The sequence below is a fragment of the Dermacentor silvarum genome, chromosome 9 (genome assembly GCF_013339745.2).
Source record: "Dermacentor silvarum isolate Dsil-2018 chromosome 9, BIME_Dsil_1.4, whole genome shotgun sequence".
Taxonomy (NCBI): Eukaryota; Metazoa; Arthropoda; class Arachnida; order Ixodida; family Ixodidae; genus Dermacentor; species Dermacentor silvarum.
In genome coordinates, this window is record NC_051162.1 from 151504749 (window position 1) to 151576837 (window position 72089).

Here is a 72089-nt window from a genome sequence, read left to right on the forward strand (position 1 = left end):
CCCTTTCTTTTTTTTCGATACTCGCGGCAGTTATAACGTTCGGTGTCAAAAGTATAGCGTGACGTAGGGTGACGTGTTTCCTGTTGCCAGTTTTTGCCGAGTGTCCCCTCTTGTTGAATTTCTTTCTCTATGGTCGCGCCGTCATTGAGCCGCAGCGATCGGTGCGATGTGGGCGGCGTAACGGGTGACGTGCCGTCCAAATAGGTGCTTTCCTGTTGTACAGCGTGTTGGAAGCTCAGCGGAGCAATGTCGCGCGCCAGTTTCAATGTCTTGATTTGATTTTGATTTGGGTTTCATTTGCTTTACCATAGTTAGTGCGACTTCGTGCTACCTCCCACTGGTCCGGATTACGTGTGTTATATGCAACTGCGTTGATCTTAAGATTAGCTACGTTTTGCAAAGCGTTGTCCTGTTTTCTTGTACATAATTTGTAGTGGCGGAAAAGCCTGTATTCGTGAAGTGATGGAGCCTTTACTATGCGTAATTTCGCAAACAATTCAGCTGTATGGGACAAGTGAGGCATCTTACAGGTTAATCTAATAATTCGCTTTTGCAGTAAGAACAATTTCATAATATTAGCATTTGTGATTGTGCCCCACAGGACGTGGAGGGTACGCCCCATTTAACAAGGCGTACCCGCCAGCGCTATAGGGTGGCGTTGCATGTATAGGCTCCCTAGCCAGCGCCTGTGGCTAAGGAGCTTCATGAACAATTTTGTTTTCTCCTGCCCACACAATTCGTTTAAAAGGAGACGCTGCACGCTATCCAGGCCGGGAGCAGACGCCGCCTTCAACATACGGCACGTACCCACTTGATCGTCACCGTCGTGAGCCTCTTCATCGTTACAAATTGTGCCAGGTACTTGCACATTCAATGGGTGGTTCTTCTTCTGCAGAAGCAAATACTCTTCCAGGAGAAGAGTTGTGTCCTTGATATATACTACCGCAACAGCGAAACAAGAGTGTACTAAACGGAACCACCCCACCGACGCCGCACTAGCCGCCAGTTCATACTTGCGGTGTTGTGCAGCGTTTCTCTCGCCGCGGCTGCAGACTAAGCGATCGTAAAGCCTCAGGGCTTTTAAACGTTAAGAAATGGTGTGCTCATTCTATTTTCAAATAATAATGCTAAAGCTTTAGTATTTGGCTAGTTTCCACGTTGTTTTGGTTTAGCGATGCAAGCTTGGGTGCTTCGTGAGCAGGGGCCGACCTTCGGCGTCCCTGCGACGGCAATCGCGCTGTCGCAGACGCATATGTGAAAGCACTCAGCGAAAATCGCTCTACGACGTGCACGGCAGAACGATTTCTTTTTTTCGCCCCAATCGCGCCATGTGAAACAGACTTTTGCCGGCTCACCTCGTACGCTTTCACTCGCACACAAAGCGTACGGCGCGCGGCGACGATTTTATCGCCGTTAGACTTTATACTGAACCTCACGGCGACGGCGGCAATGCGTTTGCAGTGTCCATATAATTGCTATCGCAATAAAAACACAAGGAGCCTTAGAATATGTGGTGCCTCTCAATTAAAAGTCTGTGGGAGTTGCTTAAAATGCGATATTCTATTTATAGGTCTCGAGTCGTTATTTATTGTTTGATTGCGCTGAAGGGAAGTGCGCCCACTGGCACTAAATTGTCGGTGAACGTTCAGGCTGTATGAGCTGCATAATCGGCGCGGAGCGCAACCTACTTACACCGTACACCAGGTGGTTAAGCAAAAAAAAAAAGGTTTGCATTAATAATCAAGTGGTATATATGAGAATCACACATGGCGTTGTTATTGACCCTTTTCGGGGAGCAGTTTGCTCTCGAGAAATGAGATGGCGCTTTCAGCGGCGCGCCGCACCTTGCCTCAGCGAAAGCGCACGAATACGAAATCATTCCCGCTTCTACCCTGTTTCTGTGCGATCAGCTGTCAGAAATGCAAATGACTTTTCGTTTACGCGCTGCGCTCCATTCGTGCTGCAAAATCTGGAGCGGTGGATTAAAGACGTGCAGTATTTGGCTGCAAAATAGTGACTGGCACATTAAGGAATGGAATGAATATGTATGACCAAGTTCACGGACCGTTGCTACCTACGTACAGCCTGTATTGCCGAGCCTTCACGATGCACGACTTTCCTCGTGGATAAAAAAAATGTCACTCATCCGCCAGCACTGTATCGCTAATCTCCAAAGAAGGCTTCAACCCCGGAACGTCGGCAAGAGTGCGTACAGCAAGTTAAAGAATGACAAAGGGAGTAGCGCCACTCCCTGGCACAGTAAGTTTTGCGCACGTTATCTACACACATCTACTCCAACTGGCGCGCTAGCTAATTACGCACACTCTATCGTCAACTTATTTTGAATATATGAATGGGCGCACACTTGAATGAATGCGCCAACGCATGGGTTACAGCGACTATACCGACAGCACACGAATGGTCGAAGCTGAATATTTCGTGACGGTCCACAGGAGTAAGCTAGTTAGTAGCGATAATGCATGTTCGCTGAAAGCTATTACAAAGTACAGCACAGCTGTGTTCCAATTCTTGTGTGCATTAAGAACAAATCTATTGCAACTGAGCACACCCGCGAGCGATTACGCACAAAAAAAGTCGCAGTTTCGCCCGAAAGGCGAAGCATCGATTGCGATATCAAATTGGTAGACATCTTACGGAGTAAGAATTGTTGGGACTCCTTGATCCTTCAGCCAAATGAATAAGTACGTCCGGGAGTAAAGCGAGAGAAAAAAGGGTTTATTCTACATATAGCTATGGAACAGTATTCCTACGTAATAATACTTACAGTGGCTCCAAATATGGAAGCCCACTCCACGGGGGAGAACTTTTGAATGTCTCAGCTCACTACATGTCTGACTGAGCACATGTCAGAACACGTCAGGACACAGCACTGCACTCAAGGTGTCTCCTTATAAAACATTCGTCTTCCCTAGTTGACCCGACTAGGGAATCAGATGACCTTGATGCGGCCAATCAGAGGGGTTGTATTGTTCACTGAACTCCGCCTCTAATGTTGTACCTTCGAAGCAAGGACGAGGCAATTCGGAAACAGGGGGTTCACACTCCTTCCACGAAAGTCAGTGGCTTAGTTTTTTGCCCTCCGACGGTCATCTTGCCAGGTTCGGGAGAATGGCCTTCGCGCTAATCCCGCTTCTAACGAAGGGTGGCGGTTGTGGTCGGTCGCTTCTAAGTGAGCTTCTTTGTCATCGCGTCACTGCCGGTGTCGGGCCGCGTCGCCAGCTAGGCGGCCGCTGATGAAGGGGGTGGCATCGGGGGAAGCACCCAAAGAATGCGCACTGCCGAGTTGGGGCGCTTGTTTGCCCGTCTCGTCGGTGTCGGGCACTGTAGCCGTCTGGGCGACCCCGATGAAAGGGCCTGCCTCGATGGGAAACAATCAAAGAATGTGCCCGGCCGATTCGGGACGCAACAGACTCCTCCCTCGCCGGAAGATCCGACCTGAGGGTGACCAGCTGTCAGATTGCCCGAAGCGTCGGTGGTCAGTCGCGAACTCGGGGTTTCTTCTTGAAATTAAGCCCAATGACACACTCGAGCATGAGGTCCCAGTATTAATCTCCTTGTGGCCTTCTCCCTGGGAATACACAAGCACACACACGAACCACAGGCACAGGAAAGCGCCTTGCTCGCACCGAGAGCCATCGGGTCTAGCGAACAAATCAACGCACCTACCGTTATCTAATAATAGCACCAAAGCAGTCATGAAATCACTAAGCCCACAATTTTGAGATTAGACCAGGATTAACAAATTTCTCGAAACCTCCGACACAGAAGAGCAGTCCTGGTGACAAAGCACCACATAGCGCTCAAGCGCCCGAAATCCGTTCAATCCACCAGGCTTCGCTTGACCCAATAATTTGGACCCAAAATTTTGTGCCGCCAAAGCGAGCTCTCATGAACCTCTGAGTTCACCAAAACCAGATCGTCGTGCTGCAGGTAGAATACTCGAAAATGCTCTAAATAAATGATAAATGAAATATCATACGCAGCGCAAACGCGATGCACAGTTTTACATCCGCTATTATCGCACATACTATAGTGCCATTGAGAGCCACATTTGCATGATGGATGTACTGTCAGAGTCAGTTTAACTTTGCGGACAAACTCACATGTAATACGTGCGAATCACGCACTAACAATTTCTTCCTCTTGTCCATATAGGACACACACTAAAGAAACAACAACAAGAATCTTGCGTAAGTTGCACGCTAACACTACAAGACTCGCGGACATTTCTAAAAAGTGAAGTGATAATCAAGCGTGCCAATACTGGCTTCAACAAATAGCCTGGACCTGACACTGCAAGCGTATCTCCTAAAAAAGAAGAAGCCTGTCTGCTTAAAAAGGAACGACACGTTGAAAAAAAGTTTCAAAAACTTAAACGCGCGCAAACCATCTCTGTCGGAATATTGCTGGGTTTCTAAAATAAACAAACTAGACAAAGCTCAAAACTTGCCCATAGAAACGATTTATATTCCGGAGATCTTACAACGTATAACCAAACACTAAAATAAAGAAACAAACAAACGATATTACGTTTCCACAAAACCTGAATCGCCGATTTTCGTTCCGATTAGCCTACGGTTGCGACCTAATTTTCAGCCGTACTCTCTAGGTGGGCGCGGTCTGAAAACTTGTCAACGAGGGAATACAAAGGTCACGCAGGTTATTCTCCTTGCTGCCCACCGCCGACACCTGATAAACAGAAAACATGCCTTTTTAGCACCGCACTACGACTTCACTGAAGCGCATGACTAACTCGCGGCGCCTTACCGGCTCGCTCTCCTGTGTCAAGCCTTGCACACCTCGAAAAGAACCGAACGAGGGGGAGCATAATTGACCCCTTCGCGCCGACTTCGCTTTTGTCCACCTTCGGCACTTTCTTTCTCGTCCGGCGGTTCGGACGCGCCCTGTCTGGGAACATTCCAAGGAACAAACGCGCCGTTCGAACTCTTTGACTGCGCTCCCCACTGAGTTTAGCGCCTTTATTCGGTCGCGTTGCCCTGTCTGCGGCATTCCTGAATTTGCGACGCCGCTTCATCCTATCATCCTTCCGCTTGAATCTCGTTCTGACCCGCACTTATTTCATCGGTCACTATTTCCATCTCAACCGCACAGTCTGAATGATTTGCGGGTAAATCAATCCTCTCAATGTTATCTCGACTGGCGGAGAGCTTCAAACACTCAGGGACAATGCAGCTATTTTCTTTTGCGCAACGTAGCTCGTATACCTGGGAGCTGTCCACAACTACATTGCCCTGAATACATTGTGCTTTTGAGCACTTTTCTGACGGATTGGACTCTACACTGGTGTTCTTGTCTAATAAATCGGTGTCACTTCGGACTACTTCTGCAAGAGCTACCTTCGCGACGTACTCCCCGGTTAACTGTGCCAAATCGTCCACAGCTGGCCTAGCTGCTTCTCTAGTATTCCATTGGCACAATAACTCGTCGCGCTCAATCCGGTTCCCATTAACGGGCTGCGACTTTACAATTGCTAGTAGGTACAGCGGAGACTCCCGCTTAACACGTGTTGTCATGACAATCGCGGAGCTCCTAGGTGCCTAGGCACATAATCGCGTAGGGACTTTTAAGGCACTGGTCGCGTCCCGGATGAGAGAGAGCGTTCCGCAGGGGGTGAGCATGACCTTGACGTACAAACGTGCTCTTGGTTCTGTGGCGCTGAGCCGTGCTCCCTCAAGGGCTGCAGAAGTTAGCGCCAACATTTCCCTTTCCACACGAACCACTTACTACTACTTGGTTGTGTGGACAGTCGTGTTCCGCGCTGTTGGTCGAGCGCGTGGTCGCTGGTAATCGGGTGTGAGTGAGAAAAGAAGCGGCCGTTTCACGGAGGCTTCACGGAGGCGCCAGCGCTTCGTCGTTGTTTGGACACGGCCGGCCTTGTCGGTGAGTAGTAAACGTTGTTTCGCCCCCTCTGCCAAAGAGCGATATTCCTCAAAATCTTATTGTCTTTTAGCGCTCTCGTAGTTCACGAAGCGATGCGCCTGTTTTACATCGCTAGATTCATTTTGCGACACTTGACTGCGCTTGTAGATGATTTATTTGTTAATCTTATAAGAACTCTGCTGTGAAACGGTGCGATTGCGCTTTGTTGTCGGGCGCGATATCGGTCGTACGCGTAATTCATGCGAAATACTTTTTTTCTTCAAGGCGTTGACAGATACTGTAACACTGAAGGACGATTGTTCGAGTGGCGGGCCCGAATTAGCGCACAGTATTATGTTTGTGTAGAGCAGAAAGGAATGATGCTAGATGGCATTTTAGGAACCGCAGGAAATCAATGAAGGAATGTACTGTGCGCCAAAATAAACGCCACATGTCTTATGATTAACGTATTAAACGTAATGAAACTCTTAGGGTATCGCTATTAAGTAAAGTCGTTGTATTTGGCAAAGCTCGTAACAGTTAACTGACAAAGTGAATTCTCGATTGGCGAGAAGACTTGCAGCCTTTCAGTGCTGGTTTCTGGTACCGATAAATTATTAGTCGGGAATGATCGCGCAAACGTACCATAGCCAATATGTAATACTGGTATCAGTGCGTGAAGAGTCTGGGGTTTTGGGCTGCTCGCAGTAGTCGTGTCACGCCGTTCCTGTGCGTTGCGTTTCGGACAGATCCGTGTCCCTCTCCTCTCAGCCTGGACGCAATGGCAGCGTGTCACAAAATATAATCCCACCCACGGGAAGGTCGACGAGCTTCCCACGTTAGCCCCGATTACATGGATGCGATGCGCTAGAAAGTTGATACGCGATGCGACGTGTCGGTTCTGGAATTGATGTAGACGCGGCTAATGCGCTACATGTAAAACGTTGGCGCATCGCCTCGTGACGAGCTAGTAAATGTGACACGCTACTTTCGCATTCTGTCGCATTCGTGTCGACGCGGATATTGGCCGGCTTTCTGGTGTGATTCCGGCCTTCTTTTCGTGCGCTCTGTATTCGCGCGAGCGCAACACGGGAGCTACACAGATGCGTTGGAGGGTGCGTACGCGTTCCTCTATGCCGGCGGTGGCCCCTGTGTCCGTTGCCGCCGGCCGATGGTCACTTCGGCCAGTCGGGTTCCCGGCCTCGGCGGGCGCGCGCACTCTTCAGTAGTCTTAGTATCACGACGCTGCGCCTTCCGACCCCCCCCCCCCCCCCCCTTTGTTCTTCAGTTTCTTTCTCTTTCCATTTTCTCACGCGTTGGCGGAAGTATAGGCGGCCTACTGGGTTCTTTGGTTTTTATTGCGATGACACTCCAAGCGCAGTTTTGCCGTCGCCGTCGTAGTGATGTTAAAGGGACACTAAAGAGAAACCGGAAGTTGAGCTTAAGTGGTAGATTATCCTTTCACGATAACAGCCATACCATTCTTACTGCAAACGGATGTTTAATAAGCGAGAAAATAGCGAAAAACTGAAGGATAGGTGCTGACGCCCCTTCGAAATTCCCGCACTACGTGATGTGACGTCGGAGATTACAAACGCAGGCCGGTCGCGATTGGTCGAGAGCGATTTATCGCTGTTAATAAAATGCAAAATGAAATACACCTTAAACGTACATAAACAGCATTTGCCAACTTTTTAAACCGTTTCAAACAAGGAAGTACAAGTTTAGCACAAAATTAAATAAATAAGAAAAAATGGCATGGCGATACATGCGGCCGTGATAGTTTCGTAGTTTCGTTTTTGGTCAATGCATCGTCGCGCGCGCCTGTTCCGCTCTACGGTGTTTGGTTGCGTGTTGCGTGGCTCGAAAAACGTTGACTTCGCGGGAAACAGCCAGAAAATGCCTCGTGTGTGTAGTGTTGAGGGCTTTATAAATGGCCCAAGGCGCTTGATCAGGGGCAGCGGCAGTGTTGACTCGATTGTGTCCTTTCATGTGGCGTCGCTCGGAGAGCCCCGGCTCCCCGGCGTTCGCAATGGCTCAGTGCTCTGCCGATGATAAAACGGCAAAAGAGCCAGATAAACCGATGGTGTGCTCTCTGCATTTCTCGCCCTCGGATTATGTGTATAATCTTGCCCTCGGAAAGTATCTTGGCGTGCCCCAGAGGCCAGTCCTTTCTCGAGCAGCTGTTCCCTCAATGCGGCCTTCATCAAACCTCCTACCGGTGCCCCTGCAGCAGCAAACTGGCGGCTCGGTGAGTGCTGAATGCCATAAAATAAAGCCACGAAATAACCATACCGAGTACGTGCACAACTTTCTACGCTTGTTCTGTCGGGAACATCGTCGCCTGGTGGACCGGACGCTTCGCCTCCCGTCGACGAAAACGAAGCTCTGCATTCCGCCGGCGCGGCCGGCGGCTCACCGCCATCGCACGCGGAAACACCTACCGCTCGAGCACAGAGTATCATTTCGCGCTCCGTTTCACTGAATATCGCTGAAATGCAGTCCTGCTTTCCTGGCCAGCTCTTCGTTGCAAAGTTCAGCGGCAGGTACGGTATCCACCGCGGCGAACGCAAACGCAGCGACTATGCATGCAGCCATGATGCATCCAGCCCAGCGCCTCGGCCGTTTACGCAAGCGGTGACGTATCATGGCGTATTCTGATTCGCTGAGAGCAATGCAATCTGTGACGACACTGCTTCAGCGCCAAATCTAGGGTGAGAGAAATTGAGGAAGAGATATTTGGTCTTTGTTTACGAATTTCTCCGCTAATAACTAATATTTTTGCACACAACAAAAACGGCATGCATTCCTGAAGGTCCCTCTTTTATTCCAGCTGAACTTACTGTTTCTCTTTAGTGTCCCTTTAACGGTGATAAAATCGTCACCGTGCGACGTGCGTTGTGTATGCGAGTGAAAGCGTCCGAGGGTGAGCCGGCAACCGCAGCTTAATCTCGCGCACGCGAGAGAGGAAGGCGGCCGGAAGCGTATGGAGATTTTCGTGGAAAGCGGTGAAAAGTTGGGTTAAGTTACACTGTAGTTAAGTGCAACGCGATAACCGTCTTACGTTAGAAGCGTCTTAAGAAGCGTCTTAAGTTAGAAGAGAGGAGAGAGAGAGAGATCGCAAGCGCAGCAGCAGCAGTACCCGGCGTGTCGGAGGCGAGCAAAGGGGGCGGGTCAAGATTGAGACTCATATCCGTGCCACACGGGCAAAGTAAAGTGCGCTTTCAACGAGTGCACTTCAGCGCGCTGAGTGTCACTTTGGCGTTTGGCGGTGCGCTGCTACACGAGAAAGAAAAGTGTTCTTTCAAATTGATTGATGGCCATGGCGACCGGGAGTCAGACGGGAAAGCATATATTTATTAATATAAAAATGTGTGCATGAAAACAGTTTAATATTGTTAGACACAGCATTTACAATCCACCTTTATAAGCGCCGGCAACGACGGAAACTTGACCAGAAACACTCGAAACGACTCGATCCGCCAAACAACTGCGCAGTCATTATCCGGCGTGGTCGTGAACAGCCCCAGAGCGAGAGTAGTTTTTTTGCTGTTCTTGCTGTTTTTTTGCGGTCTGGCATATTTTATTATCTTGTAACGTTAGCAATTTAAAACAATGGTATTAAAAATTACTCCTGACTCTTCTTTCAATATCACTTTATGTATCTTCTAAGCATTGCTAACGAGGCTACACACGTCGCCGCCGCGAAGTGAGTTCGTCGAACGCACTCGCCACGGTGCGTTCTTCCTACGCGGCTGCTGCTCACGGAGCTATCTTGAAAGCAATCTGCGACGCGGCTGAAACGTGCGCCCGCGGCAGTGTTGTCAGGTCGTACAAGGCGGCGTAGCCCAAAGCTACAGAAATTGTAGCGCAAATGTAGCCAAACACAAAAAAGAGCCAAGAAATTTCGTAGCCAAATATAGCCATTTTTATTTGCAGTTTTATTTGTGGATTCATTTTCATATTCGACTACGGCAATCCTTTTTTGCACAACATTTTTTTTATTTGCAGTTTTATTTGTGTATTCATTTTCATATTCGACTACGGCAATCAAAGCACAACCTGTAGTAACAAAATGTCCGTGTCGCCGTGACGGTCGACCTTTGAGCACTTTGAACACAGAACACTTCCAACGAATCGCTTCAGAGGGCGAAATCACAGTGCTTTTATTTTATGACAAATAGTATCAAGTTGTATTTTTCAGTTATTTACAGTAATAATAACTACGAACTCTACTTTTTAGCTGTCGTGAACGCGAAATAATGTTCAGCATCATCGACCTCTCACGTGACCTCTGCCTACGACATAGACAAAGTTAAGCGGTCTGCGACGGCGACGCGCCCACGCTATGATATCTGGCGTGATTAGTCTGATCGTCCCATCTTGTTTTCTCGTTTTTTCTGTCTTCTTTTTTTTTTTTTTTTTGTTGGCCCGGGTTAGCTGGGACACACGCTCAGACGCGGATCCAGGGGGGATGTCTGACCCCCCCTCAGAATTCTGCATCGCCCCTCGGAGACAGGGTGATGGCCCTCTCGTAAAAAAAATATGGCCACCAGCATTCTTCAAAAGTATTTTTTCGCGAGTACCAGTGGTATGAGCCATGTAGAAGTAAAGCTAGCTCGCTCACAAGCTTAGTTGTGTTCCGTAGAAGTGTGGTGTCGCGAAGTTGCCGTAGTTATTTTTTCTCATGAACACCTGGGACCTCCTGATGCCGGCCATGCCTTAAGGCCCGACCACATTCAGCGTTTTTATCGGCGTTTTTTGGCGCTGCGTCTATCATCGTCGTCTCAAGAATTGCGCCAGAGACGGCGAGCAGCCACATGAGCGTCACGCGGACCAGCGCCAGCGCAGCGTCGCACAATGTGACCAGATTGGTTTAACCAGAAACCTCCAAAATTATTGTGCAATGTCAATCATAATAGCTATACTAAGTATTGTTGAATGCTATATTTATGCTTTATTTATTAGTTTTACGCGAAAGAAAATTTCAGGGCAGTGCAGAAAAAATACTCCTATAACACAAATCCATGCTTCAGGAACCTGGCAGCGATATCGACGAGAACATCGCGAGCGGTCCTCGTGAGCGTAGTGAGCGTAGTGAGCGTACGTTCAAGCGTTTTGTTCCTGGCGTGCGGAGCTGAGCTGGCTGAGCTTAGTGCTAAGTAGCTGGTTTGTCTTCCGAGACGCCATACGCCACATCATGGAAAGAAGGCAGCAACTTTTGTTGCTAAAAAAGAAGCTCCTTCTTCTCATTATCTTGAAACGGCAAGATCGACGACGCCGGCGCTGGTGGGTGCGACCCGTGTTCATGCACCGAAAGGAAGAAGGGCTCTATTACACGGCGGTGAGTCCCATTTGCTGTTTTTCTACCCGTAATAATTGTGCTAAAACGTGCTACTACCGTGTCTCGAGCATTGATAGATCTCAACGACTATATGGTTGTACCAACTCCTGCGAACCTATAAATGCTGTTGAGAACTATTCAGCAGACCAGCTTTCGGCCGAGCTTTCGACACAGAAGTGTTCGAGTGAAATAGCTATATGAAGTTGCTAATGTATGTTGGTGCCGCGCATTGTTCGCGGTACCAAGTCGAAAATTAGGCTTCTTGTTGTAGTTTAAAATCATCCTCTTTCTGGCTCTTTCCGTGATTGGTCCATTCATAATTTTTAAGTTACAGCAGCAGGGAATAAACAGAAGCTTCTGTCAAGGTGTCAGTTCGGACGTCTACGCAATTTTTAACGATGTCTCAAACATCAGTACATGCCGAGGAGTGCATTGTTTTGATGATTGTGTTCGACTAATATGAAGTGCTACTTTAAGAATACTCAGTCTAATTCAGACTGACCTTTGGCAGCTTTACTAGCCGTCTAATTTCTTTTGGAGAATTGGCTGTGTGAATTCCCGTATTCATTACTGTACAATACTGTGCAACGCTGTACATTGCTGTACAAAGAATGTGAAGGCTTTAGCACCAGTTCTTGGAACATGACTAGACCAGCTTGTGCACAAGAAAGCTGATCAAACACAATAATCAAATAGGAGGATTGTGCATGCTACCGAACATGACAACATTGCTTCGAGAGACTAGGCAACTGCTCCCTGCACCATAGGTGCTTAGCCCTTTTCATATTTGCAAAGAAAACTTTCCCATAAATCGTGAGCTTCATTCACTATCACTGATATTCATGCCACCTAATATCCATTTTCTTCCCATGGTTTAACTTGCAAAAGTGGGGAAGTAGGAGCAAGGCGCATATCTTGTATATTTCAGATTTGTTTGTTTACTTTGTACTCAAACATGAAAATAGCAAATTTTTACTTGCATTCATGTTTATTGGGGTGATTCGTTAAAGTTTCGCATAACAATAGGCCTCTTCGATTATGCAATCCCGGACTGTCCGCAAACCGTCCGCGGCTTCCGGTCTGACTAGCCCTGACAGAAGAGTGCGTCACAGTCACGTGATCCAGCTGTCAGGGACTGTCCGAAATTTCGGTCGAAGCACCGCGACCGGAAGTCACTCTCCTGGTTGCCGTCGTCTGCTCTTTGCTACTCGTAGATAGCCCCCTACCCAGCGTTTTTATTAGCGTGGCCTCCGCAATGGTGCAGTCTCAGAGGCGTACGTCGTCGACACAACCATGAAGCTAGTGTAATCGTAGCCTGAGCGCGCAGAACGTTTTCGCAAAGCGCAGTTTATTACGTCGCGCTAGCCAGCTCATTGCCTGAGAAATTTAAGTGGAATTCCCACACGGACGTAAGCAACATCGTGGTGGTGGTGAAATATATTTATTGGCCCTAAAATTGCTGTGGAGAGACTCCGAAATCATGGTCGTGCCACGTCGCTGTTCATGCAGAAAGCCCCCGCCGACATCCTCAAAGCTCGCGAGACCGTCTGCTAATTAAAGGCCCGACGCGTGAGAGAGCGCGCGTACACCGTCTACTAATCCTGCACGTCAAAAATCAAACGCTCGAACTTGGTAGCAGAAGGGATCAACATATATGTCAACAGCAATCCGCGAATCTCCTACTGTATACCACCCCAGCTACTGGCATGAAATAGCCACATGCAATATATGATTCCTTGCACGTACGCTAGTTTCACTTACCTGAAAAGCAAAATTTACCTGCAATGAGCATGACAGATTTCGTGAAGCACATTAAGAAAAGCAAGCATGTGCGCCTGATCGCTGTGCTTCTTTCTTTAAAAAAACAAACAAAAAACACGAAGACTGCTACAGCAATTAGACGGCTCGTAAAAAACTTGCATGATGGCACACAAAGCACCGATGTAACAGAAGCGATAACTCAATGCACAGTAGTTGCCGTCTGGAGCGCGCAAAGTACGCAGAAGCACACGGAATCTTTCACAACATGGCGTCAAACACCGCGCGCATCTTTTTAAAGACAGCCGTCATCTGCTAGCTACTTGCGCTTGTCTGAGCAAACATCTGCTGACAGCTCCAACAGTCCGCGGGCAGTCCGGAACTTCCGGTCCGTGAAAAAACGAACGCGCTTCTGACAACACTCGGACTAGTGGGCGGAGCTTCGGAAGCTGTCCGAGAAAAATCAAATGTGGTAGAGCAGTCCCAAGCAGTCCGGGACTGTCAGGGACTGATAATCGAAGAGGCCCAATGCTCAAAAAATGCCCGAGAAAATGTTTCTGCTATACTACCATTCAAAGCATGAATGATCAGGATTAAACTGAATATGTCACACTGTACGTTGTGATTATAATAAGTCTTGAAACAAAACTTTAAAACATGAAAGCTCCAGAAATGAGCACAATTCTAGCGAAACAGTTGCGCTTGGTTTACCTTGGCTTCTTTGCTTCTCTTATATTCAACCGACCCAATTTTTGGGCGACAGGGTATGTGTCACACTTATCTTTTCATAACCTCTCACAATTCTTCCCATGACAAACATCAAGTGTCATCTTTATCCTCATGACTTTAAGGTGTCGACGTCTCACACTGAGCATTTGCATGAACTACTTTTAGCAGTTTTCCATGGCTTCTAAACTGTGCAGTGCATAGACAATAAAGTTGGGACCTTTGCAGTGCATAAACATAAACATTGCATGAAATAGCATCTTCCATCGCATTAAAGTAGGCACTTGTGTGCATTGAATTTAATGAACTGTTTCACAAATACATTTTCTAACATGTGCGGTGGATCTGCATATCTTTTGAAATAACACCTGCATGTTTAAAAATGCATTAATCACCGTATATATTTCACTTACAGATGCGTCGGATGAGAGAGGGCGATCATGATTTTTTTTTCAAGTTCTACCGGATGACCCCACAAATGTTCGATGCATTACTTTCGTTTGTGGTTGACGACCTCAAGCGCGAGTATGTTGTAAGGGAGCCCCTGGAACCTGGCGAACGGCTTGCAATAACCTTAAGGTTGGTATAAGCTCAGTTTATTTGTATTTGATTTGGAACACTAGAATAATAAGTCGGAAGGAAGCTAGTGATAAGATGGGTACAGTTTGCTGTAGGTAAAGAGCCAGGCTACTTGTGTAAATGTTTACATTGCTCTGGTAATTTGAGTGGCTCTATCGCCACCTATAAATTACTGGTACAACTTGATTTCCTGTAACAAGCCTAGGTGCGAAAATCATTAGTCCTTTGGTAAGCTGTCATATTAGCATTCGTTTATAGGTGCATATCTAATGTGTGTGCACTATAACTTCATTGTTTATGCTACAATTAATGCAGTGAAACATGTGCTTAGTACCTTATTGAATATTTTGAATAATAAACAGGAACTCCAAGCTGTCAGCGCATCTGTGTAGTAACCAGTACTTCATCCCTGAATTTGTCATTACTGTCAAATAATGGCAATAAACTTGTGGATAATCGTGCATACATTTTCGGGCCCTCCATCTTTTGTTCCAGCTACCTTGCATCTGGCCAGGAAGTAAAAGACGTGGCCATGGCATATAGAGTGGGCATCGAGACAGCTCGCCTATGTATTCATTTTTGTTGTAGAGTCATTTGGGCACGACTAAAGGATCGCTTCATGAAGGTAGGAACCACATAATAGTATTAAAGCATTTTGAGTTCATTTTCCACTCGTTATTTGGCATTTAAACACGCAGGATGGCTTCTAGTTGACCTGATTTGTTTGCTTATGTTATTAGCATATTCACCTTGACGTATGTGCTGCGTTAGTCCTTGTGGTTCTTTTTCTAGAAAGTATCGTTCTGCTGATTGTGTTAGTGTGGATGCATTTAGTTTAATTCCATGTTATGCATATTTCACAACATGATAACATACCTTGTTGCAAGTTAAATGCAGGCATACATAATATAACTGCCTTTTACCACTGCTGGTACTTTTGTACTTGTTTCATTGGGCAGTGATGGCAATGCATAAAGGAGGCATGTGACAAGTATATTCTTATTGCTTATTTGAAACAGCTGTTTTTCAGCAAAAGTTGACATAGTAATGCACATCAAATGTTAATTGGCATACATGCACTCATGTGCACATTATTTTGCAACCATTAAGTGGTGCCCTGTTTAAACAGCCATTCTTTCATTCACACCAATCTGCAATTATAAGTACAAAATGATTGATGATATTGTCACCCTAACTTACAGATTCCTTAGCACAGCCTCACATACTAAACCTATTCTTCAACCATCTACACCAGTACACTTAGTGGATAATCATATACTTCACCGTATTGTTATTGGTTCTGTCTGTGTTGGCTATAGTAGATATTGCACCAATAAAAGCCATGTAGTAGTAGTAAACTCTGCATCATAATCATATGTATTAATGTCGTTTTGACTGAGCTACCTAATGCCTACTGCGAACCATTTAAAAAAATAAATTCAGGTACCCTCTGAGGCTGACTGGACTGAAATTGCCCAAGGGTTTGCCTCTCAGTGGCAATTTCCCAACTGTTTAGGAGCCGTGGATGGTAAACATGTCGCCATCACAGCACCTGCCAATTCCGGGAGCCTGTATTTCAACTACAAGGTAAGCTTGTTCACTAGGCGCATTTAAGCATTCAGCTTTTGCCATTTGTCACATATTAAAGTAAGCTGTACATCAGTAAACCGTACATCTGAACAGTTATACAAGATGCCAAATTATGTCAGCAAATCACTTCCTTGGTTGCGGCATTGTTTTGTTGTATATTCACTATATTTTATGTAGTGAATATAGTGCAAATACAGTTTGATGTGCACATTAGTGCTGTCCGTTTATCAGCTATTGTCTTTTTCGCTGCAGAGAATATCTGCTTACGTTGGCAATGTCTGCTTACCGTACCTGCTAAGTTCATGTTAAGCCAGCAGACATCAAGTAAACCTAGTGTTCTCTGCTCAGTGCAAAATGTCAAGATTGTGCACTACAATATAAAAATCGAATACAATCAATGTTCTGCTAATCGCAAGACCAAGTTCACCATGTGCACTTCTGATGTCATCTATCAAAGTTAAGCCTCGGTAATGTATACATTGGACAAAATGGGCAATGTTCTATGATAGAGTGAGATAGCACAATAACAATGTTAAAAATTGGTACAGTAGCCATCTATCTGCTGATAGTAACAAATGCGCATGTGCTGCACTCCTAGGATTAACCAGGTTCCTGAAATTTGTAAATACAAATGAAAGAAAAATTGTGGAAGTGTATTGCATGGCAATAGCAGAAGTGTGTATCATACCAAGATAAATTTTTTTGGCTAAATACTTGTATGCGTGATGCTGCCCTTCCCCGTGCATGCCTTTCAATCCGGATGGTTCTTGTTATTCGATAGCTGATAAAATGGCTGTTTCTGCTTTGAATAAAATTCCGTTGTCAGTCAGCGCTAGTCCTGTTGTAGTTGTTTTCTCGTTTTTTCTTTTTTTCTTGTCATTGCCCTATTGCACTGCTTCAATATACATTTAAAAACCAACTTGCCCAAATAAAATTGTTGCTTGCACATGAGGGTAGATGTGCATGTGGTTTCTGGCTAAATGTAGACGATTGCTGCAAATTGCAATTGCTTAATTGCTACAACACACTGCTGTTCACAAGTAATGAGGCATCTCATTACTCTGTAGAATCGCTGCATTTGTTTTAATGTTTAAGTTCAAGGTCACAATATTTCATTTGAGTGCATTTTTCGTATGCTTCTATTACATCTTCATAGATGGTGCAATAATATGGTCACTGATAACCTCTATTTCAGAGCACTTTTTCCATTGTGCTAATGGCTGCCGTCGACAGCAACTACCAGTACACCATCATTGACGTTGGGGCTCAAGGTCGGCAAAGTGATGGAGGGATACTGAAGAACTCCGAATTTGGGAAGGCACTGGCCAGTGGAACTCTCGGCACACCTTCTGCAAGCTGCCTGCCTGGAACAAGAACTGCCGCACCCTATGCCTTTGTTGGGGATGAGGCATTTCAATTACGCAAGGATTTTATGAGACCCTTCCCTGCAAAACAGCTGACTGATGAAAGGAGGGTCTTCAATTACAGGCTGAGCAGAGCTAGGTAAAGCATGGGACATACTTTCAGTATTGTGGGTCACGGTGATGATATTGAAGACTCAGCGCAAATTTTTTGGCATGCCAGTGATTGCTGTAGCTGCGCAGAGTGTAACCGTACATAGGTTTAGTAAAGCATTCGACCGATTAGTTCATTGTAAACTTATTCAAAAGCTCAGAAATATTAACATACCTTATATTCTACTTGCATGGATAGCAGGTTCTCTTTCTGATCGCGTGCAGTTTGTTTCAATTGATGGTAACAGCTCTAGCTGTCTCCCCGTTACATCCGCTGTACCCCAGGTCAGCGTCCTGAGGCCATCGCTGTTTGTACTGTACATTAATGATGTTATGACCATTGTCACACCTAGTACACAAATGAGGCTTTTTGCAGATGACTGCATCGTATTTCGTGAAATATCTTCGGTGCATGACCAAACTACTTGATTTCAGCTTACAGAACATACAAAAATGGTGTAATGAGTGGGGCATGGCTTTGAACAGTGATAAAGCGGTCTGTCTTTGCATAACACAAATGCTAAAATACGAGTATACACTGATCTCTGTCCTATTAAAGTAAGTTCAAAAGTACCAATACCTATGTATAACATTCACTAGTACCCTTTCTTGGAATTTCCATATTAGCAATATTTGCTCTTCTACTTATTATTATTATTATTTGATTTGTAAACATATAAACGGAAAAGTGAAAGCGAGAAGCAAGGCTGGCAACTGCCGCCAGAAGGGGCACAACGCCTGCCTACTCTTCGGAAAGGACGAGAGAAACATAGAAAGAAAGATAGGAAGGAGGAAAGAAAGAGCGAGATGACAAATCTCAAAGAATAAAGTAAAACATCCACTTTTCAAAAACTGTTTTTTAAAGCACAAGCTCAGAGATTTACCTGCCAGTGTTAAATTAGTTATGTTACTTTTATTATACCTAAACTCGAATATGCTTAACTTAACATTATAAAAATTTAGAAAATTCAGAGAAAGCCTATTTGTTTTATCTATTGTAAGTTCTAATGCACCAGTTCGTCTACACAGCTAATGGTCATCAATAACATTCCCCTCCTCGATACTTGGGGTCATATGGTTCACCTGAATTTTTTTACACTCACTCATTAATTGCGAGATATCCCTAGAGCCCACTTCATCTGTAACCCCTCTGTCCACAAGGCGCACACATCACGATCAATCAAATGCACTCGCCCCCTTTTTTGCCAAGACAAATACTTGCAAGTTTTCTTTCTTCCCTCGCACAGTATCAGAACAAAACTCCCCTTCTGCAACATACTAGATAACTTTGTAAACAAAGCACTTTTCCTATGTTGTGTGTGTGTATAATTGTGCATTTTAGTAACATTTGCTTGACACTGTCTTTTCTGTTGCTGTTGTTGCTTACTATATTGAGTGCCTGTCCTGCAAGGACCAAATTTTGGTCTGCAGTATGTCAAACATAAAATTAAATACATTTTTAGGAACCAGGCTGGCGCAAGGCTGGTTGCTGATAGCAATAACATGCTTTTTGCTGGATATCGACCCCTTTGATCTATTGTTGGAGCAAGTTCGAAGTGGGAAAGTTTCTCCAGTAAAAAGAATGTCTTAGCATCCTTGCACAGTTACATTCACATGGCAGTGCACATAATCAGCATTCTGCTGAGGACACTTCAGTCTCGTATATGGCAGCAAAATGCATTTATGCATACTACAAAGGTAGCTCAGTCATGAGCCAAGCTGTCAGGATGATTTATGCAGTTTATTGCTGTCACGGTCACACAGAGGTTTCTGGAATTTTTGTTCATGTCTGGTCACTAGTGCTTGAACAATTTTTTATTGCCTGACAGTGCCCTGCATGTTTGCATTGCAGGAGGTGTGTCGAGAATGCCTTTGGCATTACAGCAGCAAGGTGGAGAGTGCTCCTACGCACGATAAACCTCCATCCGACCAACGTCGATTATGTCATCAAGGCCGCTTGCATTCTGCACAACTTTATTATGAAGTTAAATGCACAGACGCATGGGTATGTAGATAGGGAGGACAGCTTTGGCAATGTGATACCAGGCCACTGGCGGCAAAGTGTGGAAGGAGAAGCTCGGGATGGCTCGCAGTCAAATTATTTTTCACTTGCTTCGACACATGCTAGAAATTTTCCTACAGAGGCAGCAGATGCGCGAAACATCTTCACTGCTTACTTTTGCAGCACCTTTGGTGAAGTTGCCTGGCAGTGGCAACAGCCAGGCGTGTCCAAAGATGTTGCTCTAAAGCATCTACAGGACGAGCAGCTTTTGCCACTCATAAGAAAGTGAATTTCATTTACTGTATTTATTTGAATATAGGTCAACCTTTTTTTCTTTATTCAGAAATCACCCTGCATTGCCAGAAGGCATAATAGTTCTTTTACAGACACCCTTGTGAACGGGAACATTCGCCATTTTCCTTTCGGAGGGTAATACACCTTCAGATACAGATTAATCAAATACCATGTAAAGCTAAAGCGACAGTGCTATTGCACAGTGTTTCAACACGTGAAGTGATATATCTCATCAGGACCAACTCCTTTATTTTCAGCTATTTCTTGTAATAGCATTTTACTCCTGCCACACTGATTTTTACTGGCTGCATTGTTGGGACGTCTTTAACAAACTGTATGGGTCGCACGCAGTGTTATGATTGGTTCAAGCGTTTTGAGGACAGGAGAATGTCGGTCGGTGACGATCCCAAGCCCAGACCTTCCGCATCCACAGATGATGACCGTGTCGAGAGAGTTCGAACTGTGATTCGTGGAAATCGTCTGACTGTTCGAGAAGTCGCTGATGAAGTGGGTATTAGCGTAGGATCATGTCATGAACTTTTGCTAGCAATGCCTTCAGCAATGCTAGTGATGTCTGACATTGGCCTGCTATGAGCGCTTCTGAGGAGTATTAAATATTCCTTGTACCAGTGATTCCAGAAGTCTTTTTGCGTTTCTTGATGCTGTATCAATGTTTTAAGCAGCTCAGTATGGGAGCTAGGCGCTACGGCTACAGTTTGTGAGTGAGGGAGTGCCATCAGTCGCTTGCCATACAAGAAAGGAGCATGTGTCAAGACTTTCGTTCCTCTGGGGCAGGATATGAATACATGCGTGGTCAACTGTTTATGATCGCTTCTATTTCTGTTAGGACCAGGCTCGTAATCATAATCTAGAAGTGACCTTCCTAGCGCTTTCTTCGAACTGTCTTTAACTTGTTCACCATACGCTCCCAAGATGCGCCCCACCAAGGAGCATGGTCAGCAGAGAATAGCGTAATTTGCTGAGCCGTATCCAGAAAAGCCACCTATAGTGTCCATTACTAGAAGGTCGAAGGGTTGCTCTGTGGGTGGTAGCAATTCCAGCAATCCGAATATCTTGGTTTAGGGTTTCTTGCACCTTTGGCATATGTCAGCGTCGGACGTAAGATGAAACGTCACTGATGATTTCTGGCCAATAATGAGGTGACAACAAACCCAGTTTGTTAATCCCCAGATATCCGAACTGGCGGTGTGCTTTCTGCAGAAGGTCGAGTCGAAGTTCATGATCATGCGTTCATGATCTCTTTTTACAACAGCACTGATGCCTACATTCGACGCGTCGCAGTATACACTGTTTCTTGCAAGAATATATTGTGAGGACTGGTTCTTCGGTCAGATGTTTCATTTTCTCAAAAGCTTGTTCGCACTGTACATCCCATTCCCATGGTGTGTTCTCCTTCAGTAATTTCGTAAGTGGGCACACTATGTCGCTGAACTGAGGAATATATTGTTGCTGCAGCTCTTTCAGACGTATTGGTTTTGGGAATCAGAATACCACTTCTGCATTGCTTTTTTCGGGCGATACAGTGCCATGAGACACTGTGACCCAGATAGCCAATAGAATCTTGGCCAAAGTGGCACTTTTTCAGCTATAGTTTGTTGTTTTCAGTTCTGAGGGCTTGCAGTAAAGCTTGGAGGTGCTTTAAATGCTGAGAAAATGTGTCAGAGAAAACTCTATCATCGAAGTAGTTAACAACATTCTTAAGTAGTGTTTTCTTATCACTGACTAGACAGCTCTTTCAAATGTAGCTGAGTCATTCCTCAAACCGAAAGGCATCACGGGCCACTCTTAATGGCAGTTCGGCATGACAAAAGCTGTTTTTGGAATGTTGTCTGGGTGCATTTTGACGTGCTAATAGCCTAATGTATTGTCTAATGTTGAAAAATATTTTAATGTCCCTAGGTAGTCCAGCCCATCGTCAGTGGGCCGAATAAGCTGGTAATTGGGCACACTGATAGCATTAAGCTTGTGGTAATCAATGCATGAGCGAGTATGCCCTTTGCCTTTCTTCTCTGCAAGAATGACAGATGCTGCTTACTGTGGAAAACAGGGTCACACTGCGCCTTGCTTGAGGAAGGATTGCACTTCCTGAAAATTTTCGCAATTGTCTGCCAGGGAAGCAGCGTTCCTGCGGTCTCTGTTGTCGAGGTTGTTGACGAGAATGATCTGATGTTGTTCATTCACGATACATCCGAAGTCTATTTGAGACTGAGAAAATGTCCTCATAACTGCGAATCGCATCCCTCGAAGCTACTTGCTGCAGAGTTGGAAGGTGCGCAACGTCAACGGAGTGTAGCGGGGAGTCGGGACTGAGAGCGCAATGTCGGTATGTGGAGGAAGTGTGAAACACTTTGTTGTTTTGGAACAACGGCATGGTGTTCAAGTTCAAAGAAAGGTTAAAAAAAGAGGCGTTGTTCAGGTCTAGCAAGAACTCGGAAATGCCTTCTTTTATATCCTTTTTCACTACATCCTGGTGCACGGCAGCAAAGTGATTGCCGATTTGGTTAACCTTCCTGCCTTTACTCTATGTAGCCCATAAAGCGAGACCTTAATTTTCTTATTTGTGTAGTCCTATAGCACAGATGTTTATCATGGAAGACAATATGAAGCTTGAAAAGTGCATTTATTCAGATTGCTCATCTTTAAAATCTTTTATAGCCTGCAACAACTTCATCTGCAGATCGAGTTTTCGTTCTGGCTTGATCGTTCTCATGTGCCCCAGCAGCGTCGGGGCAAAGTTCTCGTCAATGTTCTTGGGGACATAGCCATTCAACTGCTGTGTCACATTTTGTAGCTCTGCTACATAAACATCATTGTTTCTCTTCCGTTTTTGCTGCGGCCTGATGGGGGGACAGGCTGGCTCATCGGGTGCTATCTCGTCGGCGATCCCACTCTCGTCTGGTGTGCCAGTTGCCAATGTCGGTGGCACATCTTGTCCGCTGGATTTGGACGTTGTTGAACGGGTGTCCACTGACCTGACATCCATGTGACCATAGCTGCTTTGGCTGCTGCTGTTTAGGCTTTACAGAATGCAAGGTTTTGTGTGGTTGATACCCCACTTAATCATATTGATGCTCTAAAACTTGCATATGCCACACTGCTCCAATAATGAAATACATGTGCTACAGACTGCTCCAGAATCAAATTTTACGTCCTACAAAATGACTTTGGCCATTCCCACCCCAGTATGTGCATCAATTGTGTACTATTTCTGTGAAAATTGCATGACAATAAAAAAAAGCTACGGCGAGTGTTGCATATTTTAATTTTCTGGGGTCATCAGTACAGTTCAACTCGGTACTGCTGGGAATTGGCATTATACACACATGAAAACTAAATTCATGACAAGTTGACTAGATATATAGTGATAGTTTGTCATGATTTTGTTTAGCAGACCATTTTTACTAATCCAAAAAGCCACAGCATGGAACAGTCGGGACAGAACTTGTCATACTTTGTGCCAGCCGTAGTGGCACTGTGTGCACAGATGCTCTGTCTCTGCTGTGATCAACCAGCTGTACTGGCTTTAGCGAAAAAAATAAAATTCTGTGACATCCTCACTGATCTCATCAGAAAGCCATGCAAGCATTATTGTGTGTCTTGGTATTCATTAGCCCGTGTAAATGCCTTCTTTTATGTCCTTTTTCACTACTTCCTGGTGAAGGGCAGCAAAGTGATTGCCATTTTGGTTAACCTTCCTGCCTTTACTCTATGTAGCCCGTAAAGCGAGACCTTAATTTTCTTATTTGTGTAGTCCTATAACACAGATGTTTATCATGGAAGACAATATGAAGCTTGAAAAGTGCATTTATTCAGATTCCTCATTTTGAAAATCTTTTATAGCCTGCAGCAACTTCATCTGCAAATCAAGTTTTCGTTCTGGCTTGATCATTCTCATGTGCCCCAGCAGCGTCAGGGCAAAGTTCTCGTCAATGTCCTTGGGGACATAGCCATTCAACTGCTGTGTCACATTTTGTAGCTCTGCTACATAAACATCATTGTTTCTCTTCCGTTTTTGCTGCGGCCCGATGGGGGGACAGGCTGGCTCATCGGGTGCTATCTCGTCGGCGATCCCACTCTCGTCTGGTGTGCCAGTTGCCAATGTCGGTGGCACATCTTGTCCGCTGGATTTGGACGTTGTTGAACGGGTGTCCACTGACCTGACATCCATGTGACCATAGCTGCTTTGGCTGCTGTTTAGGCTTTACAGAATGCAAGGTTTTGTGGTTGATACCCCACTTAATCATATTGATGCTCTAAAACTTGCATATGCCACACTGCTCCAATAATGGAATACATGTGCTACAGACTGCTCCAGAATCGAATTTTACGTGCTACAAAATGACTTTGGCTATTCCCACCCCTGTATGTGCATCAATCGTGTACTATTTCTGTGAAAATTGTATGACAATAAAAAAGCTACGGCGAGTGTTGCATATTTTAGTTTTCTGGGGTCATCAGTACAGTTCAACTCGGTACTGCTGGGAATTGGCATTATACACACATGAAAACTAAATTCATGACAAGTTGACTAGATATATAGTGATAGTTTGTCATGATTTTGTTTAGCAGACCATTTTTACTAAGCCAAGAAGCCACAGCATGGAACAGTTCTGACTGAACCTGTCATACTGTGTGCACAGATGCTCTGCTGTGATCAACCAGGTGTACTGCTTTTAGCAAAAATATATAATTCTGTGACATCAATACGAAAGACTCGCACAAACTCCAACGGGGCGACACATTCTACAGAAACTCGAAATTCGATATGAAGCGCAACACGGCACCAAACTAAGCATTCCACTAGAGACGAGGAGGGAACTTAAAATTCCTCCACTGCCCAAAAACATGCACCCGGAGCACCACAAGGAGCGACGAGGCAAGGGCACGCCACATTAGCGCAAATGCCATGACATAGAGGGCGTGGCCTACGTAGACGCCATGGAATACAGAGAACGCAAAGGGATGTCCATAGTAGCGGTAAACGCGGACGGAGAACCCTTCGCGAGCGGCACCGTGAGAACGGACAACGCCATCTCATCAGAAAGCCATGCAAGCATTATTGTGCGTCTTGGTATTCATTAGCCCGTGTAAATGCCTTCTTTTATGTCCTTTTTCACTAATTCCTGGTGAAGGGCAACAATGTGATTGCCGATTTGGTTAACCTTCCTGCCTTTACTCTATGTAGCCCGTAAAGCGAGACCTTAATTTTCTTATTTGTGTAGTCCCATAACACAGATGTTTATCATGGAAGACAATATGAAGCTTGAAAAGTGCGTTTATTCCGATTCCTCATTTGTAAAATCTTTTATAGCCTGCAGCAACTTCATCTGCAAATCAAGTTTTCGTTCCGGCTTGATCATTCTCATGTGCCCCAGCAGCGTCAGGGCAAAGTTCTCGTCAATGTCCTTGGGGACATAGCCATTCAACTGCTGTGTCACATTTTGTAGCTCTGCTACATAAACATCATTGTTTCTCTTCCGTTTTTGCTGCGGCCTGATGGGGGGACAGGCTGGCTCATCGGGTGCTATGTCGGCGGTCCCACTCTCGCCTGTTGTACCAGTTGTCGGTGTGAGTGGCACATCTTGTCCGCTGGATTCGGACAGTGAACCGGTGTCCAGTGCCGTGGCATCCATGTCAGCATAGCTGCTTTGGCTGCTGCTGATGTCAAGCAGCAGTTGCCGTGCAGTCATGTTTCCAGATGTCCTGAAAATGCGTGAGGAAGATAACAGTGAGGAAGATAACATGCAACCACATTTCTGTGAGTAGCCAAATGATGTCTGCGGCATTTGATAAGTTGAGCTGCCTGCCTTCTTAAGGGAGATGAAATAAGATGTTGACTGACTTTAGAACATTTGCTCAACCATTTGGATCTGTTCACTATAAATAAAAACAAAAATGCTGAATGCACTATGACTTCTACCGTTAACAAGCTATCCTACCTGCCTGAATGTAACTCAACGAATCAAAGGAACTTTTATTTCTCCATGAGAAATATGGGTGTGATGGAAAAAAAATGCTGCAAATTGCAGCTTGACAAGGCTCCAGCCCTCTACAGAGTTCGACAGCAAGTGAGCCGCAGTACATATCTAAATAATACATGTGCAGGAACTAACAAAAACAGTGGAAATGCTGGACACACCTTATAAACATAGAAAAGGGTATCAACTGAGATGCTTCACCGCATAAAGCTGTAGGCGTGGACTGAAGACAAGTTTGAATGCTAGGCATCCCAAATCTGCAATGCATCCGGACTGACAATAATTGGCAACAAAATTGTGAATTTTAATCACAATAACCAGCCGCAGGTTCACTTCAGTTGCAAACAGCCGACCGTTATCATACACCTAGTATAAATGAACACCCCCAGTGATGGTGCAATGCTCAGAGACAAAGCTCGGAAAATACTTGTGAAGTGCAGTGAGCTGTAGTGCCACTATATGCAGCACGAAGGGAGTGAGAGTGATGCACTGGTAACTGGTGCTTTAAAAGTGAATTTTCAACTGATGTTTGCAGCAGTAATGTGTCACGATTCTTTTCGTTTAGCTGAGCTGTCATGCTGCAGTTCATTTTAAGCCTGCATTAACTCTGTAATTGCACTTTTTGTTTGTGCTTAGAAACGGTGTACTAGTGGTACTGCTTTGCACAATGCAGGTTTCATAAACTGGGCACCACTGCCTAAACTGAGGTTCACTGATGAAAACTTGATTGTAAAAGGTCACAAAATTTATGCCAACTTACGGCCGTCCTTCGATGCTGTCCTTCAAGAACATGAGCTGCTCAAAGTACGGCCAAGTCACATTGGCTGCCTCATCCGTCTCCTCGGCGCCGGCTCCACTCTTTTGCTCCTTTTTGTTTGCCACGAACAAGCGGCGAAACTTGTCACGCAACGACTTCCAGCGTGTCTGCACTATGTTCTCTGCAAACAAATATATCACAGTTGTCAGCTTGGCAATTCCTTACTTGGCAACCATGAACTTCAATTGCCCCGGACACTACACGAGTGTGTGTGTCTGCTGTGTGTGTGTGTGTGGGGGGGGGGGGGTAGAAGTAGCATGCATTTTTTCAAAAGCTAGCCCTGAATACTATCGCACGGATTTTTTTTTCTGCCTTTTATTTATGATTATTCACTTTCGGATGCAGCACAGACGGAAACGAAATTCCCGCAGCACACACTGACGAGCAACACGTTGTTTTTACATCACAGTGACTGTTTCAGCAGCTTCGGCATTGTCAACTTCGTCTGCTGGAACTTGCATTAGAAGTGTGCGAAAATTTGAAGCTATCGAATAACGAATCGAATATGGCCGTATTCGATTCAGTCATTGAATCGAATAGTTTTTTTTATAAATTTAAAATAAATGTTCCGAATACTTTGCTGTCCACTATACACGATGAAACATGGCATAGAAGCAAAAAATGCGATATTGGTAATCCCATCTACAGTGGCCATAATGTACTGGATCACGCTGCATCGCTAAATCGGCCAGACTTTTCCGACTAGACATGATCACATGCAATAAAATGTAAGGAAATGTAAAGCATCTGTGTCCACTCATTGCGGCATACTTATTACTAAGTTGATGCGGCATTGTAAAATATCGTTAAGCGATCCCAAATTCGTAAACATCAAGACAGAGAGAGAGTTGGCAGGTATGCAATTTAAAAACAGAAATCTTACCAGCATTCAGAACACCCGGCAGGACGATGGCGGCGACTTCAACCCACAAAACGTTCTTTTTCACACGATTTTTGTGCTCCCTGTGCTTTGCTTGCCACAATATCGGCCTAGCTTCCACAATTGCAATCAGAAGCTCGTTGTCTATGTTTGCAGGAAGCATCTTGGATGATTGAAGCAATCGACGTCGAAACGCAGCAACACGCCAAACAAACAAAACAAGTAGAAATGGCGGCGCGCAGCACGAACCATGCGGGAACTGCGAATCTGCGGAAGTTGCCTGAAAAAGTTGCCAGCAGCGTGGCCGCGGCAAGGCGCTGGTTGGTCAGCGCTCATCGAGCCGTTTCCGGCGGCGGCTTTGGCGGCGGCGGCGACGGCGAGATTTCTGGAGTGTGTTGAGCACGACGTTTCGGCTTGGCGCCGCCCTCAGCGTCGACGCTGAGCGGCGCCGAGTGACAAAACGCCAGAAAACGCCGGGAAAACGCTGAATGTGGTCGGGCCTTAAACGTTCGAGGTGTGGCCGCCAAGCTAAAGCAAAGCCAAGTGTGTAGGCTACTGGTGGACCATGACCTTGACGTTTTAGCAGTGCAAGAGACAAAAGTGGATGGTGACGAGGAGACCCGGAGCATGGTGCAGCGGTTTACGTCGCGGTATTACGCAATAGTGAGCCACGCCATAGGGGCGTCAGCTGGTTGTGTACTGTTCATTAAGAAGTTACCGGGTCTCACAGTGCAAGGCTTCTTTTCTTGTCTATCCGGCAGATTAGTTTTGTGCAATTTTGTTTTCAGTGGACTGGAATGGTGTGTTGTGTGTATTTATGCTCCAAATGCGTTAGAAGAACGGGCGCAATTTTTTGTCAAGTTAAAGGAGTATATGGCTGTTGATAAGCATATGGTATTATTGGGTGATTTTAATTGTGTTCTGAGTGCCCGAGATAGGTCAAATAGAGGTCAAAAAAGCGATAGAAGTAGGGATATTTTGGCCGAGATAACTAGTGAATGCGAATTAGAGAACGTGGCTGACTGCATGATAGGGACGCGAGATGTGCGTTTCACGCACTTTCAAGGGAACAGCCATGCGCGATTAGATCCCATTTACGTGCTGCTTGCAGCAATACCGATGTGCAACAGTTACAATGTCTGTCCCATCTTCACTGACCATTGCTTGGTTAAATGTGATATAGGAAGAAAGACAAAAGGTTGCAGCTTCTCTTGGGAGCTGTGGAAAATGAATTCGAAACTGACCACTGATGAAAGTTTCGTAGCAGGAGTGCTGGAATGCATCGAAAAAACTCTTCTGAACGGAGACGGTAAACTTGCAGAACGATGGGAAGAGTTTAAACAGCGGATTAAAATGAAAGCCATTGATCGTTCCGTCACACTAAATTATGAAGGGAAAAAGAAAGAAAAAGAACTAAGAACAACTTTGGAGAAGTTGACAGAACTGGAGTGCCAAGAGCCGGGAGCATTCAAAAGTGATATACGGAATATCAAACAGCAACTTGAACTGCATGACGAGGAACGTTATCGTGGCGCGATTGTTCGCGCAAGAGCCGATTCCTTTGCTGTAGGGGAGACACCCACAAAAAAAGGCGCTTGGACTGGAAAAGGCGCACGCACGACGCAATCAGACTGACGTGATCGAAGCGGGCGGTCACGAAGTTACAGGTACCGATAACATAGCATGTGTGCTCTTTCAGCACTATGAAAATCTATTCGCGCTTAGGCAGGTAGACTTGGAACGTTTTAAAACGAATTTTTAGCACGGATGCCTCAACTGAGAGAAGAAACGAAAGCTACATTAGAAGCGCCGATAACTGTTTTCGAAGTGGAACACGCGATTGATAATTTGAATCCCGGCAAGTCGCCTGGCTCTGATGGGCTTTGCGCTGCGTGGTACAAGCGGTTTAAAAAAGAATTGTCAGAAGTACTCGTAGCAGTTTTTAACGAAGCGTACGATGGTAAAGTTTTACCACTGTCGTTCAGTGAATCCCACACGGTGCTGATTCCGAAGACAGAGGACGAGGACAAGCTGAAGCAAGTAACATCATATAGACCAATAGCACTCACAAATGTGGACTACAAGATTTTAATGAAAGTTCTAGCGGCTAGGCTTCAGTCAGTAATTAAAGACATAGTAGGTCCACACCAAACGTGTGGAATTAAGGGTCGCACTATAGCTACAAATGTTCATAAGATGCGGTCCGTTCTTGAGTGTTGTGATTCCCTTGAAGCTGGTGTGGCCGTACTCGAGTTGGATCTGGAGAAGGCATTTGATTGTGTAATGCATGTTATTTTGTTTGCCATATTAGAACACATTAATGTTGGGTCCATCATCATGGACGGTGTATACCTCTGGCGTATCGGAAATTCGGAATTGCTCTACCAGACTAATTATTAACAAGGCATTGGGGGGGGCCCCCATCAAAATCCAGCGTTCCGTTCACCAGGGCTGCCCCATCAGTCCACTTTTGTTCTGCATTTACATTGAAACGTTATGTCTGTCGGTACTTGAAAATAATGCTATTAACGGTTTTCGTTTACATTCGTCAGAGGTGAAATTGCTCGCGTATGCCGATGATGTTGCAGTCTGTTGTATTGGTTACGAAAGCATCGAAGAATCCATTAGAGCTGTCGAAATTTTCAGCGACGTTACAGGAAGTCGGGTAAACTGGGGAAAGTGTCTGGTATTTTGGCACGGAGTGTGGGCCATCGACCCCGGACATTTTTGCCAACGTCGTGTCGCAGCAAATGCCTGTGAGGTACCTGGGTGTGCCACTTGAGTCCTACAAGAATAATAATGACTACTGGCAGCAACAAGCAGATCTCTTACGTGAAAAGGCGAATGCTTGGAGGGCTAATTATCTCTCCATGTTTGCGAGGGCTACCGTGTCTAACACGTTTTTTGTGGCCAAACTGTGGTATGTGATGCAAGTCATGTATTGTTCTAAAGCAAATGTTCAGAAATTGCATAGGGTTTTTGCGATCTTTGTGTGGGGATCTACCTGGGAAAGGTGCAGTCGCACAAATTTGTTTAGGAGAGTAAAGTGTGGGGGGCTTGGACTGACACATCTCTTTCTCAAACAGTTAGTGAACAGGTTTTTTTTCTTTTTTCGCGAGGTAAGGAACCCATTCCTGCAAACTATGTGCCAGGCAAGATTAGGGCGACTGTTACCCGACTATGTCATAAGCACCCATGTCTTGAGTGGTTCGGTACAAGGTTACCTTAAGGAAGTAGTAGCAAGTGTGCGATTTCTATGCGTTCGTTTTTCTAAGGATTATTTGTATTCTGTTACAAAGAAAAAAATGTATAAAGACATATGTGACATAGTGTTGCCGATTCCCTTGTACAGAGCCATATACAGTGCAGGCCAAGGTCAGAACGTCCTGAAAAGAGTTAAAATAATGCAAGTAGCGTCAAGCGTGAAATCTTTCTTTTTCAAACTGCATACCGGGACGCTTCCAGTAAGAACTTCCCTTGAAGAGCGTGGATTTTATATGCCCTGGGGTTCTCACTGTTTTATTTGCAAACAACCGGAAACCATCGATCACGTTTTTCTGCACTGTTGGGAGGGGGTCTTTTTTTGGGATATGTTGCAGCGGACAATGAAAAAAGAATTCCCGCTAGGATACGCACGGCATCAGGTACCTTGCAATAGACAACGAAGAAGGAGTACCTTTTGATCTGATTATGTTGACTGGCCTGCACCGTATATGGCGCTCACGAATAGCTGGCTTCTACTGTGAACCAGATAGAAGACCGGCAAGGCTGTACTTTCGAGAGAGCATTGCTCGTCTAATAGAAGTGGAAAAAAACAAAAGAATGTGTTTCCCCCTGGATTGCCAGCGTGGAACCCTTGGCTACACTAAAAGAATATTAAATGACATCGCCAGTCACCACGTGACCGACGGCATTATGTGCATTACGATAACAACCTTTCTTGTAACCTAGTTTTGACGTCTCATTTGTGATGTGTGCTACGTTTTGTGTTGTTGAAAAACCGGTAATAAAGAGAAAAAAAAACAGGATGGCCGAGTGGTCTAAGGCGCTAGACTCAAGGGAAACCTTGCCCAGCGATGCGGGTTGCACGAGGCTTCTCGTCCACGTATGTGGGCGTAGGTTCGAATCCCACTTCTGATACAAGTTTTGTATTTTTAACACGAAAGTGTTTTATGCCGGGGTCCACCAAGACTTCACTGACGTATTTCCGTCACGGAAATACGTCAGCTTACAATGTACACGAACATAATACAAAGAAAGAAACCAGAAGAAAAAGTTCCACAAACATGCAAAATTTGGAAATCGAACCCACGACCTCTTGGTCCGCGACGATAGATCCCCGAGCGTTTAACCCATTGCGCCACAAACGCATTTGCAGAGAGCTACACAGACGCGCCTTATATATCTAACACTCCTCCGTGTACCCGCGCTCTTGCTCGGGGCGGTGCCGCCGCCTACGAGCAGAAAAGAGAAGTACTGCATTATGACACTAACGCGCACCGACAGTGAACGCTTCGGTGGTCTCAGCACTACGACGCCTCGATGCCAGCATTCGAAGGGACGCTGGCATCAAGAAGCACTACCAACGCCACCTAGGTGGCGTTCACCGTACTCAGCACAGCGGAGCGTGGCCTCCGCAATTAGCTCTGAAAATGTTTCTGAAGTTGATCGTGGAGGCTGCAATTACGACGCGCTGTACGCGCTGATTGGACTCGGTGACGATTCAGTCACGTGCTTTGTCTTGCGCGTTGTATTAGTGTGTCAGTTACGTGCTTCGTCTTTCGCGTTGTGCTAGCGTGTGCAGCGTAGTGCAGCTTCCATATGCACGACGGCTGCTCATGGTCATCGACGTTGGTAGTCGTGATGGAGGAGACGTGCCACCAGGCGTCAGCGTGGGTGCATCAACGCCTAAGGGCGCTTTAGCCACAAAACACCAATAGACATTATATATCAATGTGCAATAAACATTACACTACTTCTGTGAAGACACGTTTCACTTTCGTGTTCTATACCGATTCCTATATAAGAGGGATCAACCACATTTTTTTAATATCTCTCTATACGCGTCACTCATTGCTCTCTCTTTTCACGGTCTTTCGGCCGTGTCACGTTTCTGAGTGGATTCTGCTTCCGGCAGCCGAGCTGTGCGGACGTGTGAATCATGGGCTCCGAAGGAGCAGCTTTTGCGGCCACCAGCCGCGGTAAAAGGCTCATCGATAACGAGGAAGCGAGTTATCAGTTTATTTTGCCACCTCTGCCCAAGGGACGTGTTGTAAATAACCCCGTGTTTTTACATGGTGACGTGCGAGCAAGGCCCTACAGGGTCGAAGATTTCCGAGACGTGCTCGTCCCGACTGGATTGCTACCGGAAGTCGTGGCCCTTGGCCCCTGCCAGATCAATCATGTTTGGGCGGTCACCTTCTCGAACGACGAGGCGGCGAAGAAATTGCTGGCATTGAAAGAACTCAACGTGAAAGGGCGTCGCTGCGTAGTCTTCGACCCTCAAGACCAACAGGTATGCCTTCGCCTTCATTGGTTGCTGTACTGGGTGGAGGACGAAGATGTAAAGACAGCGCTGGCAGCCTTTGGCAAGGTCATTGAAGTGACGCGAGAACGATGGCGCGTCAAAGGCGTCGGAGATAAGGATTCAACGTCTCGAACCGTTCTACTGAAGTGAAGAGCGGAATGAAAGTAGACGACCTTCCGCACCAAATCCGAGTTGCATTGAGTTACAAGAACTGGCCCTTGTCGTGGTGCCTGGACGGCCGATGCAAGGGTGTCGGGCATGTCCGTCGCGAATGCAAGGTGCCGCGATGCTCGCGATGCCGTAATTTTGGCCACACTGAAGATCAGTGTGTACGCACGTACGCTACAGCCGTGGGGCCACCAGCAAGCGAAGTCACCGCAGAGATGAGGATGGATGCTGCTGAAGCCGAGGACGCCGCCAAAGGGGCGGGTGACCAGGAGAGCGCCAACAATGCGGAGGCGACAACAAAAACAGAGGGAGGTACGGAAGAAGTACTTGCTACTCGCCAAAAGAAAGACGAGCCATCAGGTCCTCCTGAAGAACTGGAGAAAAGCAGTGAAAACCGCCTGGTATCCGATGATACCGCGTACGTCGAAGAAGGTGGTAGATCCGGCCCAAGACAGCGACGCTATGGATGTGAGTGGCAACACTGCCTTCAAAAGGCCGCTATACGCCACCGACGGCAAATGCAACTGCTAAGAATCCACGCCGACGGGCCGCCTGCAAAGTCAACTATGATAAGAAGGAGCAGCTTCAAGCCCTGTCCAAACATCCCTCGGGACAGGAAGGAAGGGCGACAAGCCACCACCGACTACGGACCATGCCAGACCACCGGACGGTCCCGGGGGCGTCTAGCTGCTGGCTAGACGTTGCGGTGAGCACGATGCTCCGGGCCTTTCTCTCTTTCCCGTAGTAGCAATGGCATCCAACACGACGCTTAACTTGGGCACGCTAAACGTTGGTAGCCTATCCCAAATACGTGGCCAATATCTTGAAATAGACAATCGATAGCCAATGAATAGCTAATCGGTAATCAATCAATATACATAAATTCCGGGAAATGCTGGGGATGACTTGGTAGTGCTTAGTCTAGGCCAAAAGCCAGGGCTAGCTAGGTGACCATCTCCGCTGTCTCTTTAGCATTGCGCCGCCAGTGCAAGCTACGCAAATGTTTTTTTTTTCTTTTCCGCAAAAACGAACATTGTGTCCGCGTGAGGAAAAATTAATTATACAAAGAACCACTCCTCCAACCATTTCCATGTTGCCGCTTTTGCGATCGCACTATTACCAGTGTCGATACTATGGCATTATTTTAGCGCTAAGGCCAGTTACTTCTGTGCTTCAATGCATAAAACAGCGTTTTCCTTAAAAAGTTAACTGGAACGCCCATGCATTTCGTGGGCCACTTTGAAAATTAATATCTCGAAACTGGTTCAGTCCTGAGAATTCGTTCCAAATGGATACGCATTGCGAAATCAGCGGCTATAATTCGTAGATTGAAAGATGTGCCGTAAAATAATTAAAAAGTTAATTCGCGTAATTTTGTTAAATATTCATTTAGGCGTTTTGACCATCCATTAGGCCATCCATGCCAGAATTAGCTTGGAACTACATAAAACAATTAGCCTCCTTAGAGCGTCGTCGGATTACATGCGAACACAAGAAATCCTGAGATAAGGTCAATTCCATACTTCAGAACACTCTATAAGCATCAGTCGTTAATACATTGCCTACCATATACACTTTGAACAGATACAAAAATGGCGGTAATTTCAGTGAGAAAGAACTCATCTGACACTTTGGTCGCTTGTAATGTATCTGATGTGATTATTATTCTGCCTTTGTGTATGGTTCTGAGTATATAATGTAAATCCTGTTTCGTTTTCTTAGCAAATGTCGATCTTGTAAAATTCAGCCTCATGATATGTTGTATAGATGGTGTTGCGGTGTTTTGTATAGCTAGTATTGTTATTGTAGTGTTGTTTAAAATGCAATCTGTTAAAACTTTTTCCAATTCTCTTAACTCGCCGTGACGCAAATATTCTTTGTCTTTCCGTTCATAGCTATTTCTTCTATGAGGAGTTCCAGCGATAGCTGGAAATATATGTGAATTATTGTGCATGTGTGCACACTGTTTGCTGTACTATTGCCTTGCCTGGTCTTCTGGGTCACGTCAAGCTACATATGTAGCTTTTAGTCCAAAATGACCGTCCAGCATGTATACTGGACAATAAATAGATTCGATTTGATTGATTTCGTCGGACACTTTTAAAATTATTATCCCGAAACTGTTTTAGTCCTGAGAATTCGTTCCAAGTGGATACGCCTTGCGAACTCGGTGGCTATAATTCGTAGATTAAAAGATGTGCCATAAAATATTTATTTAAACCTTAATTAGCGTAACTATGTTCATTCTTCAATTAGGCGTTTTGGTTTCTCGTGGAAGTAATGGCCGCCTCATCGAGTAGTTTAAGATCAAGGATTATAACTGTGCTATCTGCCACAGGCAATCTTTAAAAATTTGGTTCAGCTAAAATGAAACGCCCTGTATATTTGCATGCTAAATCACATCATAGAACCATATCGTACAAATCAAGGTAAGTGCATGCGCACCACCAGAAAAATAGTAGCACAGACAATGGGCCGGATTACTGATGTTCCCGTGGGAGAAACAAAGATTTCGGCCTTTTATTGCTTATATACTGCAGCTGATTAAACCTAGAGAAGGTGAGGCTGACGATACGGTACAATCTGTAAGTAAAAAAAAAAGAATTTTTTTCTTACAGGCCGGGCCTGGTCATGCACACGCGGGCCCTAGCTAAGCTTAGTAATGAACGCCCGGGCCCGGGCTGGGCCCGGGCTTGGAACCATGGGCCCGGGCCGGGCCCGGGCTGGTCTCGGTCATGTATGCCCGGGCCCGGGCCGGGCTCGGACTTTGTATTACGGGCCAGCCCTTACGGGCCCGGGCTGGGCTCGGGCCTCGTAAAGCGGGCCCGGGCCGGGCTCGGGCCGAAAAATCAGGCCCGTGCAGTGCTCTATAGGCAGCGGGCGCGGGATGAATTTGGACCGGTGGCGCCTTCATGCGGCGGCGCCGCGAATGTAATGGCATGTGGCGGCCGGGCCGCGCGCAGCAGGCGCTGGCGTGAAACCAAGCATGATCAAACATGTTGCGTTTTTGGGTGCACCAACAGTTACTTAAACATGACTGAAGCTGGTTAGGCCATTCAATTTAACCGTTGTTCATCGCGTTTTTTCAGGCGGAAAGTCTGTATATGTGTGGTTTGTAGGCAACAGCGCGTTCAGCGCTCAGCAATTGAAACGCGATACACGAATCGCATGGTCGCCAGCGCTTTTTGCACTGACTGTAAGCGCTGGGGACACCAAACTGATGCATTGTGGTGTAGAGTGAAAGCGAGAACCTTCGTAACGCACTATGACTGCATTTTGTCCCACGGCGCTCACCTGTGGCACGAAAAGACAAAAAAAAAAAAAAAAAAAAAAGAACGGTGGCAGCTGCGCGCTGGCGCTTCAGTCGCTGGCACTGTACATTTCCGACGCTGATTTGGTATAGTCTAGCTAACGTTAATAAAAGAGAGCTGTTCATCCCGCAAGAGCTTCGCTGTCCTATAGAGCACTGCACGGGCCTGATCTTTCGCCTCCGCAGTGTAACCCGGCTGCCGGCCCCGCTTCGGCACCGAAGGCCCAGAACACTCAGATTTGTAGTCATGTTGCCGTCTTATCAGGGCTGCATCAGTCTTCCGTTTTAATACAAAGTTTTCCTTCCTAGCAATTCCCAACTCTGGTTGCGTCCGGCATACATGACCGACTGTACTGTGCATCGACGGGCGAACGCCAACGCAGTGCCATGTGTTCACAAGCTCCGGGCCCAGCCGACGGCTCCCGTCGCGTTCATTACTAAGCTATAGCTAGGGCCGCGTGTGCATGACCAGGCCCGGCCTGTAAGAAAAAAATTGGGCTTTTTTTACTTACAGTTTACCGTATCGTCAGCAATCACCTTCTCTAGGTTTAATCAGCTGCAGTATATAAGCAATAAAAGGCCGAAATCTTTGTTTCTCCCACGGGAACATCAGTAATCCGGCCCATTGTCGGTGCTACTATTTTTCTGGTGGTGCGCATGCACTTACCTTGATTTGTACGATATGGTTCTATGATGTCATTTAGCATGCAAATATACAGGGCGTTTCATTTTAGCTGAACCAAATTTTTAAAGATTGCCTGTGGCAGATAGCACAGTTATAATCCTTGATCTTAAACTACTCGATGAGGCGGCCATTACTTCCACGAGAAACCAAAACGCCTAATTGAAGAATGAACATAGTTACGCTAATTAAGGTTTAAATAATTATTTTATGGCACATCTTTTAATCTACGAATTATAGCCGCCGAGTTCGCAAGGCGTATCCACTTGGAACGAATTCTCAGGACTAAAACAGTTTCGAGATAATGCGTTTTCCGGTGCGTCAGCCCTTATAACCCGCAGTACCAAATCACCGGAAGCACCGAGCGCCTTCGTCCCGTCGTCTGCTTCACATGCCAGTGCTTTGACAGCTGCCGTTCGCGGCGCTGTTCGCCAGCAGCGTTCGTAGAAGGGAAGCATCCAATTTGATCAGTGAGAAGATCAGAAGAAAGGGGAGCCAATGGTTGTCAGAAGTAAACAAAAAGGATAGAAAAGCAGCGAAGAAATTTTGGAAACATCTCAACTCCTTGAGTAATAAAACTAGCCTAGAGCAGAGGTTTATAGTTACAGCTCAAGGTGTTCGACTAGAGGGAGATGAGGCAATGGAACATATAAGAACAATGATGAGAGAAAAATTTAAAGAACGAAACATAGCATGTGCTCAATCAGGTGAGGATGGACTAGTCAGTGCAGTGGCTCCACTGGCACAAAGCGAGTGGGAAAGGGCAGAGAAGAGGGTTCCTAGTAGCACGTCGACAGGTCCTGATGGCATCCCAATTATGTTGATAAAGACATTGGGCCCAAAATCTAAGAAAGCATTAAGAGAGGCAGTGAGCAAAATGATAATGGACGGTAAAGCCCCCGACGGGTGGAGACTGAGCAGGATGAGCATGATATATGAGGGAAAGGGGGACAAAGCCGACATAAACAACTACCGTCCCATAACAGTGACGTCAGTGGTTTACAGGGTGGTGATGCAGATTATAAAGGACAGACTGCAGGCATGGGTGGAGAGCGAGGAGGTGCTGGGGGAACTACAAAATGGGTTCCGAAAACAAAGAAGGTTAGAAGATAATCTGTTCTCATTGACACAGTGTATTGAAATAGCAGAAAAGGAACACAGGCCCCTATGGCTTGCCTTTCTGGATATCAAGGGAACCTATGACAGTGTAATCCAAAAGGATTTGTGGGACATACTGGGTACTCTAGAGGTGGAAGATGGAGTAAGAAATCTTTTTAAAGATATCTATAAAAGTAACAAGGTGCTTATAAAATGGGAAAACAAGGTATCTGGGCCTATAGAGATACAGCAGGGGCTTGGGCAGGGGTGCCCTCTGTCACCTCTGTTGTTCATGCTGTATTTACAAGGATTAGAGAAAAAATTAGAGAGGAGCGGACTTGGCTTCAACCTTTCCTATTTCAAGCAAGGAGAATGGATTAAACAGTCATTACCAGGACTGATGTATGCGGATGACATTGTACTTATGGCTGACAGCAAGGAAGACTTGCAGAGATTAATGGGCATCTGTGGTAAAGAGGGAGATAGCTTAGATTATTATGCACAAGTAACAAACACTTGTCGGACCTGTAGCCGAAGGCTAGTTGAAGGTCCGATAAAAAAAAATATAAAGGAAATCCTAGCACAGCAGGAATAAAAAAAGAGCTATAGTAAATGTATATACAAAGTTCTTGATTGTCAATTCACAAATCAACTAAAAGTAAGTCAATACATAAGAGAATCACAGAACAATGTAAGGGGCACAGTTCAAATACAGGAGAATACCTATCTCAATTTAAACATGTACACTATGATGTCAATTTCTTTTACGTATCCAACAAAAATGCGAAACAAAATCGATTAGTACTGAACTGATTGATAAGGCATACAATTTTTGAAATTAAATACGTACATAATGAGCAAAACGAGAACCATATGACATTTCAATGCTTAATAAAACAACACAATCGCGTAACAATAATTACATAGAATAAGTAGAAAATAGTTTAAGAAATGTAATTCATCTAGCTTTGTACAGATGTATCTAGGAATTCATGACTTACTCTGTATTTAGTAGGTTTGAAGTTTAGTAAAGAAAAATCGGCAGTCATGACTTTTAATGATAATCAGGGCAGCGAGCATAGGATACAGGAGGTTACGCTGGAGGTGGTGGATAAGTACAAATATCTTGGAGTGTGGATAAACAATGGGGCTGAGTACCTAACGGAACATGAAAAATATGTGACGGCTAAAGGTAGCAGAAATGCAGCTGTGATGAAAAATAGGGCACTATGGAATTACAATAGGTACGAAGTGGCGAGAGGGATTTGGAAAGGGGTGATGGTCCCTTGTTTGACTTTCGGCAATGCGGTCCTGTGCATGAGATCAGAGGTTCGAGCAAGGTTGGAAGTTAAGCAGCGAGGGGTAGGTAGACTGGCTCTGGGAGCACACGGAAATACACCAAATCAGGGGGTACAGGGTGACATGGGATGGACGTCATTCGAGGGCAGGGAAGCCAGCAGCAAGATAGAATTTGAGGAGCGATTGAGAGAAATGGCAGAAAAGCGGTGGGCAAGGAGAGTTTTCAGTTATTTGTACATGAGGAATGTTGATACAAAATGGAGGAAGCTGACCAGAAAACTGTCAATCAAATATTTGGACTATAGGAGGGGTGCAAACCAGGAAACAGCGGTTAAGAAAAAGGTTAAGGAAACAGAGAGGGGTCTGTGGAAAACAGGGATGCAGACGAAATCAGCACTGGGAACATACCGAACTTTCAAGCGAGAAATTGCCAAAGAAAATATCTACGATAATTCTAGGGGAAGCTCTTTGTTGTTTGAAGCCAGGACGGGAGTATTTATAAGGGCGAGACACACGATGCGATTTTGCGTGCGATTCGTCGTACGACGCGCCGCATCGGCCGCCGCACTCAACAAGTTTTCAACATATTCTCCTGCAGGCGGCGGCGGACCGCCGCCGCCGCATGCGACCAACCTGCTGGATATAGTCGTACGACTGTGCGATCGGTCGGACGGCCGCGGCCAATGACAGCGCCGCCAGCGGGTACGTCATGGTGACGTGGTAAAGCCGGCGGGGCGGCGCCGGCGAGCAAGCACTCCGATCGTCCCGGTGATTTTTTTTTTTTTTTTTTTTTTCTCCCTGGTCGAGGCGCTGGCCTCTGCCGCTGACGGCGTCACAAAAATCGGGTACACTTTGTTTCTGACACGAAATAACCTATAGAATGAAGTGAACTCAAAGTTGTGTATGTTATAAAACGTTGCGCTAAGTAGTAAATCTTTGACGTGGTATCGATTTGGAAGCGGTCAGCGCAGACGCCGCAACAGTCGTCTATGCGAAGCGGCTCGCCTGACTGGCATGTTTTCTCATCGCTACCAACGGCGTCGGGAAAACTAACTGTATTGCCACTTATGAGAGACATAAATGTTCAGACGTTGATTGTGTTGACGAATATGGGCGCTTTATAACGAGCTGCGGACGGATCGCAAGGGCTGTCGACCCCGGATCCGACGGCCAGCGAGCTAGGCCTATATACCGCCTCCCAGCGATCGCAAGCTCGCCTGGCTTGATCGTTCGCTTTCGTCCGCGCCGATAAAATCAAATGTATCGCTATTTAAGCGCGACATAACTGTGTGCACGTTGTGCTGACCGACGTAGGAGGTTTATTACGAGCTACAAGCGGTCGTGTCGCAAGCGACACCGGTCTCGGATTCGACGGCCCAGCGAGCTAGGCCTGGCAGCTCCTAGCCATCGGCGGCTGTCGACGGAGCCCACACTGCGGACGCGGCTTTGCGGAATCATGTCTACGCTGCTCGCACAGACGCGTTTTAGGTGCGAAGCTCCTTATAGCGGCACCCGTTCCGTCCCCGTCGTAGTAGTAGTAGTAGTGTGTAACCAGTCTGAGAAAAATGAGAAAAAAATTGCGAAGTTGTGTCCGTAGCGCGGAATCGAACCAGGGACCCCTCGCTTCCGAGCGCGCGGCGTTAGCCCACTACGCCACGAAGCGGACATGGGCAAACGCACCACGATGGCTATAAATACCCAACATTAACGAAAGGCCGCGTTTCTAGCGCGTTTCTAAGGCGTTTGTGCTAGCGCGTTACGGCCCTTGTAAGAAGCTGGTGTAAGACGCTGTGGCCTCTCCACCTTACCTTCAACGCGTTTCGAACGCGCTGCCCAAAGCGGTGGCAAGTCAAGTTCAAGTCGAGGAGCGTTTATGAATACGGGGGGTATACTCTCTCAGCAGTCATGTGATGGCGTCGGCAAACGCCGTGCACGTTCCGGCATGTGTAAATGGCTGCGTAAGACGCTGTGGCCGCTCCCCCTTACTAGAGAGTACTGCACGTTTCTAACGCGTTTGGGCTAGCGGGAGATCCGATGATTCCCTCCGGAGCTTCGCCCACTCATCATCATTCACCTCGTGGATCTGCTGTCATTTTTTTATTGTGATCGTTTGTGCGAAACTAGAGAACTGTGCAAATACGTTTGTTTTCACTTGGCGAAGTTCCGCAGTATTCCGAGCGTCCATGCAGGGCCGCCGGTTGTGGGCGGAGCTACGCATCGCACGTCGTTCGTACCATGTGTCCCGAATCGTCGTATGCGGCAAGTCGGACTCCGACGCGTCGTACGACGGATCGCACGCAAAATCGCACCGTGTATCTCGCGCTTAAGATGTACCGAGTCAAGTACCAAGGTATAGACACGTTGTGCTGTGCGTGTGGAGAAGAAGAGGAAACGGCTGAACACCTCATACTTTTCTGTAAAGGGCTTAACCCTACAGTGCAAGGCAACGGGGCTGATTTTTTCAAAGCATTGGGGTTTAGGGACAGTGAAGGCAAAATAGACTTTAAGCGGGTAGAAATAACCAAACAGAGGTTATCTGATTGGCGGATAAAATCAAGGCAGGGGTGAAATTTCACCCACCACAAAGCACAAAATATGTTAATAGTCATGGCTAGGTGGCGTATGCCACCGCCCGGTTTAAAGGGTTCAGCCTCATCCATCCATCCATCCATCCATCGCCGGCACGACGCTGGCGCCTTACGACGGCCGCCCGGTGCCTATTGTCTAGTACAGTCTAGTACTACGCTTGGTTTATTAGCCGCGCACGGCGCGGTCGATTTTTTCGCCCTCTGTGGCCATTTGTTGAACTTGAGAGTGTGCGGACCTGGCGTAGCCGTCCCCACCTCACGCCACCCTGCGCCCCCCTCGGAAGCGCAGATGAGATCGTCCACGCGGCGGCAACTCAGCGCATGCGAAGCCCGTCTCCCCGCCGCGTTCGCTTTTTTTTTTTTTTTTTTTTGTCGCTGTGTTCCTTCGCTAGGTTGAGAGGGACGCCGAGGCTCGTCGCGGGAACGGGCGCCTGCCCTCTAAAAGTAAGCTGAGGGAGCCCATCCCTCCGAAATAACACTAAATAAGAAGTGAACAAAAAAAAATAATAATAATACAGAAAAAGCCATATCGGAAAACCCCTGTCAAGCGGGCAAGCTAAGTGCACTTACGGAGAGTGCCACTCGGTTTAAGTGCACTCTGCCAAATGTGAACGTCGCAAGTGGAGTGTCACTCGCAGAAGAGTGCACTCCGGTCGCAATGCTTTCACGGAACGCACTTTGCTGACAGAGTGCGTAGCCTCGCCGCCAGAGGTTTGAACGGTACGAAATATAATGCATAAAAAAGGAGCCTTGAAGAAAATAATGTGTGTTTAGCGATAAGCGAAACAGCACAATAAAGAAACGAATTTATCGTGTACGCAACTAACGGCGCGAGCGTGATGCGGCACTGCGGCGTCGCTATTTTCGTTCAGTTCGCGTCTATGTTTTGGTGCGGACACGTGCTGACTACACCTGTCGTGTTTTGAAACGAGTGCGCGGTCTTTGCGGTGTCGTCGCATCTGATGACCGCGAACTCGCCGTTTCCGCCGCTTTGCGTGACCGCTTCTGCAAGCTCGCCGTCCCCTGTGGTGTGAACTTGTGTGCCACGTGGATCGCCGATATGGCAGCTGAGAGTGAGGAGGGCTGCCAAAGCAAAGAAAGGACAACTTGGACTGATGAGGAGACGCGTACCTTAATTAATATATGGGAGGACGTCTTGCCGGACCTGCGTGGCGCCAAGAGAAACTTGAAGGTATATATGACTATAGCGCAACGGCTCCGTGCAGCGGGCATCCGGAAAAGCACCAAGGAAGTCAAGAAAAAGATCCAGAATATGGGCAACAAGTATAGGTAAAACTTGATTTATATTATATTGGACACCCTCATTGGGCATCTTTTTTTACCTGTGGCAGCTGAATTATTGAATATATTCGTCGTATCTTACTTTGTTGACTTTTTTGTTGGCCAAAGCTGCACGTGGTCCACTTGAGAAGGCCTTTTGAGCAGCCCCGGATTAATTTCGACTACATGGGGTTCTCTAACGTACAATGACGTTGCATAGCGCTCGCAAGTGTTTGTAGTTCGCCATCTAAATGCAGCCGGAGATGACGGGATTCGATTCTGTATCTCAGCAGCCGGAAGCCAAAGCCACCGCGGAGGGTCAAAAATTGCTTGCTGTCACAGAATTAATATTTTGGGATTGCTTTATTTTGATGTAACGCCAAAGAAAGTATTCTCGTGGTTGTGCATTGCTGGAAATATTGCACCTGCCTGTGGCGTCATATTTTTTTTCTTTCATTTCAGGCTACTGACCAGGACTGGCACTGAGACTGGACCTGGGGGCAGACCATGGAGGTTTTATTGGGACCTCCACCGTTTTCTTGGCTCCCTTCCAGCTAATGATGCCAGCCTTATGGAAGAAAGTGGCTGCAGTGTCATTGATGGTGCCTCTCCAGAGAAGGTACTCACCGTAACAACATTCGGTAGTAACTGACGCAGGTGTCAGCCAGTCGAGTTGATATCGTACGATAGACTGGCTGTCAAATTCACATTCAGTGCAGCAGATATTTTGTTGGCTCAAAATTCAGGTTTTGGCAAGTTGTTTCATGCTCTCATGCAAGTTTGAAAACAGTAGTAAAATGAATGAACTTGGAACACTGAGTAAAAGAACAAATGCAAAATTTATTGCCAGTAAAGCACCACAAGCCGTGACTCCATGAGCGCATACTTTGTTTACAGATGTTGGTTTATGCTTGCACTTTTTTTGCACACAACAATGTGTTTTATTGCGATAGGAATTATATGGACACACCAGCGCATTTCTGCCATGGCCGCTATGTTCGGTATAAAGTCCAAGGGCGATAACACCGTCACCAGCGCGCCGTATGCTGGATATTCCAGTGAAAGCGCGCGAGGGGAGCCGGCCATCGCGGCTTAATCTGGCGGCGCAAGAAAGGGAAGCTGAAAGGAAACGCGCCGTCTTCTGTTGCGCTGAAGGCCGTGGGGGGATGGGACAGAGGGATGGGGGTTGCGTTGTTCTCCGACAGCAACTGCGTTTTCGCGACCGTGCTCGTGGGGAACCAGCCATCGCGCGGCCGTGCCTTTGTGCGTGCGGTGTTCTCGTCGTTCAGTTTTCGTTGAAGCGATGCGCAGCACGAAGGTCACTTATCTCGCTGCTGCCGCCGCGCTTCGTGATGCCAGCGTTTTCACAGCGTGTCCGCGGTCATAGTGTGTGATGTGTTCATGCTTGTATGTGCGCGCAAGCACGTGCTGCCAACCCTAGAGAAATTTCCCCAGATCTAGGGTACTTGCGTAGTCTTTCGAGTAAAATGGAAATTTGTCATAGTCTAGGGAAAATTTACGCTTACACATGGAGGATAGAAACCGCAGTCGCGATGGAACTACTGAGGTGACGGCGGTTTTGATTTTAGTCCCCGCAAATTACCTTCACATTGGAATGTTAAGTATGGCTTAATTATAATCGTACAGCAGCTCAGTGAACGCATATTGTCAAGTAAACAACAAGGTGTGGATGTCCGGTGGCAGTTAGCAGACCACTGTTACTGAACTATTGCCGTTCGTACCTAGCTGCGTACCTAGCCAAAGGAACTGTCGGCGTGATGAGTGCAGAAAAGGAGTTACCCTTTAAGAAATGTATTGAAAAGTACAAGTTAGCCTATGCGAATGAGCAGAGCTGTTGAGGCCGGTAACTTATATTTGCTTTCTGGTGCAGAGCATACGTGCTCCTTGTGCTTTCTTGTCCGCAGGGGAGGGGCTCCACGGTCACGTCGTCGTCCACATGCAGATTCTCTACTTCGGGCTAATGTGCGTTCTCTTGCTCCTGCATAGCGGTAGAATGTAGCACTTTTACAGCGAAGCTGTATATGGCTATCCCGGCAAGTTTTCTGCGTCCGTGCGTCTATACCGTCGCATCAGCAAAGAAAAATGTTCGTCTCCAGAGCTGGCGTAACTCCAGAGCTGGCGTAACGAGTTTCGGCATAACAGAATTATGTTTTCTCGTATGTTGAAATTATAAGCCGATGCTATGATGTGTGCAGGTTGTGTGTAAGTCGTACTTTACAAATTTTGTGACGGACTTTGAGAAGTTATATTAGTTCAATAACGCATTTGCGCCAGGCGGAGGGTCTACTAGAATGAGGATATATGCTGCACTCCGGCACACCTGTGTGCGCGCGCGACGAACGTGTGCGCAAGATGTATCTGTCCTTGATGAGTGGGCCGGCGCTGTGTCCGGCATCGGTCGCGCAGAGTGGGCTGCGACCGCAATCGACATCAGGGCAAGACTGTTAAAATCTCAGTGACGTTCACTTCGTGAACGCGGGTTACGCGAAAGCGTATGGGCGCCGCGAACGTGCACCCCGGCGTCGAAGCACCAACGGAAACGGCGCGAATCAGGCCGTGGACACTACATTGATCTCGACGGTGCGACGCCTTGGGGGGGTGGCGCTTGTGTAACGTCTTCACCCACTTTCGCAGGGTGGAATGGAGGCGGAAATATCATTTCTGCTTTCCTTATTTCTACAAGCATACTCGCAAAATAATGATACTTCATAATTAATATTATCATTATTATTACCGCGTGTCCGATGGTAACCAAAACGCCTCGACAGGAACAATTTTGCTCCTAGGTTTGACATTGTTGAGGCTGTGTGCAAATAAATGCTGTTGTAAGCATTGCAACTTGCACTGTGACATCATTTCAAATTAAGCACAGTGATCAATAAATCCTTTAAAACGAATACGTAGATAAGCCTTAAAACTAAAATCTTCAGTGTATTTGCATAGCACATACGCAGTTTATCTTACAGAAAACATACTCAATAACCGCATTTTGCCTAAATCTAGTGATTTTTTTTATCCGAGTTAGGGGGAAATTATCCTCGGAGGCTGGCAACGCTGGCGCTGACACCATGCTTGTTAATTTAGTTAGTAAGCGAATAGTTCCATGTTTGTGCAGCCGATAAATCTGCTATTTTCGATTTGTATAGCTGTCTACTAATTTGCTATCGCAATCGATGTTTCGCATTTCGGGCGAAACTGCCTCTTTTCTATCCTTTATTCAGCGCTCCAAAGGCGCGGTGCACGGTGGAGTGAGCCAGTCCCAAGAAGTACCGACAGATTCGCTGCTTCCTGAAGCAAGCTCAGAATCTCGCGAGGTGGAAGCCTCCCCACTGGAGTCCGCTGCTGAAGTAGCACCTGCAGCCCCAACTACACCAACAGCTGCGGAGAAGAAAAGTCTGGCTGCTCCCGCAGAGCTACTGGCTCAATTGTTAGATGAACAACGCCAACTGCGCTGCTTACTAGAGCGCTACATAAGCGAAACTCTCGCAATGCAGAGTGAACGCCTAGAAATATTGAAGCGCAGCGAAGCTCGTGAAGACAAGCTGCTGGACATTATACAGAAGCTGTACAAAGACAAATAAATGATGCCCGACATGATGTGTGCCCTTGCAGTCCTTTTTTTATTTACGTAACAACTCAAACGTGAATTTCAAATATTGCTTCGCCAGATAAAGACAGCATGGCTTTTAACAGCGAAGCTATTTAACCTGGGCATTTGCCGTGAGTTGTACGTTGGAAAATCTCACCGAACGATGACGTCATCGCTCAGCGAGGTTACCACACTATCACAGGTTACCCTCGCCACATCCAAGCATTGCGGAGCCTCCCAGCGGCCGCGCCGCCCTCGCCCTATGCGCGCGCTGCAACAGCTAAGGATATGACGTCACTGCACAGGATAAAAGCTCTGTGTCGCCGCAGCGACGCGACAGTACGCCTCACACCACCACGACGAGAACGTCGCCGTGATTATGGGACGGCCGAAGAAGGTCGTCACTCCCGAGGAAGAGGAAGCTCGGCGCGAAAAGCGCCGTGCCGCTACCCGAGAGAGGGTCACAGCGTGCGCGTCAGCCAGCATCGGTGGAGGTTGGCGAAGCCAGGTTCGTCACTTGCGGTGGCGCGAAAACCGAGCCCTCTATAGACGGTTTCAGTGTTTACAAACAAACCTCGCTTGCCGCTGATTGGCTGCCTCATCGGAACTTCCGGCAGGAGAGCTAGAAGCACTTCCGGCTATGTTGTTTGAAGGCATGCGCGACATGAGGCCGGCGTGTCGATGTTTGCACTGCTTGGTGGAATCTGTGATGAGCTGATTCTACATCGTGAGTATTGTCGAGATGACGAGCGACTACTTTAAGGCGCTTAGCACCGAAGCAAAAGATCGGTATCGCCAAAAGCTGATGTTTAGAGGCAGAGAGCTGCCCGATCCGCTGGACGATGATGTCGTGCGATTTTCGTTTTCGCCGGGCTCCAAACACTTTCCCTCAGTTACAACCCCGGAGCAACAAGCGGAGCATCTTAGTGAGGACATGCAATGAACGCAGACTGTTGTCTTCAAGGCAGGTAATGGGACTGCCGAAAACTAGAAAAACTTTAATGGCACTTTTTTCTTCTTTCTGGGGTTTTACGTGCCAAAACCAGTTCTAATTATGAGGCTCGCCGTAGTGGAGGGTTCCGGACTCATTTTGACCACCTGGGGTTCTTTAACGTGCCCTACAACACAAGCACGCGGGCGTTTTTGTATTTCGCAATGGCACTTTTATTGCTGAAAGATGGAGGATGAAGTGGTAAGCTGTGCTTGTGTACATGCACATGTTTTCTGCGTCATATGCCTTGTTTCTGCTTTTCAATGTGCGTTCACAAATAACTGTACATTCTCAAAAGTCATTTAGTGCAAGAAGCCTAGGTCGACTGAAATGGGACTAACTTAAATGCTCACGAATTTACCAGACTTCTAACAAAATGAAACCTGTAGTGTTGGGCACGAGATTGCAATCCATAAGTGGCCTCCGTTAATTCGTAAATGCTTTTAGAATGTGGCCGAAACTTCCTACATGCATGCACGGAAATCGCTAACTTTTCTGCGATTCTGCTCTGCTCTGCGATACCGATACGAATGCTGACATGCCGTCGCGGTGGCTCAGCGGTTACGGTGCCCGGTTGCTGACCCGAAAGACGCCGTTTGGGCCCCGACTGTCGCATTTCGATCGAGGCGAAATGCTAGAGGTCCGCGTACTGCGCGATGGCAGTGCACGTTAAAGAACCACAGGTGGTCGAAATTATCCGGAGCCCTCCACGGCGGCGTCCGTCATAGCCTGAGTCGCTTTGGGACGTTAAACATGATAAACCAATGCGCACATGTACCTAGGTAGTAAAGCTGCAGAAGTGCACTTGTGCGCCAGATACGAAAAACATTAAAATAAAACAGCGGCAGCATGGCACCCGCTAAACAATAATTTTAACTCATGTTCGTAGTATGGCGATCCCCGCCGAGGCGAGAAACGACGAGCGGGCAAACTCGGGGCCAGAGTCGAGCTGCTCTCGCTTGAGTTACACGACATACGGCCAGAACAATCGTGCAGTAGCACTTTTATTATTCAGCATTGTAGCAGTCCGGCTACTGCACGTAGTAACGTACCTTGGATGAAGTGAGCAGAGCAAATCTGGGAGCTCTTGGTAGGCTCCCAGATTTGAAAAACACCGTTGACGAGTAAACGTAATGAAAACAGTCTATGCTCCAAGAGCTACTCGCCGTCACGCAACACAATCAATGCCACAAGTAGCACTTATAGCGACATACCCGAAAAATAACACAGCATATGCGCAGGACGAGCGCGCGAGCGAATACCAACAAAAACGAGCAAACGGAACGGCTACCGGAAGTTTCCTAGGGGCGCCGGATGCCGGCGCACAGCGTTGCCAGAGCGCGGTGGCGCTGGATGAAACGTACGGTGGCTAGAAGGGGTAGGTGAGAGCTAGAGTGTACTAGACAATGGTCGAGGGGCCGAACGGCGCTCTGCCGCTGAGGCGCCGCGTGTGGAAAAATAGTGTGAGGGCGCTGCGAGCGAACTGGATTGGGGTGGAGACGCGCTCCGCGGCATATTCAACGTACTTTCGCTGCGGGCGCCGAGGCCGATTGCGCGTAGTACGCTCTTAAAATAGTGCTTATTTCAACTGCAAATTTATGTTTACACCCATGTTGCCAAACTATATATTTGAGGCATGGAATTATGACAACGCGATGTCTTCAAATTGGTGCTGTCGTTGTCAAGCCGCGTCGTCTGGCTAGCGAGCGCGGGACGCCCAGTTTTTGTCGCAGAACCTCTGTGCACTACATTTTTTTAAATGTTTTAGTTGCTTCGGTCGTGCCCATGACTCTTGACGCCGGTCCAAATGTAGTTTAGCCAGCTGAACTGCTGTTTTTACCACTCTCTCTAAAGTAACTGCTATCTCGCACACCATGAAGGCACCGTTGAAAATTTCATTATTGACACCGTGTCATTTTACGCGCGCTTCTTGTTGCTGGATATTTATCAGGACAATGATTGAAGAAAACAATATTACAGTGAAATAAACCAGGTTATTAACTGCGTGGCGCGAAGAATGACCAATGTGTTTCTAGGTAATTAAATCAAAGGGTACATAGACATATATATTCACGATATATATGTAAGAGAAAAATAACAAATCTTCTAAATGCAATAATTGAAAAGTTAGAACTCCCGACCGGAATAAGCGCACGTGCTTGCAGTAAAAAACACATTTACTAGTGAATACTGCAAATAAAACTCGCATTCGCAGAAATAATAGTCATAGCAGCAAAACCAGCTTATATATATATATATATATATATATATATATATATATATATATGTGTGGGTGTGTGTGTGGTGTGTGTGTGTGTGTGCGCGAGCAAGTGTGTACGACACCGAATAGTCGTTCCCGTTCGAATGTAACGCATAACAGCACTTTTGAAGTCTCAAAGGTGTGTGACTACATGCAAGTGAGGACTGTTATTCCGAATGATTGTGCTGCCGGAGAGTCGTGGCTGTTGCGAAGAGGCGCAGTTCTTGAGAGAATTAACGGACGGGTGGTAATAAGTCCTGCTTAACAAGTTCCTAGCTCTCGATCAATATAAACGCCCCGTTTTAGGGCAGCCTGTAAATCTGCTAACTTGATTCAGACAAGGTTTTTGACAGTCTCACCATGTTTTCAACCCATTAAAACTGAGTGCCTCGTGTGGTGCAAACTTATATTCTTCAACGAACGCAACAGATCTGCACATATCTCTACGTGTATGTGAGACATGCCATTCCTTTAATTGTTTCATTATGGTCGTTATGATAGTGCACTGAATAACTGAAAGCAGCCGTTTATAACATACAAGCTGCTGAGTGAAGCGGTCATACATTTGGGAACGGCATTACATTTATGCATGAAATGTAGGATAAGCGTAACATGTGTTTCTCGGAAATCAGACTCGAGAATAATTTATGTTGTTGACACCCCCAGAAATAAGCCGAAGAACGCAGCCACCTGCTTTTTCTTTTTTTAATATAAGCAAATTCTTCGGTTTTACGTGGCAAAACCACGATATGATTAAGGCACCCGGTTTATATAGTTTTTGCCACCTGGGGTTCTTTAACGTGCTCCTAAGTAGAAGTACACGAGTCTTTTTCCATTTCGCTCCCATCGAATTCCGCGACCTGGATTGAACCCGCGAGCTCAAGACCGTATCCACTATACTATATAGCCACTAATTAGGCTACCGCGCAGGCTTTCTTTTTCTTTTTTTGAAATATCGACTAGAAGAAATTCCAAGTACGGCTTACGGCCAAAGATTAGCATATAGAATGGCCACTTTATGCTATGGGACCAAATATCTTTGTACGCATTTTCTATATTATTGTCTAATAAAATTCCCCTTTGATTTGATTTAATTAACTAAAACCGTTTTCGGCGCTCGAAGTCCGACTGCAATAAATCACCCCGTACCAATTACTCCGCATTCTGTTACGCGAGAAAGGCAGAAATTTAAATGAAATGTTGCGCTGCAGCTTTTTTTTTCTATAACAATACTTCCCGTAAATCTGACCACAAGGCGCCGGATGGGGCATCTATGTTGTATTTGTTTGAAGCGGCAAGCAGGAAGGTTGCATATGTATCTCCTTCTGCGTTTCGCAGGATCTACTGATGAAAAACTTTATGCGCAACAATACACACGATAGATAGATGCTGCTTGAAGAACGAGAAAAATATTTTTTCTCCGAAGGGAACCGTGCAATAACATAGTAGAATGAAAGCCGACACTGCGGCCGCAATGCACGCGCAATGACCGAGCGGTATTAAATAATAATAAAACATAAATAAAGAAGAGAGGAAAGAATTTATTCTTAAGGCATAAATACATGTCATATCAATTATGAACCCCATTTGAGCGGTCTGAACGCAAATACCAGCGCGCGAAGTAGTACGAATGACCCTGCCGAGCAGTATCGCCAGCAGTTTCAACGGCGCGACCTTGATGCGGCCCAATCCACTTCGACGCAGCGCCCGCCCAGTATTTTCCACGTCGGGCGCCTCACTGCAAAGCATGCGCCGCCCCAGCCGCTCGTCCCACCCGACCATATTCTAGTACACTCTAGTGAGAGCAACGGCGGCGCCCCAGTGTTGCAAGCAATCATGACAGCAGCGGCGGCGCTGCAGTCGACAGCAAGGTCGCTCCCCGGGCGCGGAGGCATGGCGGTTGGTGCCGCGGGTTTCGAAGCGGGCGTTTTTGTTCGCAATTAGCGGTCCTATGTTTGACATAACTAGCGTTAAGCTAATGCATATCGTGCCTTGTTAGTAGAGGAGACAATAAATGACTAGAAGCTATCCTCTGATGAGCGGTTAAGTGTTAAAGATGCATTAGATTCGGGCACGTCACGGCCGGACAAATATTTTTTGCTGGTCTCGGTCGCACGTGTTCTACGTGCTTTCCCGAATCGTCGGGAGTGAAAAAAAAATGCTTTCAGCTAATGCGAAAAATAGTATGCTAGTGGTGTGGGTAAAGAAAGCTGCACCGATTTCTAGGCTCGCAGTGAAGAGCTCCTTAGGTATATTACTGCGATGGACTGCATCCTGCTCGTCAAAATAGTTAACACCAATATAATGCTTTAGAAATCATTCCACATAGGAATTAAGTAAAAAAAGTTATTTTACTCGCTAATGTGATGAACTAGTACGGTGGAGACATGAAGAATACTTAGAAGGACGACCGACGGCACTTGATTATATGATCCAATATAGAGGGTGTCCCAACTATGATGCAACAAGATTTAAAGAATATGCAAATGCCCCTTAGCTGTACAGAACCAAGGCAATGTTGTTTGCCGTCGCTTGTAGGTAATCACATTATTTTGCATTCCGCCTAATTACATAATTACTCTTCATTAATTAATCAACTCCTGAAATATTATAATTAGATGAAAAGTGTCAAAGTGAAAATTGTAGAGCAACTTGAAAAACTACCGATACAGCTTTCTGTTGCTCAATACGTGCTACATAAAAGTGTTTTTCCGAGCGTGAAAGAAGCCCGCGAATACACGCAAAATTGCCGCGAGACTGGCGCTCGAGGCACTTTGCGTGTATTCGCTGGCTGCTTTCACACTCGGAAGAACACTTTTATGTAGCACGTATTGAGCAAACGAAAGTTGTATCGGTAGTTTTTAGGGTTGTTCTACAATTTTAACATTGTCACTTTTCATTTAATTATATTATTTGAGAAGTTGATTAATTAAGACTAATTATGTAATTAAGCGGAATGCAAAAAATAATCGGAGTATCTACAAGCGACGGCAAACAACATTGCCTTGGTTCTGTACAGCTAAGGGGCATTTGCATATTCTTTAAATCTTGTTGCATCATAGTTGGGACACTCTGTAGATTATTCAACTGGGGTTCGAAGTGCAGCTCGCAGATCTTTGAAGTCCTGTCTAAGGCCTTGTATGTACGGGGCACGGGCCACTGCCACGCTTTAAGTGCCTCATCGTAATCAGGCACCCAGAAATGGGATGTTTTTTTTTCTTCTGCTTTTCTAGCACTATAGCCTGTTGTGCAGCCCGGCGCAAAACAGTGCGTCTGTCGTTTCATGCGACTTGTCATGGCTTCTTACGGCATGGCAACGTGTAAAACTGTTGTCACCACAAGGAGGCACAACTGCACAGCGTGAAGGCGAACAGAAACGAGCCGTGGAGCTAAAAGAACCGAACAAAACCATGCAAACCGAACGCATTCACTAGCTCCGGCAGCAGCCAAACTACAGCGGAGGTATCTAGGCGTCGACGCGCGCGCCACCACTCGGCATCATGAATCACTGCAACACGCGCCGTGCTCTCCGACGGCTGCGTTGCTCCCACCTCCCCTTCTAGCCACCGTATCCAACGCGTGCGCTGCGTCGCGCCGCTATGCCGCATGCGCATTTTATACGAAACTAGGAGTTTCAGGATGATACGAAACTGTGAACTCGCCGCACTTGCCGCCACTACCGCCACCAGTATAAACCAGCGCATCTTGCTCGACGAGACGCGGACGCGGTGCATTCTGGGTGAGGAGGCCGGCGCGAAATGCATGTATCATCTCGCGCCGGCTGCAGCCCGGGCACGCCGACGAACACCGGCTACGTCGGCCGCGCCTTGCGCCGGACTGTAGAGTGCTGCGCTTTCGCGGTCGTGGCGTCGCCATAAAGTAACATACGGTTTACAAGAGTGGCCACTCCAGCCTAAAAGCGGCCGAGCTACGCAGTTTCGTGCTGCCCGCTAGAGGGCAATACAACACTCCCTGTCTCCAAGGGAACGCGCGAACCAGTTACCTACTGTAGTAACTTTTCTAGTTCACTATGCGTCTACTTGTCTATGTGGCTGTAGACGTAGACGTTATCAACGGGATCAGCCGGCCGTGAGCGGTGGATGATAAGACTAGTATATAAAATAAAGCATAACCCATCGCTTCAAAATATCGGCCATGATGTGATCAGGCAAGGCGACGCTATAAAATATGTTCGATAACGTCTGCGTGGTCTTTGCTGAGTTCGTCTGCCAGAACGTCTGTCTGCTTTGCTGCTGCTTGGTAAGAAGACCTTCATTACGTTCTTTTGTCCCTTCATTACTTTGCAAACTGCTTATGTATTTGTCACTTCAGCCGTAAGTTCACATTTGTCGCATTGTGCTGTTCGGCGCAGAGAGCGTTTTTGTGCTCTTCACTTCGCGCATGATGTTCGTTAATTGCTTCACATTATGTAAGAAACAACAATTTGGAATGCTGCGCAGCACGTTTGCGAGAAAATCCTTTCTTGGCGCGAGAAAGTGAGTCGGCACATGCCGGTATACGTAATCTGAATTCAATGCACGTGTATGCAATTGTGTGAAAGAATGCAGTTATGCTTAAGATCGTTATTCGTGGTGTCCGCAGATTGCTTGAAGCCTTTGTTACGAGCGCAGTTAGAGAGAACTTGCGAATTCGAAAGAATGTTTGTAAGCTGTGGCTACGACGTATTCTGAATAAACAGTCCTGCCTGAGTAGCGCATGCATGACACCGATGGTTGCTTTTTTTTTCTGCAGCAATTGCACGCGGCGCTTTTCGTGAAAGGGCGATGGGAAGTGCGTAGGTGAAAATTTGTGCGAAGGCGGGAGAGAAGACGTAACCAATACTTTTTTTTTCAGGTCATGCCGTCCGTAGTCAAGTACTACGGGAATTACTGCTGTGTTGCGTGGTGCAGTAACAACGGCTGGACAGGGAGAGAGCGTGGTTGGCTGACAACTGCAGTGAGCAGCCTTCATTCCTTGTTTGCTATGCAGCCCGAAACTACCACTTAATAAGAAAGGTTAGGCTTCAAAGGAAGAGCGTTGTTTTCCTCTTTAATGCTAATGTAGTCTTCTGCAGTTTTACTGTTCTGTGGGGTTTTTCATCATATCGCCTGTTTATTCCTTTTGTGAAATTTATTGTCAACATATGGCACCTGTATTGGCATGTCTTGCACTTCTTAGTGCAACGATCTTTCTGTGCTTGCGTTCATCGAACGTTGCGAAAAAAAGTGAGCGTGTGCTTACTGAGAATTTGACTTGAAAATAAAATGTTTCGTCTCTTTCAACACTTTTCATGTTTTTTTTTAAATGTCTGCATAAACACACAGTGGCATCGTGTGCTTGCTGCTCTGGCGGTACAGCTTACACGAAGCTACTCGATGCATGCAAGGAACGTGTTAAAGAAATCGTAATATAGCCTCCGGGACGAGCACTCGCACGGAAGCGATCTTGGAGGCCGTGTAATTTTTCTAATCACTAGAAGATGGCCTTCGAGATTAGTTTTGCTCCGGTCCCAATCTCTGAGTTTATGTAGATTCCACACACCCGCCAGGTAAGCTGCGAACCAAAATCGGCCGCAGAGAAGGTAAAATTTGCTACATTAACGTGCAGGGTGGCCACAAGCAGGAAAAATGGTGGGTAATTCAAACGCAGCTGAATGATGAAGCGATTAGCGTGTATGCATTGACCGAAACGCATCTACGAGATTTGGAGCAGCCGCCTGTTATTGACAATTTCGTATGGGAAGGGTGCAACAGAATGACCGGGTCAAGGAAAGACGGAGGCGTAGGCGTGTTAATAAAGGTGAGGTCTGAAGTGGCGAAGGGTAAACGAGACATGTAAAGAGCATTTATAGATTAGCGGCACATGGCAAGGTAAAAAGACGTGGCTGAGAGCAGCTTACCTATGGACAGGTAGTGATAGCAGAGAAAAAAATAAGGAATTGGTTGATTGCATCAGAAGCGATATTAATGAGTTCAGTAAATCGGGCGAGGTGATATTAGTGGGAGATATGAACGCACACGTGGACGATTTAGACGGATATACTGATTACAACGGCTCTCTAGTGCTGGATAGAGAAGAAAACATAGAGAACATAGAGAAGAAAATTGAAGCTTTTCCTACCGCAGTGTGGGAATACAAGGAACTGGTGGACGTTATGCAGCATGAAATAAGGCGGACACGGGAAATCAATTGTTGGATTGGAACGAGGAAACCACTTAAGTGGTGGATCAAGGAAATTGAACAAGCTATAGAAGAGCGTAAAGAGGCATCTAGGGCTCATCGAGAAGCCAAAAAGTTGGGATTACAAGAAGAAGAGGTGCTCCATAGATGGAATACATACCGAGAAAAGAAAAGGGTTGCAAGTGAGCTCGTGCAAGAGAAAATTAAATGCGCAAGTGAACGTTGGGTGCATAACATTCACAAAAGAGACAAAGGCACTCCAAAAAGATTCTGGAACCATATAAAAGCACTCGGAGCTCCAACTAGAAACTCGGAAACGGCTATAAGGGATGAAGACGGTAACATCCACGAAGGAGACGATGCGCTGCTGAACATCACAGACGTTATTAGGGATAACTTCGGCACGACAAAAAGCATAGTTCTGAGAACAGGTCCAGCAACAGCAGAGAGGCCGGAGAGACCAAAATTTAGCATAGAAAGCTTTGATTGGAAAAAGGCAGCAGAAATTGTCCCTAACAACACGGCAGCAGGACCCGATGAAATCCCAATACAGCTAATCGAAAACCTCGGTCCAAAGAGCAAGGCACTGCTGACTAATGCCATAGACTAATAGAGCAAGTGATTAGAACAAAGAAAATTCCCGTTGGATGGCGTGAAAGCAAGATGAAACTCATCTACAAAAGCAAAGGAGATAAAGATAAGACGAGCTCGTACAGGCCAGTTACAGTAACGTTGGTGATATATAGAATGCCAATGCAAGCCATAAAATTAGAACTGTCGAAGGGGGTGGAGAAAATCGATGTATTGGGGGAACTACAGAATGGGTCCAGGCCAGGCAGACGTTTAGAAGATAATATGTTTGTACTAACTCAGTGCATAGAGATGTCAGTAGCTTAGAAAAGGCCTTTATGGATAGCATTTCTAGATATTAAAGGAGCTTATGACAACGTAGACAGGGAATTGTTGTGGGATATTCTTCAGTATACGAAGGCATAGATGACGATTTCGTGGAGCTGCTGAGGGAGATATATAGAGACAACCAAGTACAAGTGGTATGGGAAGGTCGAAAAGGAAATGAAATGGTGGGAATTCACCAAGGATTGAAGCTAGGATGCCGTCTGTCACCACTGTTGTTCGCGCTTTACGTCAAGGGTATAGAAAGACGACTGGGAGACAGCGAATTAGGTTTTGATTTATCCTACATGCGTAATGGACAAATGGTGCAAGAGAAGGTCCCTGGACTGATGTACGCAGACGACATTGTGCTACTAGCGGATAATAAACAGATTTACAGATACTTGCGAATATCTGTGGGAATGCAGCGACAAATCTAGGCCTTAAGTTTAGCACAGAGAAATCAGGAATTATGATCTTTAATGAAGAGACGAGTAACTTCGTGGTGTCAATTCAACAGCAAGTAATACCCATAGTGAAGCAATATAAGCACCTCTGCGTACACATAAACGAAGGAAAGAATTACTCAAGCAACCACCAAGATAATCTGAAAATAACAGGGAAGCGGAATGCAGCAATAATGAAACACAGAGAATTTTGGGGCCACAATAAGTATGCGGTGGTGCGTGGAATCTGGAAAGGAGTAATGGTGCCAGCGCTAACATTCGCAAATACCATTATATGCTTAAAATCGGATATCTTGTCGGGTTTGGAAGTTAACCAAAGATCAGTAGGCCGGTTGGCTTTGGGAGCCCACGGTAATACCACAAATGAGGCAGTGTAGGGTGACATGGGTTGGGCCTCTTTTGAAGTCAGAGAAGCACATAGCAAAATTAGTTTTGAAGAAAGGCTCAGGAACATGAATGAAAATAAATGGGCGGCTAAAGTGCACAAGTATCTCAACATGAAAAGCGTGGACACATAATGGAGGAAGAGGTCAAGGAAGTTGGCAACTAAGTACAGGATAATCGAAACTGTAAATAGACAACCAGGAGTCATCAGAAAGAAAGTGAGAGAAATAGATACTGTGAATTGGATGCAAAGAATGGAAACGAAAAAGACACTGGAGATTTACAAGAATGAGAAGAAAGAAATTAGAAGGGAAAATCAGTACGATAACACAAAGAGCCGTGCCTTGCTATTTGAGGCTCGAGCCGGTTGCCTAAAGACCAAAACATACTGGAACAAATATTCGGAACTAGATGAGGCATGTGTATGCTGCGGTAAAGATCCAGAGACAACTCAGCACATCCTAATGGAATGCGACGGGATCCACCCAGCGAGAACCTTAGGTAACGTGCAACTCCCAGAAGCGCTTGGGTTTAAAGTGGAAGGAAACATGAACAGATCAGCCGTAGAGATAAGCAAGAGACTATTAGAGTACTGGTGGAAAAAAAGCCTGGAAAAGATGGATGCGACCTGATCTCTTAAAATCATAGGTAACGGTACAAGGTAAATTTTTGAAAAAGACATATAATGAGAGGTATACAAAAATGTTACATAAAGAACAGGTATACCTGATTAAATCAATCAGGCTGGGTGACTATTTGTCGCCGCCCCGTTTCAAAGGGGATGCCAATAAATCATCATCATCAGGGGCCTATGGAAGTGTCCTCTCTTATCCTTGTATGGCTCCATGGCGTCGTACGACTCTATGGCGTCGCCGTGCCGAGCGTGCTCGCGCGTCAACGCTTCGTCGGACTATAAGGTGTCCTTTGGAAGACTTCGCGCCGTCCCGATACTCGGGGTCGGCTTCTCTGATGGTATTGCCTTTATTGCGATAGCAATTATACGGACACTCCACGCGCTTTTTGACCGTCGTCGTGAGGTTCCGTATAAAGTACAACGGCGATAAAACCGTCGCCGCGTGCCGAGCGCTGTGTGTAAGAGTGAACGCGTGCGAGAGTAAGCCGGCAACCGCAAGCAGCTTAATCTCGCGCACGCGAGAGAGGAAGGTGGCGGGAAGCGCGCACTCTTCGTTCGCTCGCGGGGCAAGGGAGGAGGCCACAGAGACGGTAGGGGTGGGGGGTGCGTTCTGCTCTGGCGGCTGCTATTGACGGAGCTTCCATGCGGGCACCGTATCTTGAAAGCGATCTGTGATGGGACCAAAGTGCAAAAAGCGCATGCGCCAAGTGCCTGTAGCTTCTTATGCGCTGTGCTTTCGACGTTTAGTTCGCGACAGCGGGAAGGTCAATTTGCCCACTGCTGCTGGCGCGCTTCCTCATTCCATTGTTGTAAACAGTTCCTGCGGTCATCGAGCGAGATGCGTTCATGTTTACCTGTGCGCGCGTGACACCGTGCTTGTTTATTTCGTTAGTAACCGAATATTTACAACTTTATGCGGCCTATAAAACTACTATCCACACTTCGTATAGCTGTCTACTAATTTGCTATCGCAATCGATGCTTCGCCTTTCAAGCGAAACTGCGACTTTTTTCATGAAACAACAAAAACAAGGGGGGGGGGGGTGTCTTATTTGGTTTTATTTTTTTTCAAGCGTGCGAGCTTTGCAGAACTCGATGGTTGCAATATAGGTGCACAAACAAGCGCTGGGTGAAACAGTGATACTGTTTATTTCCCGTGATAATGTTGCCGGCTATGCACTAAACCCTCCCGGGTTACCTTGTCCCCAAATAATATTCGTCAATTACCTCGCATGAATTACCCTCTGCGCCGCTACTTTCCTGTATATAATATCTGTCACGCTGATGCGCCCATGCCGTTCGTTGTCTTAAAGGACCGTAAGCGCTAAGTCAAGGACAGGAAATCCACATAAGACAGATGAATATTGTTGGCTGCAGGAAAGATAAGGTCCCGAAAGGGTGGAAATTTATTTCCAGGATGTAGTTCTCTGATAGCTGCACACATCCACTAATATTTTAGCACTTTTGTGATTCACTAATTAGGTTTTAGTTTACAGGAAGAAAATATACGTACTTTGGCGTTAAAAAGAAAAATAACACATATAGGAAATATTGTTGGCTTTCATGAGATGCTCCGTAGTATTTCTATATATGTTTAGAGGCGCTTTCCCGGCGTGCTAGTTTTACTCGCTATTCTACGACGTCGTGGGCCCAGCATCTGTTCCAGGTTTAAGTTCCGGTGAAACCACACAGCGCACGTAGTTTGAGCGGATACTGCAGTTGATTTCACACGCGCTCGCGTCTTTTCATGAATCAACGACCCCAATATTTCAAAGTGCGGCAAATACACACTCGAGGCACCGAAGTGAGCAGTGCGCAAAGTTAAGGAAGTCGACCCTGCTCGACCAGTCAATAAGCTCAGAAAAGAAGGTACCCAGCACTGCTGTGTGCTCACGTCGCCTCGTAAATCACTGCGCTTTGAGAGGAAAGGTGTGTGTGTGTGTGTGTGTGTGTGTGTTTAGGAGACCGCAGGAGGGAGTCATTATTGCTGGCTCATGATTTATTGGAGAAGGGGAGCGAGTGTAAGCAGTCATGTCGGGCTCGTTCGCCCGCCATAAACTGACCGGCGTATGACGAAAGCTGTTTGCCCAAGCACAGAAACATGGCCTACACGCTTAAGCAACTGTCGGCACTTCTTAGTGGAGTTTCTGTATCCAATGTGCTCCCCAACTGTGTAGCATGCGCTAAGGTTGGTACTGGAACCACATAAATCGAGTGCGCCTCGGCGCACGTGCTGAAATGTGTCGCAGCGGAAGAGGTGCGAAAAAAGGGTCCCCCTGTGCCTGTGCGACGCGTGGTGCATCATACAGAACGGCACGAAGAGGTTGCCGCTTTCAGTGTGAGAACACGCGATTACAATTCTGTGTTCGCACATAGAATTATGTGCCATAAATCAGAAATCGTGCCGGGGTTCGCCAATAACCAGAAGGCCGAATAGCTTTGGGGGCTCGCGTGAAACCGCAAATGACACCGCGCAGGGTGACATGGGTTGGGCTTCTTGTGAAGCAACAGAAGCGAAGAGCAAGATTACTTTAGAACTAAGACTAAGTAGCATAGAATAAAATAAATGGCCGGCTTATGTGCACTTATATCTGTACCTCAACAGCGTGGACACGGAATGAAGAAACAGGCAAAGAAAGTTGGCAACTAAGGACGGGGTAAATAAAAGTGTAAATAGACAGCTAGAAGTCCCCAAAAGAAGTGACATATACAGAGATGGTAAACTGGATGCAAAAAAGGGAAACAATAGGGTCGTGGAGATTTTTTTTAAAGTAAAAAAGAAATCAGGACGGAAAATGTGTAAGATAACGCAAAGGTAAGTTCCTCGTTATTGAGGCCAGAGCTGGTGGCCTGAGGACAAAAACATACCTAAGCAAATTTGCGCCACAGGATAACGCATGTGTGTGTGTTGCAAAAAATGCGGGCAGCTTGACACTCACGGTGCGAAGTATGAAGAAACAGCAGAGCTGGGCGACGTTCCTTAGCAACTAGTTTATCGGAGGCCAGGGTCGCTTTCGCGGCGTTGGCGCTTGGATTGATTCTCGCGTTCTCGGTATTCTGGATCGGCTCTGTGACGTCGCATATCGGCGGCTTTGTTGGCGAGGTAGGCTGGATCGACAGGAAGACGGCGATTCTTTTTCCGCGTGGCTTGGAGGCGCTTCTCTCGTCGGACAGCCTCTTCTTCCGGCGTCATGGTGGGCTTAAGTCGAGCCATATCTCGTGAGAGCGAAAAAATCCCCTGGAGCCGCCGCGCGCACGCTTCATTAGCGTGATCACATGACTCTGCTGAACACGTGATCGACGCAGCTATGACGTCAGTGCCCAGGCACCACTCTCCCGAGCATAGCGCTATGCTCGCGAGTGACGTGGTTCCTCCTCGCTCAACCAGTTTAACGTTGCATCAAGTAATTTTGCCAAGCTTAAACAGCTCCGCTGTTAAAATACCCGGAAACAACTCGGCGCATCGCAATGAAATGCGCAGGGATTCACCCAGTGAGACCCGTAGGGAGTGTCCACCTTCTAGATTTGTTGGGATTAAAAAAATGGAAGATTTAACTGGTCAGCAGTAGAGATAAATGAGAGACAATTGGAGTACTGGAGCTTGACTACATAGATGTAGTTAAACTTTACTAAATTAAGCAGGTTAGGAGACTGTCACCGCCCCCTTTCACAAGGAATGCCAACAAGCATAATCATCATCATCAAGAGCAAATAGAAGAAACAACTGCTTGAAAGGATCCCTAGAGATACCAACAAAATGCACCAAAATGCCTGAAACTAAACGTGCTGAGGTACACCCTACACATAACAGCACATATATAGTCTTTGGCACCTTTTGCATGAGTTATAATCTCCATTTCCGTCGTAATTAGACCAGATCACACGTGCACTACCAAAGTTCGCACAGCACAAAGCGGTAGCTCGGGTAGCATTCCGTTGCTAAATGTGGTCGAGGGTGTGAACGCTGGATTAGCGTTGAGATACGTGCGGAACCCCCAAAACAGCTTGATTTTGAGCTTTCGGCGCCAGCTACCATTCATGTGAGCACCTGTTCATGATAGCTCTTGACAATGTCATCTCTATCGACCAGCTTTTTCTTAATTACCGTTGAGTGAACGTGGGGAGCAGGATTAACAGTGGAAAACTACAGGCTTGATCACTGGCCCCACTGCGCGATGACAAATATTAACTCGCTTTCTGAACGTAATGCATCCGTGCTTGACGTGCTCCGTGCTGACGTTGGTGCATCCGTGCTGACGTTGGTGCATCCGTGCTGACGTTGGTGCCATAAAGGTGTCATAGTGACCGCTTGTTTCCGCACCTTTTTGTAAGTTCCATTGTAGGCAGATTTCATTTCGGTAATTTTCGTTGCCTGACTGCAACTACATCAGCTTTCATCTGCGATGACGACAGTGCGTTGTACCTGATTCTTATACATAGTTGAAATTTATTTACCTCTGACATATGTTAGTATACCATCATTCTTTAAGAATCTATCTTTCTTGTTCATAGTACGCGTCACTACCGATTGCCACAATTTTATTACATATAGGTATTACGCACTTTACAGCGATTACCTTTTAGGCCCCTCTAAGTCCCAGTCACATCGACCTAGCTCGCGTAATTAATCGATCCACTTCAAACTGATTAACATTGGCTTGGCTCTCTTTGGCCATACTTGCCCTTGCGCCACTGAACACTACATTCTTCATCATCATTTGACATAACTGGTCCTTTTTCAGGTATAAATGCATTTCTGAAGCGATATCAGATTTTATTTTCATGCCTGCTTGCTTTTTGTATCAATGAGCCCAACAACAGGGTTCTTGTGACTACGGAGTAATGCAGTAATAATAACTAGAAGACGGATTCGGACACACCTGAAACGTTTACGGAGTGCTTTAAAGCATGGCGTTGTCCTGCGTCACGGCATTGATTTCACGCTACGCTCGCGTCCACGCTGTTATCCGGCGGATTTGTGTTTCACGTGTTTAATCTTTAAAATTGAATATGCCATGGTATTATGTTCCACTGCGGTGGAAGAGGAAAACGCGCGCTGATGCTAAGGTGCGCTAAGCCAAAATATGTTACAAATATGATTCATGCGGTTTCATGCAAAGAACACGGCGCGGGTTTGGTAACCATGCAGTTATAATTCAAGCTTATAGGTATGCAGCTTAACAAAGTCATTATGACTAAACTACATTTGCGTTAAATGGCTACTATAGGCTTCATTAAATAACAAAGCTACTGATGCAAAGTTATTTGACAAATACCCCTAATATACGAATGCACCGGATAGCCTGCACGGCAAGATCTTTTTGCGCTATCACTTTTTCTGTCACGTCTATTTTGTACACCAATACAGTCCTAGTAGCGTCAAAACATCATTTGTGTAACCTGAGAGTGCCTTGCCGTTGCCCCCGACCGTTGGTCAATATCCTGGTCTCCCAAAACAATTCTGAGAAAACTATTCTCTAGGATGGTGTCCGGCGGTGCCGTGGAAGACGAAGTGGCGTTCGTGACCCATAGACAGTCAGCGGAGCGTAAGCTGTGGAGATATGTGCCGCTCAATCCGGAACTGCATGGACTCGGCATGCTTTGCGCTTTTGTACAACGCAACCTCCCATTCATGGTAGCTGGACCCCCCCCACACTCCCCCCACTAAAGTAAATAGGGAACCACACTCCAGAAACGATCGAGAAAAGGGCAGAACTAAACCTTTTGTTGCGCGCTCTATTCTATGCCATTCCTCTCTTCTTCCACACAACAAACTGACCTTGCTTGGGGAGCAGGGGAGGTGGACGTCTGGGCGATTCTACAAAGGAATTCAGGCAGCCAAGAGTTGTCGCCACGACCATTTTTCAGTATAGATTTTTCTTTACTGGACGGGTTTGTTGACTAAGCCTCAGCGCTGCAAAAAGGTGAACGAACCGGGAAAGGCGGTTGCGAGCTAGCGCTTTACCCTTTCTTCGGGGTCCATCTAAGCCTAGCGTTCTTTCATCCCTTTTTCCTTGTACGGCGAGTTCGTGGAACCGAGTGCTAAATGTGAGGGAGGGGGGGAGGGAAGAAAGCCACGTTGTGGACGGGCATTATACGCGACTTCTCTTTCTTGCACCCACGCAGAAACGCCTGGGCCGGATACGGCGCACCGAGGCCACGGTTATCTTGCACCACTGCAAAGACGCGTGACCTGCTGGCGTATGCGTGTTTCCACTAGCGACAGGCCATCGCCATTCATGCGACTACCCGCGGTGCTGCAACGGGAGAACGTGTGCCACGAGGCCATTGTTGTCGCTTGTCCACTCGCATTATGGGAGGGCAAGCACGGCGTTTGAGTAAGAAGAACCGAAAGGCTTCATTGGATCGCTCGCCGTGCTTTGCTACATTTTGGTCTCCCTCTTCTTTACTAGCGATTAAAGAAACGTGTTTTTTTTTAATTCTAGACAAGAGAGGGTGATGTTCTTTCCGTTCCTTTGGTGAGCTTTCCCGCGCACAGTTGTGCTATTCAGTTGATTGTCCAGAGCAACCCGAGGTCTCGCCGCACAGGGAAGTCTTAAACGCGGAAGAAAGGCAGGCACTACGAAGTGGGTGCCGTAAAAGCACAGTCGGCTTAAATCACCGCATAGTCTGGCTGGTTCGCAACAGAAGCGCCCCCGTTCGTGTAATGAGATGTCGCGCTCTTTTGCTTCGAGAGGTTAGGAACGGGAAATCATAGCATACGGGTTATTTTCATTGACTAAAGATTGGAACTAGGAATTTTGGGGCTTTAGATTTCAATCTTCGACAGTTAGGTCATGACGGCTGCAACGTCTCATGCAGAATTTGCGAAAATATTTTCTTTGCGTACATTTCCGAAAACTCATAGATTTCTGTTGTACCATTATCGCGCGTGTTCGTCAGGGTTAGGTTTTCTTCGTGTTACGCAAAAACTGCTTCGTACTTGGCTTTAGCGGTTGAGGCAACCTATTCTCTATTTTGAACGAATAATATGAAGCCGCTGTTTTTGAAGTTCGTAGTCGTGCCATGTATCGTGCGCCTACGCATAAAAAAAGATGACAAGCACTTTCGTCATGAATAAATGGGTGAACGACGCCATCAGACATGACTTCTGGAACAAAGTACGTATAACAGTTCTTCTGCACTGTATACTGTGTAGCTTGGTCGCAGAAATGTCCTTTTCTTATTAATAGTAGTTGGAAGGTGAATGCTATCGTTTGCACTGATCCTCATTATGCGATTAGGAGACAGCGCTACGTCCTAAAGAAAACGCGAGATAACATGCCTGTTTTGTGCCAACAGCAAATGGTTAAGTTTGGTTTTGCAAGAGCTACATTTAAAGGGCTAGCTTTCTTTTGCTCTGCGCCCACTTTATGGTTTGTATCTATGTGGTTTGTGTGTGTATATATACAGGGTGTTTCAGCGAACACTTTCAAAAATTCTTAAAGGTTGCCTGTGGCAGATAGCACAATTCTAGTTCATGAGCTGGTCTACTCGAAGAGGCGGACGTTACTTGCGCAAGAAATTGAAATGCATAATTGAAGAATTAACATAAATTTGCTAATTAAGTTTTTAACTAATTACCTGATGGCCCATATTGCAATTTACAAATTGTAGCCCTGGAGTTCGCAGGGTGGATCCACTTGGAACGAATTCTCGGGATGACACCAGTTTCGAGATATTAATTTCCGAACTTTGCGGAAAAATGCATTGGCGTTCCAGTTAGGTTCTTAACAAAACTTCGCTTTATGCATTGAAGCACAAAATTAACTGAAACGCCAATGCATTTCTCCGCAAAGTTCGGGAATTAATACCTCGAAACTAGTGTCATCCCGAGAATTCGTTCCAAGTGGATCCACCTTCCGAACTCCACGGCTACAATTTGTAAATTGCAATATGGGCCATCAGGTAATTAGTTTAAAACTTAAGTAGTGAATTTTTGTTAATTAGTCGTTTATGCATTTCAATTTTTTGTGCAAGTAATGTCCGCCTTTTCGAGTAGACCAGCTCATTAACTAGAATTGGGCTGTCTGCCACAGGCAACCTGAAATAAATTTTGAAAGTGTTCGCTGAAACACCCTGTATATATATATATATATATATATATATATATATATATATATATATATATACATACTGTGAAGGTGAAACGTGCGGATGAGCACTGGAAGGAAAAAAAATGTTGCAGTGGCTTAGCTCGGCTATGCCAGGATATACGTAGCGTTAGCAAAGGTTCAGCTGATTATTCTTAGCTTTCCTGGTTGTCTAGATTGTCAAGGATTAGCTTGATTGTCATGCGTACTGCTGCTCCAATGACACACACAAACGCCAGTCAGAAGCGCAGCGGCTCCAGCGCAGTGTAAGACGGCGACTGCACAGCGAGCGCGCGCCGGCGCCAGTGCGTCTACCACGGCTACAACGTCACTCCTCTGGAATGCGCAGACCGGCGAGAGGTGCCGGCTCCGGTGGCTCCGGTGCGCAAGCCGTGTGACATCACTGATCCTTGCGCATGCGCAGCACGGCTCTTGATGTGCCGCGCGAGACGGGCTTGGCTAGGCCAGTGTAGCTAACGCTACAAAATTCACGGACACTTAGTTATCCCCTACGTAGATGAATGCGAAAGCATTGCGGCCACGTCAGGAGAAGCGCAGCGACGTCCGGTGGCGCCACTGGGGGAGTCACGTGACTCGATCGACCACGTCTGGAGAAGCGCCGCAACGTCACGTGACCAACGGTGTTCGTCACAAGGTACGCACAACGCAAGGTCGTGGGTTCGACTCTCACGGAACGTCATGTGCTCGAGTGCCTTAGTTAGCTTATCTTAAACACCTTTGCCCTAATTAACTTCGCGTTAAAAAGCACCAAAGGTCGTGCGTACGACTGCCACCCAACGCCGAACGTTCGAAGCCTTTTGGACCATCATATGGTCACGGCAACGTCAGATTTTCCGTCTTATGAGCCATATAAAACTTTCGCATTAATAAAACATTCGCGCGTAACGGCGGCCACGGGTCTCCAGTGTTGCCAGGTCCGACGAGGCGGCGTAGCCAAAAGCTAGAGAAGTTGTAGCCCAAATGTAGCCAAAGAGAAAAAAGTTCGAAATATTTCGTAGCCAAATATAGCCATTTTTATTAGCAATTTTATTTGTGTATACATTTTCACATTCCACTACGCCAATCCTTTTTTACACAACCAGTTGTAACAAAATGTCCGTGCCGCCGTGACGGTCGGCCCTTTACATAAACAACAGCGACATCATGCTTGCACAGAACACTTTTTGGTTGGCCCCGGAAGCTCTTAAGTTCCAGCGAATCGCTGCAGAGAGCGAATCAGTGCTTTTATTTTATGACAGATAGTACAGATTTTTAGTTGTTTACAGTAATATTAACCACGAACTCTGCTTTTTAGCTGTCGTGAACACAAAATAATGTTCAGCGTCATCGATCTCTCACGTTATCCATGCCTACGGCGTAGAAGTTCAGCTGTCCAGCGATCTGCGACGTGTTCACGGCTTCTTTTTTGATGAGCTATAACAAGGCTTTCGCGCTATGATATCTCGCGTTATTTGTCTCATCGTCCTAACTTGTTTTCTGCTTTTTTTTCAATTAGCTTGGTCCGGATTAGCTGGAACACATCTTAGGTCGCTAGCACGCCAAGAACATGCGTTAAGAAAAGGGACAGGCAACAGATGCCACTCACTGTCGTAAGCGGAGCTTTAAAAGGTTACTGCGCAAACCGGCACACTAGTTTAAGAAGCGCGCAGTCGTTTTCGGCGACGAGCAAGTCCCGAACTAACTCGCTCGAAATGGTAAAAGCCGCGACGGCTTTTAATTGATAACACTGGTAATGCTGTGAAAACTGGTTACTGTCATAAAGCAAACCATGTTGATGGCTAATAACGTTTTAGAATAGGGGCCTCTAAAGTTTCGGGTACCAAGGAGCTTTGCAGGTGTTTGCGTTGGGGCATGCAAGAATGAAGAGTTTTGGAATAGGCGTTTTGCGTTTGCGGATAGCGTGTTGCGTTTGCAGCGTCACTACGGCGTGAAAGAAAAGCTGTTATAAATATTAAAATAAAATATACCATTTTATGATAAGAAAAGTAATTTAGACTTTCGTGTTCTCGCCTTTAATTACAATTTAGAACTTGTTCTATTAGCAGCATGCAACATATTGCGCTTAGTTTTGAGCATGGTATAAGCTACTTCTTACACCGTGGTTTTGAGTTACCAACTTTACGCACCTTCACCCAGCCAAGTCAATCCGTGATAGGCCTACGAGCCATGAAATCGACAATTAAATTCGGAATCATCGGCATATAATGAATCAAGCTTCATTACACATGTTATTTGAGAGAAAGCGATGACCGCAATCACTTCATCTAGCTTACGAACTTCACGCGTTACCACGAATCGAGCACAGTTTTGTGCTAGGTTGGAGCCGTCGCTTCGATGGGCGCCGCCATGCTTGTTGACGAAAGCTTTTGGGGTAGCTTTTGGGGCTCCCGCTAAATCGATGAAATAGCGTGCCCGACGCAAAACCCAAACACAGTTTCCGTCGTGCTCATGCGCAGTGACTTCAACGCTATTTCTTTGGGGCTCCAATACGTTGAGGCCCCTGTTCTAAAACTCTAATAATTGCTGGGGTTTTACGTGCCAAAACCACGATATGATTTGGAGCATGACGCAGTGGGGGACTCCGGATTAATTTTGGCCCCCTCGGGTTCTTTAACGTACACCTAAATCTAAGTACACGGGTGTTCCTGCATTTGGCCTTGATCGCAATGCGGCCGCCGTGGCCGGAAATCAAACCCGCGTAATCCAGCCAGCAGCACGACGCCTCACAAGCTAAGCTAACACGGTGGGTGAAGTTCATGTGACGTGGTGCGCTGATGTCATCGTGGCAAACATGTTTCGATATTGGCAGAGTGAGTATCTGCATCCGCGACGTTACAGGCAAACCATCATATAGAGGTAAAAGCACCGGAACCCACCTTTGGCTCGGGGTCTTGCTCCCATTATTCATTATACGTTCTCGCATACTTGGGCCACTTTCCCATGTTTGGATTCTCCTCTCTGAGGAGCATCTAATCTTACGTCCGACCTATCGAAATGAACCTCGAATCTAAGCACGAAGAAAAATTCATCTAGCAGGAAAAGGAAAATGGCAGCGTGTCATGGCCATGAGCACACCGGAGTGTGTCATCCACCCGTGCTTCTCTTCTTTCATGTCGGCGCCACGATCGCCCGACGGCCCCGAACCTATGTTATTGCTCTCTTTCCTAAGCATAGCCATGTTAGTACAGTGTACTGTGAAAAACCTACTACTCCCAGATTCATCCCGATGTCCGGGGATCGGGTGCCTAACGGTCAAGCAGGGTGTAAGTTTAAGTGCATCAAAGATGAAAGCCACCTGCTCAGACAACGGCGCAGAGAGGGAAGGAAAAGTGGGGGGAGGGGGGTTCATTTCGAGCACACACACACGCACAGCCACGCGGCCCGCTCAGCCAGCTAAAACACAGCCTTCGAGATTTGCTTCTACCCGATCAGAGCCACCTTTGGAGCGTGGATTAGTGCGCCACTTATAGCCCAAACACAGCCAAGTCGCAGATTTTCAGTAGCCCAAATATAGCCACATAGCCAACTCATTCAAGTCGACGCCAAAAAAATTTTCCCGTAGCCTAATTTGGCATATATAGCCAAACCTGGCAACACTGCGGGTCTCGTCTCTTTACAACGGCGCAGCCGTTAAACGAGCCTGTGCTCGACGACGCGCCCTCGGACTCTGTGTTGCGGGGCGGGTGCATCCTACGACATCCTGCTGCATCTCCTCTAGCGCATGCCGCACCGCTCGGACACGGCACCCACGGTCCCTCGCCAACCCTTCTGGCCACCGCGCCTGTCACGGCCGACGTACGGCCAACGGGTGTCATCCCAGTTCCTCAGGTCATGGATTTACCTCGCGGCCCTTATGATTCTAGGGACGGGTTTCTTTCTGTCCGGCGACATTAAAATCACCATCAACCATGGTCGTGTTGAGATATGCCCGTCTACAACGCCGGCCCAGAGCACCACGGCCACTTACTTCCATGGCCATTTCGACCCTGTCGGGTGAGCCTCCGAATTCGCCTACTTTGACTTCGGTACTCACTCGTCGGATACACCGGACCCCTACCCATCCCTACAGCAGGGAACAGCTACATTATTATGGCTGTGGACTATTTGTCGAGGTACATCGAGGTGGCCGTTGTGCCATCTCTCGCGTCCGGTCCCCCAATCAATTTCCTGAAGCTCAGATTTGAATCGAGTCGTTACCTACCCAAAAATTAATATTAGACTGCGCTGCGATATTCCGCCGCGGCGAACTAAGAAAGTACTTTAGTACGGCAGGGGTGCAGCACCATTACACGTCCGCGATTCAGCCCGAGGAAAATGGCCTTACGAACGAACCAACCAAATCATCCAGACATGACTCACTCCGTGCATGAAAATAGCGAAAATAGGGCAAGCCGACTAGTATGTTCGCCATCATTCGCTGCTTATGCCATTAACACGGCGCTGCACACATCTGTCGGGGCAATGTGCGCCACGTGAAACCGCTAAGTGGAAGCTGCGCCAGCTGCAAGCGGCCCTCACTCTAGACACTTCTATTACCATCTGCATCTTCTACGACGAGCGTCCGTATATCGAAAATTCAGAGCAGCAGCGACAAGAACAAATTCACAAACCCGAAATTGTCGCAGTTCACCCGAAAGGCGCAGCATCAATTGCGATAGCAAATTAGTAGAGAGCTATACGGGGTAAGGATAGTTTTATCAGCTGTATAAACTTGGACATGCAGCCGCACCAGCAAAGCTCAGAACTGCTGTCGACGCCGTCAGCGTATATTGCGCGCGTTCGCACCGAACGTGCGCGGCATTGGTGACTGTTGCCGGTGCCTCAGGGGCGAGGCTCGGGGGTTTTCGACGAGATCGGAACGGGGCACTCGTCGTGCAGTGTCGGAAGTCTTTACCACGTTCTCTCTTCGTAACGCTTTTATATAATTACGCATTCGTGCCGTAGCTACACGTCACCCTTCCCTCCTTCCCTCCCGTCCCCCCACGGCCTTCCGCGCGACGGAATAAGTCGCGTTTGCTCTCTCTCTCTCTCTATATATATATATATATATATATATATATATATGGTGATTGTAAAGGAGGAAAGAGACCCTTAACTCTGCAGCCCTTCAGGGCGCACGGCGCAGAACGCGCGTTTTGCCTCTCCGCCGTGCGTTCGCTTCCCCGTGAAAGCGCGCTCCTTCGCGCGCTTTCACTGGCA

At 46.6% G+C, this 72089-nt stretch overlaps 2 protein-coding genes across 2 annotated transcripts; one reads left to right on the forward strand and one right to left on the reverse strand.

The window, feature by feature from the left end:
- Positions 1-11014: 11014 nt before the first annotated feature.
- LOC119464548 (uncharacterized) lies at positions 11015-24315 on the forward strand. The gene is made up of 6 exons (XM_037725567.2): positions 11015-11245; positions 14145-14308; positions 14804-14933; positions 15752-15895; positions 17094-17401; positions 19265-24315. The coding sequence occupies exons 1-6, from the start codon at positions 11102-11104 to the stop codon at positions 19701-19703; spliced, it is 1329 nt and encodes a 442-aa protein (XP_037581495.2). The 5' UTR covers positions 11015-11101; the 3' UTR covers positions 19704-24315.
- A 690-nt stretch (positions 24316-25005) lies between these two features.
- LOC125940122 (transcription factor Adf-1-like) lies at positions 25006-27904 on the reverse strand. The gene is made up of 3 exons (XM_049655815.1): positions 27408-27904; positions 26468-26645; positions 25006-25432 (listed from the first exon to the last, which is right to left on the reverse strand). The coding sequence occupies exons 1-3, from the start codon at positions 27565-27567 to the stop codon at positions 25006-25008; spliced, it is 765 nt and encodes a 254-aa protein (XP_049511772.1). The 5' UTR covers positions 27568-27904.
- Positions 27905-72089: the final 44185 nt, after the last annotated feature.

What these genes read in the sequence shown, in the direction of transcription:
- LOC125940122 (XM_049655815.1), bottom strand. Translation starts at nt 27,567, where the DNA reads ATGCTTCCTGCAAACATAGACAACGAGCTTCTGATTGCAATTGTGGAA. An exon ending in GCCGGGTGTTCTGAATGCTG is followed by an intron (nt 26,646 to 27,407) that starts GTAAGATTTCTG and finishes ATTTGTTTGCAG; the next exon opens with AGAACATAGTGCAGACACGC. An exon ending in GACAGCATCGAAGGACGGCC is followed by an intron (nt 25,433 to 26,467) that starts GTAAGTTGGCAT and finishes ACGCATTTTCAG; the next exon opens with GACATCTGGAAACATGACTG.
- LOC119464548 (XM_037725567.2), top strand. Translation starts at nt 11,102, where the DNA reads ATGGAAAGAAGGCAGCAACTTTTGTTGCTAAAAAAGAAGCTCCTTCTT. An exon ending in AAGGGCTCTATTACACGGCG is followed by an intron (nt 11,246 to 14,144) that starts GTGAGTCCCATT and finishes TTTCACTTACAG; the next exon opens with ATGCGTCGGATGAGAGAGGG. An exon ending in TAAAGGATCGCTTCATGAAG is followed by an intron (nt 14,934 to 15,751) that starts GTAGGAACCACA and finishes AAATAAATTCAG; the next exon opens with GTACCCTCTGAGGCTGACTG.